Source organism: Fundulus heteroclitus, chromosome 17 (genome assembly GCF_011125445.2).
Source record: "Fundulus heteroclitus isolate FHET01 chromosome 17, MU-UCD_Fhet_4.1, whole genome shotgun sequence".
Taxonomy (NCBI): Eukaryota; Metazoa; Chordata; class Actinopteri; order Cyprinodontiformes; family Fundulidae; genus Fundulus; species Fundulus heteroclitus.
The window spans coordinates 7019636-7091025 of NC_046377.1; the positions used below are offsets into that span (position 1 = coordinate 7019636).

Here is a 71390-nt window from a genome sequence, read left to right on the forward strand (position 1 = left end):
ATTTAGAAAGCTTCCTAGATGGGAAGAGATATGTCTTCAGCTTCAGAATAGAAGTCCAGTTGTTTTATTTTCTTCTTCTCCTTTTTTTTTGGGATTGTATGGTTGCTGAACACTTTGACAGGATATGCAGAAAAGGTACACCTTCTGTTCATAAAAGTCTAGTCTGCTTGAAAAGGCTTTAAGAGTTTCTATAATAATTAGATTAAAAGTAGAGTTACGTCATTGTCTTTAGAGAGTTTTGTGTTCATTTCAAGCTACAGTGAAACAAAAAGTAATTATAGAAGACAGAGATTTATGGCAGAAACTTTAAGAATGCATGTACATGCATTGTTAATACTTACATTCTGGACGGCTCTTGCAGCTTAGTCCCTGCAGGAAGAGAAAAAAAGGGAGGGGTTCAGGTGAAACACGTTGCCAGTAATATTCTGAGTAATAGTGCTATTATTTTTCACCTGAAATGTAACAAAGGAAACAAACGTGGCTGCCTGAAAGCGGTTTACTACATTTATAGTCCTCCATCTACATTTATAGTCCTCTATAATGAGTACATGGGCACAGCCATTGTCTAACCTAAGCTGGAAGTTGTCTTTACATATTTCTGTTATTAAATCTTTAGTGTTTCTCATTGTGACTCAGTCAGACTTTCTGCTTTTGCATAAAACTGCTACGACCTGCTTTGCTGAGCTCATACAGGGAAGAAAATCTCCCTTATTCAGGAAATTAGCCAAGAGGAAAAAGTAAAAATTTGAGACATCTATGCTTCTGTTCTTACACCAACTTTGAACTGGTGCATTTATTGTGATCTTTTTCAGATGGCGTAATAGACCTTCATGAAAAGTGCCTCAGGGTTTTGCTAACGTTACAGAAACTCAGATTCCTGCAGTTCTTGACACTTCTTTTGCTTTGTTTTATGTGGCAGGCTTTACATTTTTAAGAGGGTGGTGTGATGAATAGGTTTTTTTTAGCTAAAAGTCTTTTGAAACAGTCCTTCTGGAATGCAGACTGGATTTGTCACACTGCAAGATAAGCTGCTGCTAAGTCAATGCTTAATGGTCAACCTATGTAGTAAAATTTTCGAGCTCCCTCCTGGATTTTTCAAGCCCAGAACTCTTTTTGCCAAAATCTCTTGGTTTAAACCACATTCTCTGATCTCCAGAATGACCTATCCGCCCTCCAACGCCCTGCTGCCGGTCAAAACCTCTCCAACACACAACTCTCATCCTGGATTTTGGTAAAGTTCTCCTGGCTCTATTTTCATCTTCAAGACCAGTGAGAGTCACCCACCTGTGTGCTGCAGAAGATTCTCAGTCATCCAGGTCATGATCATCCCAAAAAAAGTTAAAAAACAAGTTTGAAGACGTTTCGCTTCCCATCCAGAAAGCTTTCTCAATTCAAATGTCTGGAGTAGTGTGGAGTTCCAAGCTTAATATTATTGCCCAATAAGGCCTCGTTATGGCTTAGATAACATGCAAATTAAACCGAAACTGGTCCACCCCTTAGCAATGGGAGTCGTTAGGGTCATCGTTGGCCTGGCTTACAGGGGAGATGTTGTGATCACCTGCATGGAGGTGAGGATTGACGTGAAATTTGGAAGGAATCAAACCTATTGCTGTGTTGTCAGTTTTTCAAAGTTGAAACCTGCGTCCTCCTCCTCTGTTTAAAGTAGTTTTTTCTCAAGAGAGCCTTTTGGAGGAGCTTTTAGAGGGTTAGATCCCCTGAAGAAGACGCCAAATAATTCTCATGCTCAGAGCGATAATCAAGCCTCCTGTGTCTACCTTCTTCTCTCCCATGAGATATTACACTTACCTCGTTCTTCTCTCGTTCCTCCCAGTGCCCCTCCCAGACCTTCTCCCAGATACCAGTTCTGTGTCGTGTCACCTCAATCAAGAACTTACCTCCTAATAACCTAATAAATATTTACATATATCTAAATCATTTCAACTTAAAAAATCTAAGGTCAATTAAAAGAATACTTGTAAGTAAACATAATTCCTTAAAGCTCTACCCTCTTTCCGAGTGGTTTGCGCCAAGAGCTTTCAGCAGCACCGCCCTTCTGCTGCCACACCCTGCCAGGGAGCCAGACCAGGAAGAGGTAAATGCTTTAAACTAAACAAGTGTTTTGGTAATTCTAGAAATGCTTGGTCTGTAACTTAATCAACAATCTCATTTCCTGAAGTAATGGCGCCTATCTCCATTACAGTGACTTCTCTGGAGAACATGACGTATCCAACAGAACCCGTAGGATTTGTAGTTCCAGGCAATCATCAGAAATATTAATCTTTTTTTTTATTATCTTCCCCATATAAGACTCCCCCCATAGTCTTGGGGGACAACCTTGGCTTCGGGTCCAAAATCCCCACTGGTCTGGTTCTCACATTGAGTCTTGGAGCACCAATTGTATGGCTAGCTGTCTACTTTCTGTTCAGATTCAGATCCCCACAAGCCTGTTTCTCCCCTTGACCTCTCCACTGTTCCATCGGAATATCATGACCTCTGAGTCTTCAGCAAGAACCCAGCCTTACCTCTTCCTCTGCATCATCTCTACTTTTGCATCAATGACCCTTCCTCACATCCGGGCAGCTTTACAACCTCTCTCGCCCCAAACGGGAGGCTATGGTGGAAAGCATTCAATGCAGGTATAATCTACGCCTCTTCCTCTCCGGCAGGGGGAGGATTTTCCTTTATACAGAAAAAGGATAAGACTCACTGACATTGCATTGACTACCAGGCTCCAAATCAGATGCCTATAAAGAATAGATATTCCCTTCCATTAATCTTCACAGCTTTTAACCACCAGGCTTTTAAGCCTGTCCATCAAGCCAACATCTTTTCCAAACTTGACATTCGCAATCCTATCACCTGGTCCACATCCTTACAGATATGGAACAGCCTTAAATTATGCTCAGTGCACAAATCAGGCCTCCTTTGTCTACCTTATTCTCAGAATCAGATTCAGAAATACTCTAATAATCTCAGAAGGAAATTATTGTTTCAGTATAACCGCCATCACGTACATCACAAACATTTCAGGGGGAGACGATTTACTGAGGCCATGCTGCCAAGGACACCGCCTCTCTATCGTGAGCTAATACACGTACTTTGTTCTTCTGTCGTTCCCAGTGCACCTCCAGACCTTCTCCTAGATTCCAGTTCCCTGTCCCTTCATTCAGGAACTTACCTCTGGTCTTCCTCCGAGGGATCTCCTTGCTGTCTCCCTGTTCGCTCCTCGATGGATAGTGCTGCCAGATCATCTCCATTTGTTCCTGCCTAACTGTCCGCCTTCTGTACGACCTGGGCCTAAGACTTCTACTTTAATGTTACTGTGAACTTTTATTTAAAAAATGTTTATGTGGACTTACCTCTTAGGCTAAAATGGTGGTTATTGCAGTTAAATTTTCCTGTTGGTTCAAATGGTAAATGCTTTCATCACCATACCCTTGCATTTGGGGGGTGAAAAGTCCTCCATCTCACAAGACAGTTCTGTGGGAAAGCCACCAGATGTTGCTGGTTCACTCTGTTTCAATGGGCCACTTCCCATCGTCCTAACCTCTGCAGAATGAGCCTCCCTTAAAACTCCCACCTCTCATCTGTATTTCTTGGAACCACCCTCTTTGGTAGCACTTTATAAAATGTGTCTGGGGGGGGGGGGTTGTGCTTTTACATCAGGGTTAGTTGTAGAGAAATGGTGTGAGAAATCATACAACATTCCATCTAAAATAGTATTTTCCAAACCTGATCCTCGAAGCACACATCCCTGCATGTTTAAGATGTGCCCCTGTCTGAATACTGACAGTGTCATAAAGGTATAATTCACATTAAAACCACAAGGGTACCGATGAAGATACCTTCGCCGATGAGCCATGGAAGGATCATCTGGATGACAGGCTTCAAACACAACCCTGTCATACAGAACAGTTCCCAGGTATATAAACTAGTTTACATTTTCAACATTCTTTCTAGAGATGCCCACAGGTAGGATGACTCAGGCGGTTTTCCCAAAACTCAATACCTATTTCCTTAGTTATGAAACATTTAGCTTTAAAAAGAACGACTCATACCACTTCATGAATTATCCTGTGATCAGGATGATTGCTACAGAGAAGGGACAAGATAACAGAATCATCAGCAAACTTTAAAATGTGATGTGCACAGGTTGGCTGTTGCAATCATTGGTTTATAAAATCAATTAAAGCAACGAAAGACTGCTGCCCTGGGGAGAACCAGCAGAGGAGAAGAGGACGGAGACAACCTGGAAAAAAAGAGTTGCCACAAGGTTGGTAAAGAAAAGCCTTGCGGGAAATGGGTATAAAAAGCCCCAAGTTGCAAAGTTTTAAAAAGGCAAAGGGCCAAAATGAGCAGCAACCAGACACGACAGTTCCCCTGGTGGGTATGAATTTTGACAGGGTTGGTATAAAAGTTCAAGTAAAAAGCAACTCCATGTCTTACCTGAAAGATTGGTTACAAAACTGCAAAGAAACACTGATGTGGGAAAAATGGCCAGCATGGCCGTAACGGACGCAGGGTACAGGTGAGACATGTCTCCCCCACTTTTTGAATCTGTGCCCTTTGTCCACCCACCTCCCCACACACACACACACACACACACACACACACGCACACACACGCTTTTTCAGCAGCTATGACTGTTTAATCTGGTATTTACATGTTGTAATGTGTTTTTTCCGAGCCGTCTTTAAACGCACAATTAGCAAACTCTGCTAAACAATGATGCGGTAGATCATTCCAGTATATTAAGCTCGTTAACAAGAATATGTTTGTTACCTTTGTGTTACATCCCTTGCTAGTTAATTCATGGCAAAACACACAGCCATATTTAATTTCTGTGTAGAACTTGTGCTCATTGTGGCTTTCCACATTTTTAAAAACATCTTTATTGCCACGATAGAAAGAGAAGAAGCAGAGGATGATGATGCTGGGTCTTCACAGGTAAGGTGAGATTGCTTTCTGAGTAAATATATTTATCTGCAAGGAGAAACCAAGCAGTTATCAGGAGAGGGTTTTCACAGATATTTCAGAATAACTCTCATTCATACTCTAAAACAGTAGTTTTAGAGTCTGTATTGCAGTAGTTAGCCCAGAGAGAAGGCCATGTGTCAAGGCAGAGACCAGGCATCAGCACTGACAGTCAGGAAGAGACTGCAGGCAGTGACACAGCAAGGGATGGATCTTTGACTTATTTGTTAAATATTTATTTTCAGATCGTATTTGAAATCTGCATTATTTGCGTTCTTGAAGAAAGCAGGAATACGTCATGCCGTTTTTCTTGATCTTGATTAATTTTGCACATCTGTTATATTTGACAACAATGTGGATTTTCGTATTGTGTCGCGTTCAATGTTCATGTCAATAAATTTAATTATGTGGCTTATTACTGTTATCTTGTCACTCCCATTCCATTTTGTTTTATACATTTGTGCCATGTTCAATTGCTAATGGAATGAATATAATTTCATTACAATTTCCTGCAGGCAAATAATTACAATAATTTGCTTACAGGAATGTTTTTGTTTTTACCAAATATCTCAAGTTCTGTGTTTCCATTTGGCACCTGATCATCTGGCTACTTGCCCTGTAGATGTCAGAGGGTCATAGCGTCAACTCAACCAGATTCTGGCAGCTAAAACTTTAGAATGTGTTAGTACAGTGCTGTACTGCGTCTGTTGGTGATTATGTGGTTTCTTAGCCACAAAGGACAGGTGCGATTGAAACCAAGAAGAAAATAAATCACTCAATAGAAAACATATGTCCCCCTTGTTTCTGGGATTATGGATACGCCCATGCCTGTCAGGTATGAACTGATGCATGGTCAATGAAAAACATCCCATATAAAACAGCTCCTTCCCTACCCAGAAATGACGGGCACAAAGAAAGTCAAAACTGGTGGGCAAGACTGAGATCCAGTGGAAAACAGCTCGTTTTCAAACTTGAGAGAGTCGCGTTGGAAAATATCAAAGCTACAACATTACAAAGCGACGAAGAGCGAAATATGGGTCCATTCTAGATGTAAGAAAATTTAGACATGAAAACTATAAATACAAAACCTTGAAAGGACACAGCACCTCATTCAACTGTCGGTTTATATGAGGTAATTCAGACAACTTGGGTGGCATTATGATGTCAAGCCAAGTCTGAATGGAGATCTGTAATGTTCTCATGGTTCACAGAGTTGTCTTTGCCATTGTTAGGAACAGCTTATCACTAATATAGGTATCTGAGCTTAAAATGTAAATGGTGCAGAAACTTGCAAAAGATAAAACTCTCTAAATCTGACATGCACAGCACAAGCAAAAAAGACAAAGAGCATGAATAACACGAGGGAAGGTAATTGAAAAGAAGTAAACATCTGTACAGATCAGCTGCTCCTTTTCCTCCTCATATGCAATGACAATACGTCAGCTCCCTAAACACCTGAGGATGTTTTATAGAATGTGACCTTATAAGAATGTCTTTCTGACTCACCGAGTGACTCACAGTATGAGGAAAACTACGATCTTGCCCTTGCTTCCTTATTATTACTACTTCAAAGAGCATTAAAAGGACATCCCCATCCACCTCAACAGCCCTTCCACATAGACTCTACAGAAAGATTTACTGAAAGTAAAGCAAATATCCCCGTAAACCAAAGCAGCAGTATCTGTCTGGGGCCAAACTAACCACAGAAGGAAGAGAAACTCCACAAGTATAAGTTTTACTGTAAATCCTTTTTTTTCTAACTGAAATTAAGAACAGACAGAGGCTTGTTTGCAGCAGCAGTCTGTGCAAACAGTCACAGCTAGTTAACAGGTGACAGTATGAGTGCAGTTGAGGATAAAGCTTTACCTGAGAACACCTGGTCTGACATCTCTCAATCCTCTCCAGTTGGGTGTTTTCTGCTGCCACTCCAATCAAGCAGTGGTAGGACATCAGTAAGGCAAGCCAGGGGATCATGTTTTAGATAACTCTACCGCTGCTGCTCCTTTAAATCCGCTTTTCTGTACCGCACTGAGATCTACTGCCGGGCGAGGTGTTCACTGCAAGTCTGATAGGCAGCAGGATGTGGATGACATCTGTATCTGGAGCATGAGCCCATGAAAGGACAGATGAGGAGGCGGAGCTAAGGTTTCTCCAAAGGGTGGGGTGTAGGGGTTTGGCTGAGAATAACATCATAAATATGTTTAGAAGCACTCTTACAAAGTGCAGCCCCCTCCGTGCTAAAATTACAAATGTTGATCATCTTGTAAAGTTACACTTTGGTAATGGTTTTACAAGGAAATACAAAATCTTCTTAGTACATCAGCAGCAAATCATCTTGGGACCCGAAGAGGTATCTTGTGACCCGAACCAGACATCGGGGACCCCTGCATTAGAAGTTATACCTAGGCTTGTAAAAATGGTAAAACTATGCTGTATATCGCTGGTAATGTTGGCAGGTTGTATTAAGAACCTCAGCTTATGCTTAGGAAAACAACTTTTATCACCAAGGATGGATAGCATTTTTCCAATTAGTTAGCAACCACAAGTGGTAGTTGGTCAACGGTCACACATTGACTTATTTATTTATTTTTATTTATTTATTTATTTATTTATTCGAACATGATACAAATATAAAAATAAAATAGTGCACAGTAACAAGAAGTGCATAAGAAAGAAGAGAAAATACAGATTTTTGTTTCAGTTAACATATCATGCTCAAAACGGGATAGGAAGAAGTGAGAACTTATAAACTCCTACCCCTAAACACTTGAGATTTTAGAGTCCTACTGTCATTTAAAAAAAAAAAAAATCAAAATCAAAGTGGCAGTTTGAAGTAACAGTTACTAATATTTACCTATACATTTTCCCATTTTATGCTGGTTTATCTTTCTAAACCCTTACACCAAGTTATTATCTTCAATACACACCTTATTGCTTTCTGTCCCCATGTGTATATCTATTGAAAATTACCTCTTTGTACCTTCTTTTGAATTGTGTTAAACTATTGCTTTGTTTTAAATCTTCATGTAACTTATTCCATAACTTTACACCTTTAATTGAAATACAGAAGCTTTTCCTTGTTGTTCTAAAATTGCGGATCTTGAAGATTGAGTGACCCCTTAAGTTATACCCCCCTTCTCTTTCAGAAAACGTGCTCTGTATGTGCTCAGGTAACAACTTCTTTGATACCTTGAACAAAAATTGAGCCATTTTAAATTCTACAAGGTCGTCAAATTTGAGAATTCTGGATATTATGAAGAGCGGGTTTGTATGCTCATAATAACCGACATTATGGATGATTCTAATGGCTCGTTTCTGTAGGACGGTTACCGGATGTAAAGAGCTCTTGTAATTAACTCCCCACACTTCACAGCAATATGATAAATATGGTAAAATCATAAAATCACTTAGTAATCAGTAATAAAGTCAAAGAAGACAGGCAATATTTGAACCTAAAAAACAGCTGGGTAATTTTTTTTAACCCAAAAGGATAGTTTATGTTGTGACAGAAGGAAGCTAATTTTAAGTAGGCTTTGATAGGGAGCCAGCATGAGTGTTAGCTATATTAAGGTGGCCAGACTGTGTAAAAGAAATCCGGGGACACTTCCTGTTACACGATAAAAAGGAATTTTGTCTTGATGGTTTGAAGCAACTGGAGGCGTACTGTGAGGTTAGCGTGGTAACGACGGGCGAGGATGATGGATGGGGATTGATGGTGTGCTCGCCTCTTCTTCTACTAGCTACTCTGTCTATAGCACCAACAGCAGCATATTCACCTACCAAAATAGACGTCGTTGCACACAACATCTGGTTCTCAGTCATACAATTCTTACAAATCGGGGTCCTTTCTATGAACAGCTTTAGATGGGAACAGATCGTGCAAAATTAGACTGAGGACTAGTTACACTACCCAAATGAGAGACTGTCCCTCTAATTCAACATTCACACTTTAACCAAAGATTTAATCATAAAGGCAAAGCAGAGAGGAAATATTTCACCCTCTGCATTTTTAGGCGACTGCCATGCAAATGCATGGGCAGTGCCTATTACTATGCACCAAATAAGGGTTCTCACCGTTAATACAGCCCAAGCCGTAGGGTGTACCCCCACAAAGTATATATCAAAATGTGCGTCTCCATGCTGTGAAGTGTGCTATTTGTACTTCACGCCATTTTGAGTTACCATGGCGACGTAAATAGCGAAAAACCATGTCAAAAAGTCCCATACAATATTTCCAGCAAAAAACCCATAGCTTGTCCTGTTCCCCTAGCCGTTACAAAATAAACGCAGAAAAAATTACGTCTCTAGCATTTACGGTTCCGGAGAAACAAACTGCTGCTCACCACCATCTCTCACCCAGTGCTCTTCAATGGCCATGTATACAGTTATCATCCGCCAAATGTAAGTCTATATATGGCCGGGTTTGGTCCACTAGTTAAGTTGTGGGACTGGCACTCCAGAGCTCACAGGATCAGAACCTGGTGTGGCAGGTTAAAATCTAGTGTAGCAGGTACATTTTCACCCCCATAGTATTCATGTAAAAAAGTCCCTCTTCATCCAGTCAGGTGCTCTTTTTTTATAAGCTGCCATTTTGAGTTACTATGGCGACGTAATAAACAAGATCCATGCAAAATCGTATTATCTCCCTTTTTGAGGCACTTCCCAGTACAGGATTTGGACCAAACTAACAGAGTACCATCACCCGGTGATACTGAACACAACTATGTTAGCTGCTAATGGGTAACATGTTGCTAACCTGGAAGTAGCTCTAGGAAGGTCCTACCAACTTCTGCTTGACAGAGTCCATATTTCCTTTAGAGAGAAAGCTCCACAACAAATCTGGGCCATGTCGGATAAAGCATGTCTATTTTATGAGGTGTCAAACATTAATTTTTAACCCCTTTTTGCCTCTGCTACATGCTGCAGAAATGCTTCAAAGACACTAAAATCACACAATATACTCAGTCCCTCACATGATAAAGGTAATGATGAGTAACACAGAGCTGCAGCTGTCAGTGAGTCTCCAAGACAACGCTGCAACCAAGAGGCTCCTAGGAGGTCAGGGACATGCTCCATTGACTTAACATGGCACCTTTCGATGGCCGCTGTGGGGGCTGTGAAGACCGTAGGAAGCTGAAATTTGCAGTGTTACTTCCTGTTAGTATTTTTGACGGTACGGTATGCACCACGAGGCAGTCGCCTTGCTAAATTTCTTCAGAAATTTTCTAGTTTTATTTATTTTTATTTTTTTGTAATCGGTTAGCAGTCTAGCGCAAGCTATGTTCAGATCACACACTTCTACGAAGAATTTGTCAATTCAATGAGTCAATATTATCAGGCAGTATGAAAACTGTTGCGTTGTTTCTTTGACAAAAATACTGGGTTTATACTGTTAGCACAGATATGAAATAGTTTCAGACAAACATTGGTTGAAAAATTGTAACCCAGTTTTAGTAACATTTTTTTAATTATGATGTATAATTGTGTTAATGTCCATGGGTTGTGTTAATAACTTTGGTAAAGTAGCATGTGTTAGACAGTATACAGTTTTGCCTTTATTTATTTTAACCTAATCTGAATGCATGAATAAACTTGCAAATAAATCATTAACTTTAACCCAAATATTACTTGCTTAGTAAACTAGGTAAGGGGTTTAATTTCTAATTGCTTTCGCAACCTTAATATTAGAATCCATTTGTGGAGTTTGAAAGCTCAACCCAGTTTGCCAAGTCAAAACCATAACCCCACCCTGTTATTTAAATCAACCAACATTTGTAGATTAGGCCATATTTAACTCAACACTATGTTAGCACAATTGGGTGTGTTTTCATTACCTCAAGGAAAGCAATAAAGGTCATAGCTACAACTTTGTCATCAAAACTTAAATTTTTCTAAAACACATCCACAGAACATCTAGCGCGGTACAGAATAAAAGTTTGAATTTTACTAAAAATGAAATATATAGTATATCAATATTTGTTTTATAAATTTTTATGGGTCCAAAATATATAAATATTTACTTCTGGTTATGATGCTAAACTCGCGAAAGGATTCTGCACCAATAGGAATAGTGGGCTGAAGTCACAAGACAAGTCAGGCGTTGCCAGACCGTAGCAGCTCCTTGATAGTGCTGAGAAATGGCTTCTTCTTGGCGTCACTTTTCTCACATACAAGTGGACCAAAAAATAAGCAAAACAAGGGTAAAAACCAGTCAATCTTTTGAGCGTTGGTCCCGACTTAACGAAGCAAAGGCGCTCCGACAAAGGCTGCCACTTTCCTTCTGGACAGGTATGTTAAATGTTTCCTAATGGACTGAAAGGACCTGACAAACAGTACAACTGGAACGAATTGGAACGAAAGTGGGTGTGTGCGCCACCCTCTGGTTGGGAGGAGTTCCTCTTGTAGCTACCTCCTTTAATGTGGTAAATTAATTGTTAAAGAGAACCTGTTCAGAAACAACTACCTCAGTGTTTCCAACAGGGCAAAGCAGCTGTTTCCAGAGAAATAATAAATAGTAGATTAAGGTTAAAAAGACAGTTCAGAAGGTATTTTCCAGTACTTTCAAAACACAATTTTTCTTACCACATTCAACCCACTCTCTTACTCATATCAGACCCCTCTGGCAACTCCCTGTGAATGTCAAGAAAGATACATCCTCTTAGGCTTGTGTTGTAATACTGCCTTGTACTGTAATGATAGGGTGGTATGGAAAAAAGAGCTGAGAGCTGCGATGTTCAAAATACACAATAGACCCACCCTTGAAAAGCAATTAAGTTAATTGCAGTTTTTCAAAGGTGCTAACCCGTTCAGTCAGTCACTCACTTTAGATATAGCTTGTCATCCATAACACAGATTTTTATGAATAGCTTTTCCATTTGTTTAATTAATTTTGTTGTGAAACATTGTTTAACTAAGTTGAAATCTAACCTACCTAAAACAAGCTTTACTGCATTCGTGCTTTTGGTGACATCACAAAAGGCATATTTTTTTCTTGTTTATTCCTCTTTTTTATTTATATCAAATTCCAGCTCCAAATGTTTTTGCTTGTATTCTGCATAACTGAGGGAATATTTGGCAACATGTGAATATGGTCATGGTGTCCACCGAAGCCAACTGATCAGTTCCATTCTTGTGCTTCTTGTGATGATAGTAGAAGTACAAATAGCTATTTTCCTTCTTCTGTGTTCTTAAAAAAATATTATTTGGAGTAATCCTGAAGTTGGAATCCCAATTTTATCAGCCAGTTGTATATTTTTTTTTAACTGTACCTTTGTGGTAAAAAAAAAATTATTGAATTGTATATTAGTGCATAGAGCAAACATATTTGTATGCAGTTACATCTGCAATCATGTGAATGTATGTTTTGTTTTATCATCTCCAACAAAATGCAAATTTTCCACCTATATAAATCTTAAAACTCCCATATCAGGCTTCTCACTACTTCACAATCTCGTTATGACCCTTGTAAAAATACTTGTATATAAAAGCTTCTGTGTCTCTTCTTTCCCTAATGGTTTACAACAAATGATGGCCTGACTCTTTTACAAATCCTGTATTTATTTCCCTTACCGACATTCTGCTTCAAAGAGGAATCACCACAGGATGAATTGCTCTTCATACGAACCTAATGCTGGGAAGGAAATGTGACACGTTACACCCTGCAAACACTTCCAGGTTTATCCAAGGTTATTGAACAGTCACAATAACATTTTATGAATAAATATGGGTCACGGTGAGGGGCTGGGGCAGCAGAAGCTTCACTTTGTGCATTTAAATTTAGCCAAAGATCATCATACTAGATACCAGTGTCACTACAAGTCCCACGACGTAGATCTGACTATCTAGATTGTTAGTGTTCCACTTATTTAAACCGACATGTGGAAAAAAAAACATGACAAAGACAGAAGATGCTGTGACCTTTGCATCTCATAATAGTGTCAAAAACAATTGTGACTATGAAAGCATACCTAGCAATTTATCAGTCGTAAATTAATGGGAAAGACAAAAATAGATGTCATTGTATATTTGCCACAGAGCATGCCACTTGAGATAATTTGTTATGATTACATTCTATGACTCAAGCCTAAAGAGAAGATATCTTTATTGTACTGTTTCACAGAAAACAAATGAAGGTTTGAAACGCTTCCTGGAAACACACTGTGAAAACCCCTTGACTGTCCCTGACAAGTGATTATCAGATTCCACTTTGCACATTCACATTTATGTTAGGGCTCTCTCTACTGGAACTCACTGTGTATTGCATACAGCGTGCTGCTTTACACTCTTCAGCTCAAAGAGTACAGATGTCTAGAATATACTTTTGTCCATAAACATTTTAGTTCATCAATGAAAGTATTTTTGTTTATAAAGCAGCCTCAAAAGGAGCACAGTGTGCTGTGTCCGAATTGTTGTGGCACCAAGCCCAGAAAAGTGCCCATCAGGCAGGGCTTCCGACGCAAAACTTTACCCATGCAAGTTAATAACATGATCTCCATACCAGATTGTTTGAGGCTCATGTTGCTAACAATCGCCATTGGGTCTGGTGACTGACAGGGTACTGGTGGAAACTGGACTGCTGTTGGTCAGCAAAGCATAAGAGGAGGATGACATGTCCGTAGGCAAAGAGAGCAGAAGAAAGGCAAGAGACTAGGGGGGATTTTGTAGATCTACAGAAAGCACATGAAGGGTGCTGAGAGAGGAGTTGTGGTATTGTATGAGGAAGTGTGGAGTACCAGAGAAGTATGTTCGAGCTATGCATGACATGCATGTTATAGGTGTGACTGCATCAAAGATTGGCTCTGAGCACTTTTTTGTTTGTTGTTTTGACGGACAGGTGGCCAGATGAGGTCAGACAGAATCTCCATGGACTATAATGTTTGCAGATGACATTGTGATCTGTAGTGAGAGCATGGAAGAGGTGGAGGAAAATCTAGAGAAATGGAGGTTAGCTGCAGCAAGACAGGATATGTGTGAGAATAAGAGGGGCCCAAGTTAAGTGTTTTAGAGACAAAGCCAGAGAAACCAAACTGAGATAGTTTAGACATGAACAGAGGAGGGATAAGGAGTACATTGGAAGAAGAATGCTGTGGATGGAAGGAGGCCTAGAGGAAGACCAAAGAGGAGATTTAGGGATGGAGTAAAAGAGGAAGTAATTTGGTGTGAAAGAAGAAGATAGGGTTAGATAGAAACACATGGCTTCCCTGAAAGGGAAAAACCTAACTAGTAAGAAAAAAGCTATATTGTTTGTGATGCTCACATTTTTTTTATAAACTCCTTAAGAAGCTCCAATTCAGTAGTTATGATTGTAAAGGTTGTTTTTTGTGTTTTTATTGAGAATTTTCATCAAAATTATGCATGCCCGAAAATGGCGTGAGCTAGTAATAGTCAAACTCTTTTATTGCCACATTGGCAACGTTCGACTCTTGACAACCGTTAATTATAATGAATAACTGAATATTAATACAATCTTTTAAAAAATAATATCTTCTATTAGTTAAACCGACTTCAATGGTGAAATCTAGTTTTTATCAACTAAGCAGTTGGCAAAAATGAAAAATCTTCTCTTAAAGCAGGACTTTGAAACTGTGATCCATGCAGCACGCTAGCAACGTTCAACTAAACTACCAAGTAAAGGAAATGGGTAATAAGCACATAAACAAATCAACTAAGGAATGTTCAGGAAAAACAAAATGATTATCAGGCCAGACTAAGTAAAGTCTGTTTTTTGTGAAACTCTCAACGGAAGCCAAGGCATGGTCCTTAGTAAATCAAAGATCCACGTGTGTGTGTATGTGTGTGTGTGTGTGTGTGTGTGTGTGTGTGTGTGTGTGTGTGTGTGTGTGTGTGTGTCAGTGAGAGTTAAAAAAGGAATTACCAGGCTTACTAGTGAGCATGCTAGCAGGCCAAGCAAGCAGGATACACACCAGACTGTGGCAATTTTAAAACAAAGGCAGTGGCTTCTAATAGCAGGACAGACCTGTTCCACCGACCCTACTTGGTTTGACCGGCCTAGCTCGGCTCCTCCCTGCTCTGTTTAAATCTGAGCAGTTCGTGTTTCAATCAGGGTAGAGATGCCTGAAAGAGGGAAACAGCACCTGGGGATGGCTTTAGCCCCGCCTCCCCCCCCAAAATAAAAAAACTACTTGCGAGTCAGCTCAATTTGACCCTGCTGTCGAATAGGTCTGGAGAAACCTGTGTTGGCCCTGAAAAAAACTGCTCCTGACACACCTGCAAGCGGGCGGAGCCGAGTGGTGCACTGTCCAACCGAGCCAATGGAGCTGGGGCTAAAATCTTATTAGGCCCACTTATTTGTGCACAAAAGTAGATGTGTGTGTGTGAGAGAATGATGCATGTTAGCTTACAAGCAAGCCAGTTGGTGACTGAAACAAGAAGAGGGGCACACTGGAATGTGGACGATGACACGTGGTTATGCCATGTGGAAAAGGGCGCCCAATTGGAACAATTGATGCAGCTAGCATTTAAGAACAGAGACAGGGGGATGTGAGTGAGCTTGTTAGTCACACTGTATGGAAATACCGATATGAGTGTGTGCGGGTTAGTAAGAAAGAATAACAAGGCGAGTGCAATAGGATGTGCATACCCAACGGCAAATGTGTTCAACGCTGCTCCCAATCAAACCAAATATGCTGGAAGCAGTGGGCTGCTCCAAACCCAACCAGTTAAACACAAATCAAAAATATTTATATCATGAAATGTGCAATATTCAAAAGGAAATGGAGAGCTATGGTTTGACCACACTTGAAAATCCGTGCAACACACAAATGAAGCGATCTCTAATTCATTTTAGAACTAATTGATCTCTGGCCAGACACAAAAAGCTCCTCTCCAATGGTGAAGAAGAGATTGTACCAAAACTGCGGCTCTGCAAGCCATCCAGCCTACTGAGGTAGGCTGCTGTATGCCATTCAGCCCAATCAACGAAGACCACTTCTGGCCAGATACTCCAGACAGTAGAAAGGTGTACCTGGGTCCCGCTGATTTCCGTCAGTTTGTGATTGTGATGAGTGATGTGATGTTCATCTGCTTGACTAAGTTTCCTTGGCCCACCACTGCCTCTACGCTCCTCTGAGTTGCCCGTTTCTTTGTGCTTGAGGAGCACGTCTTGAAACACCAGTCTGCTTTGAAATATTTGACTGGGAGAGACTTTGCAGATGCAGTATAAATCTACTTTGTGTCTTGTTGCTGTACTCAGTCTTGCAATACTGTATGCAAGACTGAGTGGCATGGAGTTGTCTTCCAAAGGTTTACCTTGGTAGCAGAGCTTGGCTGTTCCTCACCTAGGTTTATGCCTCCTACACAGCTGTTTCTGTTCCAGTTAATATTTTTGTTTCAGCATACATGTGATAATGAAGATCATTAGTACCTGTTTGGTATAGTCGGTTGATCATACAACTTACGACAATCCTACAGAATCCCTGACTTCTTGCAAGTCCACCAATAAGAATTTATGCAGGTTTGAAGACATATGGTAGTAACACAAATTATCAGTGTGATTTAGATTTTGCTTTTCAGAATCAGAATCAGACATACTTTAATAATCCCAAAGGGAAATTACTTATTTTGTTTGCTTACTTTGCATTTTGTTGATTGATCATTTATATTTTTGAAAGCATATCGCCTTGTCTATTGGTTGTCCCACATGCCAATCATTCTGATGTGCTCACGTAACGCCAGTGTGCGTGAACATTCCTTGTTAGTGTCCTCTTGCTGGCTGTGTTTATATCTTGTGTTTATATGTTGTTAAGATTAAAAGGGGGCCTGCTCCTGTCCATTCCCCACGGCCCGTCTCACCCCGGTTCAAGATTTGGTAGTAAAGGAGAAACAATTTGTAATGATTCAATTTGGTGGAACCTGGTATTCAGCCAGACACAGAGTGAATGCTTAAAAGGTTTATTGGGTGGATAAATAAAGAAGGGTAAGGCAGGCAAACAGAAAACAATCTTCGGCAGAGTCCAGCGGGGAGACAAGCAGGATATGCTGCAAGCCGCAGCCACTGGCCAAGAAAGGTAGGCAGAGCTCCAGCAGCAGTTCAAGCAGGGGGATCAGAGAACCTGATTAACCCAAGTCTGAGTAACTGGCAACTCAGAATAACACCAGAGTGAGGCAGGCATCAGTTATACCCAGGCAGGGAACAGATCTGGTATCCAGGCAGGACTAACAGAAACAGACAGGGAACCGTCAGGCTCGGTAACGGGAGAATAGGTCAGGTCAGATGACAGTCAGAAATCAGGAACGCTGGAAAGCTCTTACTGGTGGTTTGAGATGTTCTGGCAAAGTGACAGAGGATGCAGACTTAAATAGGCAGGCGCACAGGTGAACAGAGTGAATCTAATTAGCCAGAATGGGTGGAGGTGATCAGGGGAAGGGAAGTGGCTAAAAAGGAAATGAGCTGACAGGAAACGTGGAAAGGGACAGAAAATAACCTAAACCAATCCAAAACATAAATAACCACTAAGACCTAACCTAAGGTAGAAACTAAAACTAAACAGGACACCAGCAACAACAGAAACCAAACACGATAGAACCCAAAGCTTATACTAAGACAGGAACTGAAATCATGACACAATTATCAGAAACAACAATTTAAGAAAAACTTACAAGCTTAATTTCAGTATATTACCGACATAATTCTCCCCAGATATTGTAAGCTCTTTTTCTGCCCTCATATCCGCAAACACATCTTTTTAACAGACTGACCAGCCCCTCCCGATTAGTTTGGGGGTTGTGGGCGCAGACATTGAAGCTCCAGGTCCTATCTGCTCCCAAAACAAGGAGACTATTGTCTCTCAGTCTTCATGAAGTAAGGCCGATTTAGCACCCTGATGTCCTATCAGGGGGTCAACCCAGATGACCTCAAGAACCATTAAATAGCTTTCAGACCTTAAAACAAACACCCTGTGAAGCTGTGCATGTCCTGCCTCAGGGGGGCAACTCCCACCTTCTTCCAAGACACAGTTTAGGGACCAGAAGGTACCTCTTATTGTTTTCCATAAAAATGCCTGATTAATATAACAAGTAATCATATTTTTCCATAACCATATCCAGTTAGCTTCAGTGTTAGCCGTTCATTGTAGCTCCACTGCTCTCACTATATACTTTTAAAATGGTGGAGATTTTTTCACGTGATCCTCCTGAGGAGCAGAAGAGCAGGTAAGATGGTCATGTGCATGTGCAGTTATTCAAAAAGGAACTTGGGCGTTTCTTACTTAATCTCGCGCTGATTGCTTTCGCTTGAGTCACAAGAAGGTCAACACAATTGCCGGCAAATTTTTGCAGGGGAATTTTTTGCAGCAGAATGTTTGTAGGCCAATTTTTCCAAATGAATGTTTGTTGGCATATTTTTTGATGGTGCATTTAAAGCAAAAAAAAAAATCACATTCGTAATTTCACAGGATAACAATACTGTGTTATATATTCAATGTATAAAGGATTTTCTAATAAGACTATATTTCTTCCATGAACGAGCACCACGCCATCTGCAAACTTATACAAATGGCAATTTGAATTAATAAATTGCATCTCATTTGTGTAAAAGGAGAACAAAATAGTAGAAATCCCACTTCCTACGGCTACTCTTGTATTTAAAATGACCATTGCAGAGGGGATGCCACCGCATTGTACTCTGCAGTCCATCTTTCAAAAACTAAATCATAGAATTTTTGAATTATGCATATTTTAGATGCACACAGTCAGCATTTTTTCCCCTAAGATTACCCTATAAGTGATAGCGATTGTCCTGTTCTGAAATTCTGATATTTATTGGGCCACTGTTCTCTGTGGGAGTCTTCTCAGACCTCACAGGCTGTCGGGGACTGATTTACCTTTAACCTGCTGTCAAGTCCTTTAAGCTGCTCACTCTGCACTGCACAAAATAGTATTTAAGTCTGACCCCAGAGAGGATTCAACATGCCTTAAATCCACATGGCATTTATTACTGGCAGTGATTTTAATATTATAGAGGTTTTTATCGATATATTATTAAGGTTTTAAGGCGTTCACTGAAATAAAATAGAAATGCGCCATCAGAACGTAGGTTACACTTTATGAGGTGGGTGTTTTTGCTTTAAAACACTAATGCTCCTGCACGGTGCAGTTTTGCAGCGCGCGTCCATGGTGGCGTCACGTGACCCTTTAATCTTCACTGTATTTCCGCGTTCACTCTGTTATCAATGACTCCTAATGGAGGTGTACCAGCTGCATCGCTTTTGTTGTTGTTATTTCTCTGCCCGGCGGCGGCCCGTCGTTTTCTGCTCTGACTCAATGACACCTTAACTAACCGGGGAGCTTCCTCCATCTCCTCCTCCTCCTCCTCATCCCCAGCAGCAGCCGCTTCCCGTGGAGCCCTGCCGTCGAGCAGCAGCGCCAGCGCGGACGAGCTGGGGGGGAATCCGGGGAAAGGCAGCCGCGGCGCCACGCACCGGCCGACGGACGCAGCACCGCGGCGCGGCGGCGGCGGCGGCAACAACACCAACATGCTCACCCGGGTCAAGTCGGCCGTGGCCGGGTTCATGGGAGGGATTATGACCGGCGGGGGCTCGGGCGGGGGCGGGGGTTCGTCTTCGGATTTGCCGCTGAAATTCCCTTATATGAGACCGGAGTTCCTGGGACTGTCCGCGGATGAGATCGAGTGCTCCGCGGACCACATAGCGCGGCCCATCCTCATCCTGAAGGAAACCAGGAGATTACCGTGGGCCACCGGATACGCTGAGTAAGTAGTGCAGCTGACCTCAAAGCAGCTCCCGGGTTCTTTGTGTGGATCGTGCTCGATATAAGCCGTGCGCTGGGCGTCTGAGGCCCACGTTGACACAAAGCTGCAGGAAGCCTGGGGTCAGGCTGCACCTGTTGTGACCCGCATCCATCCATCCATCCATCCATCCTCCCTCCTGCACCGTGCGACACCTGCAGCCGTTCACTGAAGGCACCCAAACGATCACTCCAGCTGGTTTTCACTTGTAAGAGGATGATGCATTTTCTCCTTGCAGGCAGAATGAAGAATTAGTCACCAGCAGAGCTGTCTTAAAGCCAGTCAATCCCAAACTTAAATTCTGACCTGCACTGATTTTTTTTTAATGCTTTAAACTTAAATTTCTACCAGCATCTGTTTATCTGAAAACGAATGCATGCCCCTGGAACCTTTTACACTTGTTGTCATGCTTCAGCTACACGCTTCAGCGCATCTTTTTAGGATTTTTTTTTTTTTTTTAGATAAACACAAAGTAAGGCATACTCTAGAAGTGGAAGAAAAATAATACTTTTTTTTTGCACAAATTAAACATCAATTAGGTGGGGCGTGTATAATTGCCCCCCCCCCCTCCCTTTACTCTGAGACCCTATAAACTGTTTAACCAATTATCCAAAAAATGTAAAGAATAGAGCACAAGTGCCAGCTTACCGTAGTCACTGCCCTCAATCTATACTGATAGGCCAGGCAAGGAGAGCATTGATAACAGACGCAGCCTGGAGGCTTGTGGTAACCCTTGAGGAGCTGCAGACATCAAGACTTCAGGTGGGAGAATCTGTCACCACGACAGCCAGGGGCGGTCCTAGCCTGTTAGGCGCCCTGGGCGAATAACCCCACCAGTGGCCCCGCCACAAGCATCAAGACACTGAAATATTACGATGCTCAAACACATCAAGACATAAACAAACATTAATACTGTGCAAGTTACAAGTATAGAATACAAATAATAAAAAGTGTAGAAATAAATAAAATGAAAATATGACTATAAACAAATATAACAAGACAAAAAACAATAATAATGTGTGAATTTGAAGTACAAAATAAAACAAAAACTGTAGAAATAAATACAGCTACAGTTCCTCAGTAAGAATAACCAAACTTTTTATAATACAGATGAGATGCTGACTCCAAGTTTCCAGCATTTTATCATCAGCCACCAAGTAATTACAATCTAATGTGCCCAAGAGGTAAAATAGTTGATGTAATGAGAACGAAAGGGGGTTTTAATCATATTTTTCACAAGCCATGACAATTCAAGCGTGACAGAAGGTACCGTGGTCAGATGAGGCCAAAGTGTAACTTCACGGATCATAGTGGGGCAGCGTCGCCTTCACATTGTGATGTAAGTTTTAACAGGGGCAGGGAACTTAGTCAGAGTTAATGGGCTGATACTTGCAGCTACATCTAGTGTAACCCCGGAAGAAAGTCTGTCATTAATCAGAGATGCAACCATGAGGCCCATGGTGACTCTGGAGGAGCTGTAAACATCCCCAGCTCAGTTGGGAGAATTTCTCGGCAGGACAAAATTCAGTTTGTGCAACAAATGATTTGGGGTTTGTATTTGGAAGAACATTCAAAACCATGCGCCGTTTTCCTTCCAATTTACAACAGTGCCTCTCTTTGTCGGTCTGTCACAGAATCTCATCAGCAGGTTTGTGGCTTCAACATGATGTAACAGGAAAGGATCTGCATCCAAATAAAGAGCCCACATGGATCCATCACATAGGAAGTTTGTGAAAAATATCCCTGTTTGGAAGTTTCTTTCCACCTGTTTATGGCTAAGATAGAAATAAAGCAGAAATGTTCAGTTTTACATAAATATCCATGTTTATATCAAGTTGGCCCAAACTTTGCACTCTCTGGAATTAAGATTTGAATATCTTGCCGTCTCCTTTTCCTCTCCTGTATTTTTTCACGTTTCCTCCCCTTTAGGAAGTTGTCTCATCTTTTGCTCTTCTTTTTTTTCTTCTACCTTCCCTCTTTGTGTCCATCGGGCATTAAATAGTCCAACAGAATAAAATCTTATGAAGCTTTTTGCATATATAAATCAAGCAGAGCACTGTGATGAAAGCAGTAATGCTCCACTTGTGAAATTAAAATTTGTTGGGCTCTCTTTGGCATAAAAGACAGGGGGAAAAAATAATGTTTTTCTTTTTCCAGTGTCACTTAATGATAACCCAAGAGCCTATTATTGTGTTTTTAGAGACAGAGTTCAACCAAGCATGCTAGCAGATACACAGGTTCCATTGGAAAAGAAACAATGTGGTCCTAACGTGTGTTCCAGCATTAACTCTGCATCGGTACCAGAACGTTCTACCCTTTAAAAGCACAGATTCTAAAGCACTCACTTGTCAGTTCCAAAACCATCATGGAGGGACACGGTTATAAAAATAACATCGCAAACTGAATCTCCGCTGGTCGCCGCTGTTTACAGCACAGCCAGCATTAAGCCCTGTGGCCCAGCTACCTGCCGCAGGAAGTTAGAAAAGTAACAGTTTAAATAATGGCTATTTATTTTTTTAAAGCATTGCTTCAAAAAATTTGACATTGTTAGGGATCTATTTATTACCCATTACCGTGTGGTAGAAAATTAGGCGGATGATCATTGTAGTGAACTTTAGGGTGGAACATGTTTCTGTAGCGTCACACTTAACCTGTTTGTGAACATTGGGACAGTATTTAAGTTGGTCAGTGCTAACATATAGAGCCTCTGTCTGACTTTTCTCTAATTTAACACAGTCAGAGCCCAGAGTGATCCTCAGAAAAGTGATGACGGGTCTCGAGCGGATTGTTGTAGGTAATGAGTTCAGCCCAGATCAGCATTTATCTGTAATTAAAGCCCCCTTTTCTTCTCATTACAGCAACTGTTTTGCCTCTTGGGCACATTGGAGTTTAATAACTTTGCAGCTGATGATAAAATACAGGAAATTTGGAGTCAGCGTCTCATCTGTATTGTAAATTGCTTAGGTTATTCTTACTGAGGAACTGTAGCCACGCTTTGTAATGCTATCACATTGTGTAGGTCGGGGTTTTTCACCACCTGGCTCCACGGGCTGTGTTTGCTTGGCACTTGCAGGTTTTCTCCTCCACAACCCAGAAAGGGAGAGTGCAAAGGAGTGGTCTTGGCACAGTATGCTGGCTTCAGCTGTTCCGCAGATAAGAAAGCACTGCGGTGCAAATGAGGTTAGACGAAGTGGGAGATAAGTTGTCTCGGGTTGCAGAAGCAGCATTAACGAGATGCGGGGCGGTTGCTGCTTCAGCTACAGAAACAGGGCGCAACTCTTCCATTGCTTTTCTAGAAACTGTCAATTTATTCGTTTTTCCACTATGCCCACAAATAAAACCAATTTCTTTATACACTATCAAACATAGAAACCAAAAGAAAAAAAATTACGACACCCAAATAAATATTCAGCTCTTTGTTAAGCAAAGGATTCAGGGATGGGCAATTATCATCCCTTTTATTAATACTGTGAATTTAGCATTTTGCAGTCTGCTTTCAGGTTGAATATGCTTGGATGGTCGGATCCGAGCATGTTTGGCAGTTCTTTTAAATGTTGTCCACATTTTTGACTGTTACTGTATCTAAAATAACCTTTACGGCTAATGGTGGTACTGAATGGGCATGGCATGCCTCGTTATAGAGGAGGAAATCAGATTTACCCAATGGGAGGAAAGCTAATTGTTTTTGAGTGAAACTAAACTTTAATTGACAGGAAAATTAAGTAATACTTCCTGCAAATGGTGAAACATGAACAAATCAGTTGTGGGAGCACTTCCAATCGCATGCAGACAATAGCGCCAGCTGCAGCTTCAACGGCAGACAGCTGAGTTATTAAACCATTACCATATATGGGAAGGATTTCTGTGTTTGATGATTAGAGGTTCAAAATGTGACTTCTTCTTCTCTTATTGTTTTTTTTTTTTCATCTTTACCCCACATATTATCCGCCTTCTCTTCCCACCAAACACATCATCACTTTTCTGTTTTGTTTACACTAGATAATAATATGGAATCATTCAGAAGGCCTTTTCCACTGTTTTGGAAGCAAAGCTGAGTCATTGTGGAAAAGCCCCTCAGACATAATGGCTTTTATACTTTGTTCCAGTTTTAGACCAAACAAAGAGAACCAGCTTTTTACGGTTAAACTGCACATGGGATATTTAAGTCTGAAGTTATTTAAAAGGTGTTCTGGTTTAGTACCCTTGCAGATAACTTTATTTTATTTAAACATTACCATAATCAAAAGGTCAACAAAACCCCAAAAAAAAGATCTCACTGCTGTGTTAAGTGTAATTGTTAAAGATAATAGAGCAGCTATGTTCTGATCTTCCTCAAACCCTAATGGTGATAAAATTCCAGCTCAGTCCTCATGTTTTCTATAGGATTTCGATCTGGAGACAGAGATAATCATGGAGGAAGGTTAATAATTGTAATTTATTTTTGTCAGGTGAACCATCACTTATATATATGAGTAAGAACATGCCATTTAAGTACATCAGATCTGTGCTGATGTTCATAATTTGGGTAACAGGAATAAAAAACAGAAAACCCACAAGCCTGGCTGACTATATCTACAATCAGAGCATTAATTAAAATTCTTGGGTGGACATTTTTGTCAGCATTAAATTTAGTTTCTTTATGTTTCTTCCACTTACAATGCATTTAAAATGTACAAAAAACAATTGTGTTTTTAGTTCAAGTCACTGGCTTGAGGTATGTTATTTATGAAGAATTTGTCTTTTTAGATTAATTGAAAAAATAATCGATGGATCGATTACTAAAATAATTGATAGCTACAGCCCTGCTCAGGATTAAATTGATCAGGCCATGTGGATTTTCCTGCCCACCGCCTCATATCATCTGTTTCCATCTGAAGCTGACAGATCTTTGGGGTTGAGGAACAGACATGGACGCTGCCAAGCTGAAAACAACCCACAGTTTATGTCTATAAATAGATCTGATCTCACACAATCACACTCAACAACACCCTCCGGATATGTCTGTCAGACACACTGGTCTCCCTTCTTTCACTATTTTCTTGAGCCTAATTAACCTGCAGATTTTTCAACAAGTCTAATGACATTGAGAGGGTTGGTAAAACTAATTTAAGCAGTTTTAGTGTCTAACTTGAATCTGTGGCTTAAATTGTAGGAATGCTTTGCAATGAAACACTCAAAAGGTCTTTGTGCTTTTTGCACCTTTCAACTGAATGTTTTCCTGTCCTGTCCTACAGCCTATTGCCTCTTTTCCTGTTGTAATAGCAGCAGGAAGCTGTATATTATCACATGGGAGTTATAAAGAGCCAAAAGAAATATGTTCCTTGGGAGTTAAAACAGCCACAAGCTGTTATTGTGGTCATATCACTTCATTCCATGCCTTACGACACATAAACAGACACATTTTATCCAACACGCCCACCTATTCATGCAGGGTCAGAGTAGGTTTGGTACCTATCTCCAGCAGTCACTTGGCAATAATTTGGATACACCTTGGATGGGTTACCAGTCCATCACATGCAAACTCCATGCAGATTCAAACACAATATCTTATTTCTAGGAGTGCAGACCTAGAGACAACAAATATGCTCCACTACCACTCAGTGCACTAGCAGTTAACTGATAGCATTGCCTTATGTCATGTTACACTATGCAGACGTTCTGTCTGTACTGAAGAAGAGTCACCTTGGCGTGTCAAGTGCCTGAAGGGACTCCAACATGAGGGCACTTTGATTCTTTTTTTCTAATTAAGCAAATCATTATTAAACTACTTGGAGACAGTCAGCTGCCCAAAATGTACTTCTTTTCCTCACATAAAGCATTTCTTAAATGAGCATGAAATGAGTAAACTAAAAAAGTCTATATAATTTTGAACTGAATTTTGAAAAATGTAGCTTAGACAAAAAAACTTTAAGCATGTGAATTGAAAGTGCTGTATGTGAAAAACAATGGGCATCCATGTCACTTAATCAAAGGTGGTATGGGAGACATTCACAACAGAAACATAGCACAATTTAACAGAGTTTGATCTTGATAGCAAACATGAAAAGGCAGAGTCAGCTGCTTCCAATAAATACACAGGTTGTGAATCTGAGTCATTGCCGTGACCTTGCAGTGATCCACAAACGGCCATCTGTGGTCTTTGTCAATAGAATTGATGATAAAAATATGTTTCAAACCGGAACAGACGAACTGTGGCTAAGCCTGCGGTTAAATGTCACCTAAACCCTCTACACTGTGCCCTTCTTTTAGGGTGATCAATGCTGGCAAGAGTGCGCTGAACGAGGACCAGGCCTGCTGTGAGGTGGTTGTGGCTAGAAGGAGACCGATGAGCTACTGTCCCCCCTCCACTCCCAGCAAGACCCCGACGTCCAAGAGACGCAACTCGCTGCCCAATGGTGAGGCCCTGGGGCTCCGGCCGGAACACAATATGGTGGGCGAGGTAAGGACATAGAAACAAAGAAACATTTGCTGAAATATGAAATATTAAAATGCTCATATAGAAGCACCACTCTGTTTCCCTTGTTCTTATAAGCACTTAACATGATTTCATAGGCTACTTATGTCCTGCGAGTTGAAGAAGGGTCAAGTGATGCATGATACACCCTTTTAATGTGAACACAAACAAATCTGTCAGCAGAATGCCTGTGCTGCCAAATGACAATCAGGACCACACGCATTCCTTTTGTCTCTGAGATGATGTCATGCATTACAGTCTCAGTCCCAATCTGATGCTTCAGTAAAGTGAAAAAATCACTACCATTTAAATTCTTGAAAACTCAGTAGCTTAAAAGGACAGTGAAATTACACCAGTTTCATCAGTGTGACGTGGTCGACCTTTCTTAATGTGATCATGTAGCCCACTCATCATGAACATTTATGATGAGGATCAGTATTTTGTCCCAGTCGGGGTTTCTGCAAGTTGCTAACTTGGATTAGAAAGCTGCTACAATATTCTGACGACAGACCTCCTAAAATGTTATTAGTTCTTAAACATCTATGTAACTCAGTACACGACTCAGGCCCTGTTTACATGACAACAATCCATTGTTTTAGGTAACACCTTTACATGACAATAGCTATGTTTACATGCACAAAATTTCACAATCATATTAAAATCTATTTGAATTAAATAATCAGATTGTACCATTTCTATGGGCACACAATCAATTCATCCGATCATAATGTGCGTGTATGGCTTTATTCAGAATAGAACCGCCCTGAAATGGGCAGTTATCACAGAAGAAGAAGTACTTCCGTCTTTCCTAAACAACAAAAAATAGCAAACAAAGCAGTACTATATGAGTTTGTTTGTCTTCCAGCCTGGACTTGCATGATGCTCTAATTACAGCTGAAACATTATTGAGTAAGCAACAATTTTGAGCCTTTTATTTTTTAGAAAAGAAAGGTTGTATCAGGAGACCCGACAGTTTATCAATCGGCAGAAACGACTCCTCTCATTCGGAATACATTTTCATTTCGACTGAGCTTAATCCGATGATCATATTCCGATTGGCTTGTTTACATGATGCATTTTTATTCCGATCGGCTCTTTATTGCGATTATTTTGGCCATGTAAATGTAGAGTTCTATTTACAATCTTGGTTTATCTAGCAACAGTAGAAACTGGAAAACGGTGTAATGCCATGCCGCGCCTCTAGTGGTGCTGTGTTAGAGATGGCAGTGGATAAAATCTTCCTATGAACAGACAACGAGTTTCAACTGTGGCTTAGGATGACTTTGAATTATAGCCATGGTTATATTCAGAAGAGTCAGGAGCCAAAAGAGCACTCCGCTAACTGGCTTTTTTTATTCTTCTTCTGTGGTTTTTAACATTGTAGGCAGCTGTAATGTGCCCGTGCATTCATGTCTACCGATCTCTGTCACAGTGCACTTTTTTCCAAAACGACCCATTTTCGAACTACTGCACTCTGGAACCCGTTTACAAACTGTGCCATTGTCAGAGAAAACGTTTGCCGTTGTTGTACAAATGAACAGTACAAACACAACCTGCTCCCTTTTCACCAGAAAATGTTGTGTATGAAGGTAGTCCTGTAGAAGCACTTTTGATTAAATCATTCTTGGGCAAAGATATTGCCTCTAACATCTATCATTTGCTGCAAGAACAAATGTCTGACCTTCTTTCCAAGGCTAAAAGATACTGGACTGAGGATCTAGCAGAGGACATATTTTCAGATGAATGGGAATTATGACTTTCTAATATTAATACCACATATAAAGATACAGGTAGCAGGTTTATTCTATTAAAGATAGTACACAGATGGCATTAAACTCCTCAACAACTACAGAAATGGAATTTATTAACTATGGACACTTGCTGAAGTTGTAATGGTCAAGGTTCCTCAATTCTACATAGTATATGGAGCTGCCCAGCACTTCAGGACAGGTGGAAGAACATTTATGAGATTACCTTTAGTATCTTGAACAGCTTCACCCAAACTGTCTGTACTTTGCTCAGCCACAGAACTTCTAGACTCTCACTTTCCCTCCCATGAAAAGAGATTAATTATTTTGTCATTTGCCACAGCTGAACGGATTTTAATTACACCGACAGAAAAAACGCCCTCCTCCTTATGAGGAGTGGTTATTGACAATGGATAAATTGGCCTCTTATGAGAAAGTGTCTTATGGACTATTAGATAAACTTCATCAAGGTGTTTGGTCTTCCTTTACCAGTTGGCTGTTACATAACGCACGGATGTCTGTGGGTTTATTTTCAAAGAGTGGTCTGTGTGGTGCTTAGTGGTATAATGTGGTATAATTTTGTTCTAAAGAAAAGCTCAATAAAAAGTGTCTGAAGGCATAGAGCTGGTAATATGACATGAAGATAGGTTGTGCTTAAAGATTAGCTGAGTGACAACTGCTTACAGGACTTGAGATTAGTCAAGGACTCTAATAGCAATCATTGAAAAATAATGAGATAAGTGCAACATTGTGTCATTTATACAGTCACAGGTTATGCTGATTTGCAGATTTAACAGTTGGAAGCACTGCAAAGGCGGAAAGCCAGCTAATCAGATAGTGGTAGCTTAAACGAAGGGAACGGGGTAAACATACAATGGCAGCATCAAGACGTTTAGCTCTAGGTGGGTATTTCAGACGTGATGAGGAAATGTTTAGTTGTCTGATGACTGAGGTGCATTTCCAGTCTAAAAGGAGTTGAATACCAGTAACTATCTGAGCTGTTTTAGACATTTTCCAGACATCTCCACAAACTGCCATCCAGTCAACAGAAATTAGTCAGAGAAATTAGCCTGGGTGCCACAGCATGCTTTGGAATAGGAATAACAGAAGTTGTGGTTATCGTGGCTCTATCCAAACACAGATAAAAGTGTTACTCCTCGCTTCCTCCGGTGAATTCACAGATAGGAACAAAAACATGATTCTGTGCTGTGGAGGCCTGACGATACCGAGCAGACATGATAACAGCTCCTACTGGGAGGTATGACCTCTGCGGCTCCCACGCCGTGCTGGAAAGCGTGACTCATGACGGGTCTCCTCTGTGAGACGGCTCACTTACGCAACAAGTTCAGCCGGCTGTTAGTAGACCACAAGCCCCACGGTCCAGGGAAGAAACTATCCTACAAACACCAAAAATACTGGAATCTGTAAATTCAATAAGTCCCCAATGTGATCTTCAGTATCCTACCTTTGACACCTATAGCAGCCTACTAGAGACGACACATCAGAAAATGTGGAGGTAAACGACACTTTGATTTCAAGCGGGTGACTGAATAATGACAAATGAGCTGGGCCATTGTTGAATTAAACACTTGAAACTTTAAATAAAAGCAGAAAACATCTTATTTATTCAGAATCCTTTCCAATTCACAACTTGAAAATATCTTTTTAGATGTCCCCTTTGGGCGTTGCGTACTTGCTGAGGTGTCACATCTCGTCAACAGGGATCAGTTTCTGTTTTCGAAGGAAATAAAACTGTATTTCGTATTTGACAAGAAATCAAGTCATGAAGCGACGCAAAGTTAAAACGATTAAAGGCACGTACATGGAACCTATGTTGGATGCCACCATCTTGAATCGGCATGACTGCCGCCTAAATGTCAAGGAAAAATTCCCTGCAACCGTGGCCAACTCCAGGAGAAGGTCCTGCTTTGATCTCACTGAATAAAATACGATAAATATATGTATACAGCGGGCTTTCACACAGTGGGCTGCAGATTCACCCGCAGATGACAAAACCAGTCTACCCTCAATTGTAAAAACATTAAGGAAGTCTGTATTTGGCTTGAAATCAGGATTGTAATAAATGAGTATAACCTGTTTTCAGAAACTAATTAACAACACTTCGGGACATCTAGGTGTCAAAGCCAAATGCCAGAGTGAAAAAAAAAAAATCACTAAATCTCTAGGTATTTTGAGAAGAATTAGAAATTTAGTTCACAATAAAGTGATGTTAACTTTATATTATGCATTAATCTATCCATACCTGTCATACTGTAATATTGTTTGGGCAAGTACATTTCCTAGTTATCTTAAAAAAAATACTACTTTTACAAAAAGCTTTTGTTCGCTTAGCAACATTTTCTAAAGTTGATGCAGCTAGTGCTCCTCTTTTCTCCAAATTACAGCTCTTGAATATTTATGAAATTAATATTTATCAAACATGTACCTTTGTTTTTATGATAAAAAAAGTACAGTCTCCTGATAGTTTCAAGAATTATTTTGTTAAGAACTGCCAAGTGCATTCTTATAATACTAGACAAGTTTTGTCTTTTCATTTACCATAAAGTATTAAAACTCAAGTGCAATTTTCTTTTCGGCATCGTATTGCAAAACTATGGAATGAATATGGAAAATATTTGCAATCTTCAGAAATAAATGGTAGAAAGTCTTTGAAAAAAATACTGTTATCCAAAAAAGACAGTGATGTATGATTTTACAAATATTGACTCCCTGAAATCTGAAAGCTAAAATGTAAAAATAATGTTACTGTACATGTCTTTTCTGTTTTCTCTCTTGAATGAAAGCACTTTCATAACGTGAGCTGCCTGATGTTTTGTTGTTTTAGGGTTGTGACCTTTGGTATAAGCCCTATGCGGTTTCTGTCACACTCCATCACATTTCATATTTTTTTTTATTTTATTGATGTATTCTGAGTTTCTATTTTGATCTGTGAAAATAAATAAATAAATAAATAAACAGCAGCTAAAATTGTATTTAACCAACTTTACCCCTGAAACTCGCCGAAACAACTGTGAACATCGGCTGACGTATTACTGCCGATTCTTAATTGCTGCAGATTCTTAATTGCATTTGAGTCTGGACTTTGACTAGGCCTTTCTCACACGTGGTCCTGCACTCATCTAAACCAGTCTATTGCATCTCTAGCTGTACGTTTAGGATCGTTGACCTGATGGAAGGCAAACCTCCGCCCCAGTCTCAAGACGTTCAGCATTTCTCCTCCATATTTCACTTTGGAGATGATGGGTCTAGGTTGTTGGTTCACAGCCTCACATAAACTTCTACGTATAGGCCAGACTGTTAGCCTTTGGGCTCATCTGGGCATAGAATCTCCTTTCACAGTTTAGCCCCTACAGGACTCGTGGCAAACTTTGACTGGGCTTCTTGTGACTTACTTTACACAAAAGCTTTCTCTTCCACGAATGATATGAAAACATTGGAAAGCTTTATATCATCTGTTTCCACCCGCAGGAGACTGAAGGCCTGGTCTTCCACTACTGGGCGCTGTTCGACGGTCACGCCGGCTCAGGCGCGGCGGTGGTCGCCTCCCGCCTGCTGCAGCACCACATCGCCTGCCAGCTTCAAGCCGTCATAGAGATCCTGCGCAACTTCCACTCGCTGCCCCCGACCGTGCTGGGGGAGGAGCCCGACAGCAGCCCCTACCTGCAGGGAAACCCCTCCGGACCCCACCGGGCCCTGACCCGGGCGGCCTCGCTGCGGGGGGCCGCCGGCGCGCCGAGCTCACCGTGCAGCACCCCGCCTCCGCCGCGCCTCTACATGGAGAAGAAGATCCAGCACGAGAGCCTGGTGATCGGAGCCATAGAGAACGCCTTCAAGGAGATGGTGAGTGATGGGGCACGAGTGATGCTGTAACTTAAGATAAGGAAGATGTTGTTAAAGGGTTTGGGTTTTTGCTCTGCAAATGTTGTTTCATCATCGCAATTAAAGAAATCAAAGTCTACTATATCAGTTATTTTCCTAAACATAATTTGACCGTCAGTGTTCTATATTTTTGTACTTGAAGAACAAGTGAAAAACATTTTAAATGCCTGTTTTCGCAAAGAAATCTAGTTCATTCAGAGGAATCCATATTTACGGTTTTGACCCGTCTTCTTCTTAACTCCTTTGATTCACTTTTACTTGCTCTCCATCAACTTCTGGGCCAAGTCCTGAATTACGGTGAACCCTCCCTGTTTTCTTAGTCCTCTGGGTTGGTCAGTATGTTATGTTTCTCGTAAATGTCTCCCTCTTATTGATAGTAGGCTTTTTTAAGAAGTTCCAATCCGGGAGTTTCCCGGTGATGAGTCTAAAGTTTGCCACGACCTTTAAACCATTTTATTATCAGTTTTGGCTTGTGATGCACAAAGCATCAGAGGTCAGTTGCAGAATTGTGGAAAAACCTTAACCCTTGGTTAAGAAGCAGCCCACAGATGTATTGGATCAGGATGTTCCCTTACTGGAACGGTGTTGGTAGCCCTCATCCTTCCTTTCATGGAAAACAGATTTTCACCATGTTTTAGACATGCATCAGTTTTTACCCGATATTTTTTGTTGTTATTAACCTGCCTGCTGTCTGCACCCGTTTACAGCTTACTGAGAGAAACGAAAATGTGATTTTCAGAGAGCTGGTTTGTAGCTTCTGGTTATTTCCAAATTTTCCTAGCAGAATTTAATTTTTAATTAGGCATTCTCATCAAATTCGTGTGTGTTATTTATTAAAACAACAGCCTTTCCTTGCAATGAATTAATTGCCTTAGTGTTTGGTTATTTTCAAATGAAGAGGTGATGGTGCATTTCTGCGGTGTCCCCACTAGAGGGCGGTAGAAGACTGTGCAGGTTGTGCCTCGCTAGAGCCAGATAGACAATAAAATCCCTACGCAGCTTCTTGAAAGATAAACTTCCACCCCATTTAATTGGAGTGACCTGAGTCTGATCTGCAAAGAGGACACTTGATCCAGTCATGAAACACTTTAATGATACTCTGGTTATTTAATCATATTTAAAATATGTCCTCTCTGTGCTTGGAAAGAATAGCTAAATAAACTTCAGATAGTCAACAAGCACAAATACTACTTTAACCTCTGGAATATAATAATGATAGAAATAACGACTTTAAAAATAAGTTGTAATAGCGATAATGGCTCACATTTTGAGCCAAAGTGGACAAATAAAAATTTGAAATCTCAAATTATGTGATCTACCTCTGGTGCACCCTTAGTCTTTTCCCTGGTGTAACAACAAACTCAGTCAACTCACACAGCCTCTTTATATTTTTCTCTGCCCGTGTGACCTACAAGATCTGTCATGCCCAGAAACCCATATGCCATCTTTGCCACGGTGCGCTCCGCCAGCCATCTGGCCCGACCAGGGCGGTAAGAGGGGAATTGTTTTCACGCTTCGTCATTAAAGCTACAATTGTGCTTTGGCATCTTGTAAACAGCGTAGCTGTGCTACCAGGTGCTGCTGCCCCGCCGTTCCGTCTGTGAACGGACAAGATCCGCCCACAGGACATCAGGTCAGGGATGACGTCAGACGTAAGACAGGCTGCCGTATGCCGCGAACCGCACCGGTCAATTTAATACATGCCTTTAAAAACGAAGAAAACCAGACATGTTCATTAGTCTGGGGATCTCCCCCTTATGCCTCTGACAATATGTCAAAAGTGGACAAGTTGAGGCACAGGAAGACGTTTGGTTACCGTAGATCCGGGGTTATCAACATGGTGCCCCCAAAGACCACATGTGGTGCCCTGGAGCCTGTTCTAAAAAAAAAAAAAAAAAAAAAACAATCCACCAGTAAGCTGCATCTAAAACGTCATTTATGGGCACGTTGATGATAATAACCTTCTGCTGTCCTCCCTTTTCTCAGGACGCCCAGATCGAGAGGGAGAAACAGGTGTACAACATCAGCGGCGGCTGCACGGCTCTCACTGTGGTCTACCTGCTGGGGAAGCTCTATGTTGGGAATGCAGGGGACAGCCGGTATGTTTGTCAGGATCTAGCTTTGATAGCGACATATCAGAGCGACGCGTGTTCTTCCTCCGTTTCTCCGCTCTCGTCACCTCACCTCCGTGCCCTTGTTCCGCAGGGCCATCATCGTTAGAGGCAACGAGATCATTTCCGTGTCGACGGAGTTCACGCCAGAGTCGGAACGACAGCGGCTGCAGTTCCTGGTTGGACAGTTTTGCTCTATTCCACTTCAAAACACGTAGAATATTTGGAAATATGTGATCAATTCAGTGCCCTGGGAAAGTAGTCACACCCCTTGACGCCTTCCAGTTTGTCACATTACAATCGCAAACTTGAATGCATCCCGCTAGGATTATGCGGCATAGGCAAACACAAAGCAGTGGATAATTAGTAGGAAAAAGTGTTTATCCTCGCTTGGGAAGAAAATCCTCCCCACAACATGATCCTGCAACCACCGTGTCTCACTTTGATTATTTTCTTGCACAGTTTTGTAGTTTCAAATAACCTTTTATCTAATTTAAACACGCAATTAGTTTTGGGCATGTTATGCATACAACTGTGTAATTTGTACATCCATTATTCATGTTTTACAGTACAGTACATATTTGTTTGCATGCAAATTTGGGAATAAAAGTACATTTGTTCCGTTATCTTCGATTAGGTGTCATCTGAAGGCGCGGGATTTTATGTAGGGGTATGGGAAGGGCTAAGCAGAAGTAGACGCCTGTTCACAGTATTATTTGTCAATTATGTACTACTCCCAAAATACTTGGGAGGTTGAAGGGGTGTGAACACCTCTTAAACCAGCACCACATGGGCTATGGGCACGAACACCAAGACGTTAGGAGGCCAGTGCCTGCTGCTGCCCGACTGACTGGAAGGGCCGCCGTCTGTCCCGCAGGGTTACATGCAGCCGCAGCTATTGGGGAACGAGTTCACGCACCTGGAATTCCCCCGCAGAGTTCAGAGGAAGGAGGTGGGCAAGAAGATGCTCTACAGAGACTTCACCATGAATGGATGGTAAGGTTTAGATCTAAAAACATCCTTATGGTGCAAGTATTTTATAATTGCAAGTATTTCTGTGTTAGGACTAAGGTTTGCATCATCCCCCGTGGAATAAGCTCGCTGGGTTCTTTAAAAAAAAAAAATGCTTATGCTGTTCTATATAGTCCATGCAGCAGAGACCAGCTGGTATTCAGAGAGCGTTATCGTCCGCTATATTCAGTGTTGTGAGGACAGACAAAGCAGCTTCCTGCGGTAGAGGTAGCTGTGCTGTAATCCCTTCTGCTGTCACTGGCACAGACTCAGGCATATACAAACCCCCCCCCCCAGGAAATGAAGTGTTATTGTAAAGACCGGCGTTATGCTCAGGATTATTCTATAGACGAGGCTGGGAGCGTGGTTGATGCTGGTGTTACAGTCTTTCCTGCTTAAGGGCTCCAAAAAAAAAAAAAAAAAAAGAGAGGCTGGCAGAATGTGCAGCTCTGGGGTCAGGAGAAGTTCACAGCTTGCTTCTAAGAAAGACAAACAGCCAGACAGAAGCACAGCCTGACAGAAAGAGTGAACTCTGGGTAGATACGAAGCCGTTTGAAGTCGTTGATGTTTCCCACCGACTTCTGATGCCAGATCCGATCTGGTCCGTTGAAAAACATTGACATCAAAGCATTTAGTTTATTTTCAGATTTGCTCTTTGAATTTGTGCAGACATTTTTTTTTTTTGTTCAGTTTGTCGATGTCTTTCTGAGATTTCTGTTCCCTCTTGCCAGTCAGTCACAGGAAGCCGGTGATCCGCTGTCAGCTGGAGGCCGGCGGTGGTTCGTTTTTGAACCCTTAGACGGACTTTTTTTTTGCAGTCTACCATTGTGTGATTGTTGTTAAGTCAAAGAACGCCTGTCAAAAGGGCGAGTTTAAGGATCTGCTGAGAAGGTGCACAGTGGATCCGGTGGTCATCACTTCCCTGCTTCTGGGACACTGAGTGCAGAAAATAGATGGTTGGATGATCTGATGTGGAAACTGGACTTCCACCTTTCAAACTTGGACGTTATCGTTGAAAACCAGAAGTTGGGATTTAAAAAGAAAAACCTGAAAACTAAAAGAATAAACATTATTTACAATAAAGAGTTAACGTTTCATCACTCAGTTTGTCACGTCTCCACCGTCCTCCATGAATGAGAGCCTAAAAGGGACAAGCGATGATGTTTTAATAAAAAGTATTGTCTTTATCTTAAAGGGCATACAAGACTCTTGAGGATGAAGATCTCAAGTTTCCGCTTATTTACGGCGAAGGCAAAAAGGTAAGCCGTACATTCTGACCTGCTTTTATCTATTTTGCACAGAAATGGGAATCTCCAGATGTGCAAAGCTGGGAGTCAGAAGACTAAATGTAAATAAATTGCCAAAACTGAGTAGAATTATGATTTTATATCAAAATGAATCAATACTTTGTGTTGGTCTGTCACATAAAATCAAGTTAACATAGCTTGAAGGTGACAAAATGTGACAAATAGATATTAATACTTTTGTAAAACATTAACTCCCTGCGGCTAGTTGCAGTTTAAAAACAAATTGGAGTTAATGTAAAAAGAGCCATAAGCTGATCCAACATGATCACATTTGATTGGCTGTCGAGCTTCAAACTGGGATAAAAGAACTCAAGAATATTTCAACAAGAATCTCCTATTTAGAAGTTCACTTTCAGGGCACTCTAAATAATAAATATTACTGTCATATGTAGACGCTAATTGGTTTGAAAGAATCTGTAGTGCTGATCTTGATGAGCCGCCTCTTTGAGGCGCTGCCAGCAAAAGTCTAAAGCCCAAGTTCTGCTCCATTTTCTTTCTAGTTAATTCATATTTCAAAGTATCACAATTTCCCATCTTAGAAAGCGCCGTCCTCTCACTTTATTTTTGGGCCTCAGACCCAAAACAAGCTGCTCTTTCCGGGGAAGATGCGGTTTAGTAATGCCAGCTGGTCACAGAGCAGTTTATCTAGGCTTGGATCAAAGGGCCAGATGTTAGACTCGCCTATATCTTGTTTTCCAAGTTCAAATGCCTGAAGTCCACACGTTTCGCTGTCATCAGGCAGAGGTTAGGGCACCTAAAGTAAATCATTCACTGGTTTTCCAGGCCAGGGTCCTGGCGACAATCGGCGTGACCCGGGGGCTCGGTGACCACGACCTCAAAGTCCACGACTCCAACATTTACATCAAGCCATTCCTGTCCTGTATTCCCGAGGTAAGATCTAACACTTCTTTTAACCCGATAATTGAAAAAAATAAATAAATAAATAAAATATGGCATGATGCAGAGGAGTCTCTCTTCAAAGTGGGGAAGGAAAGCAAACAGACCATTTGTTATTAATGTTAGAAAATGGTAACAATAAAATGTATACCAGCCATTTCTACAGTCAGAGCGATATTTGAAGTGAAAAAGGTGGGATAACCAGTCACTTTGGGGTCACCAGCTCTATAACTTGTGAAGGGTCGGGTGTTTCTTTCATGTCTCGGTGTATAAGACATGATCTCATCCTCTATATGCGCCACACTCCCCAGGCTGCTTCTCTGCTGCTGGAGAACTCGAATTCACCTGTCGGAACCGTCTAGCGCCGGATTCAACGCGCTTTCATCGTCTTATAGAGTTTGTTTTTTTTTTTTCTCCCCTGGAGCTCTTCGCTTGATCTTTAATTCATTACCACCAAGGGTTCACGGCGGGTTCACGTCAAGTTTCCTTCCCCGCACTCAGCGTCTCTCTCCAAAGCCTCTTGCGTGGCGTCTCAGGATGCTCGCCAAATAGCGGCTTTGAATTCGTGAAGTCGATGAAACGTCCAGAGAAACGGCGCGCTGGGGACTCAGCTACTGGGAAACACACGTTTTGCTGCAGATGCAGGGTCTGTTCCCTTTGAATGTGCACGGCTGCTGGACTTAGTGTCTGCAGTGGCTTTTACCAAAATTAGAAGTTGTTGCACATCAGGTGGTTTTATTTTATTTATTTTACTTTTTTAAGTTAAAAGTAAAATAACAACTGGGGAGAAATAAAAAGAGCAGTTTTTATGAGAAATAAGATAAACATGCTCCACTGAACCAGTTTTACCTCCTATTCATCCTTGTGTCCTTCACTCCTTTTTCTTTCCCTCCATGTGCTCTTCCTTCCTCCCTTTATTCTTCGTGAACGTTTTTCTTCAGTTTGCCTTTCCTTCTTACCTTCTTTAGCCCTTTAGTGGCATCCTTCTTTACTAGTTTCACCAATACAGTCCTTTCTTCCTTGTCCCCTTCCTTTATTCCATTCTTGTCCTTTCTTCCATCCTACTTTGTGCTCTTCTTTGAGTACTTCCTTAAGCCCTTGCATTCTTTCTTCATACCTTGTTAATTTTCTCCCTTTTCTTCCTCGTTTATGCCATTTGTCTCGTATCCTTCCTTCCTTACTCGGTCTTTAATTCTGTCCTTCCTCCCTACCTAGTATCCTTCCTTTCTTTTTTATAGCCTTTTTTTCCTTAATTATTTTGTTCCTGTTTCTTGTTGTGTGCAATTTCTTCCTTTTTCTTTCCTTCATCTGACTTCTTGTATCCTTTCTTCTTTCCTTCTCATCAGTCTGGTGTTTCTGCTGGTTCCATATGTAAACACTATCCAAATTCCTGATATTAACTGAATGTTCAAAATATATATTTTAAAATGAAACTATGACGGATTGACCTGGAAAAGTCTGGATTTCTTTTCAGAACTCCATATTTATGCCTCTGGGAAACAGTAGGTCATTTATTACAAATTCAAGGTTCCTTCGTTGACTGGAAGCGAGACCTACTGATTATGATTGTAAAGTTTTAGATAGATTTGTTTTGTGGGATTGTTAGGGAAACCAAACCCGCGGCACCAGTGAACAACTCTACTCAATGACGTGTTGTTGTGCAGGTGAAGGTGTATAATCTGATGCAGCATGAGCACGGGACCGATGACGTCCTGGTGATGGGAACGGACGGCCTCTGGGACGTCCTGACCAACGAGGAGGTCGCCGAAGCGGTCAGCACCTTCCTGTCCAACTGCGACCCCGACGACTTGCACAGGTGGGCGATTTTTCCTCTTCGCTCACGTAGTTTTGGCTTTAAGCGCCCGGCCTACTCGTGGCGCAGAGTCTTCATTATTGTGGCACTACGCAGGTACACCATGGCGGCTCAGGACCTGGTGATGCGAGCGCGAGGCGTGCTGAGAGACCGAGGTTGGAGGATCACCAACGAGCGTCTGGGCTCTGGAGACGACATCTCGGTCTTCATCATTCCCTTAATGTACGGCAACCGGCAGCCCTGACCAGCTTCCTGCTGGACGTAGGCGGCCCGTGACGTCAACACGACGGATAAGTCCTGGACACAGAAAACTTCTTAGAATTTGTCCTTTTTATTTATTCTCCCTTTTTTTTATGTGAAGGATGAAACCAGACTCTGTTGGTGCTTCGTTTCTCTGAAATGAGATTGCGAGCGGTGCTTCTTTAGAGCCTGAGGTCATCAGTCGGAAACATTTAAGCTAGCAAAAGAAAGCATGTTAAAGGGTTATAAAGGCGGTAAAGGCCACAACTATACATGCACTAATGAAATACGGGAAAACAGTTTTCCTCTTGCCGTCCCTTTCTCCTCTATCCTGTTTGGTGAATTTTATTGTTCTGTTGTGTGAACTTGGACCCAGCTGACAGGTCAGCTGCTTTTCTTTTTTTCTTTTTTTTTCCTCCGTTTTGCCACAATGTGGCTTTTGAAGCCTCGGTTGCGGAGGAACCGCGTCACCTTTGTAGGACACATCAAAGAAGGGACGGCGAGAACGTTGAAGGTGACCTCACTGAGGAGAATCCTCCTCAAACCTCCTGGACCAACATTTGGGACGTTACCTGCGCAGGTTGGTTCTAACATTTACGCCGTCGAGCTGATATAAAGTCTGGGTTTAGTACAAGTCATTAGATCTCGGTTGAATTGTATTTAAATAATATGGGTTTTACCTTTTTACTGTGTTGCACACTAACTGACATGAGTTAATGTTCTTTAATAATGCACTTTTCTTCGGCATTTGTTTTTGTTTTTTGCTTCAGAGTTGCAGGACATTTTCTGTCGACCTCAAACTACAGAGCCTTGCAAAAGTATTCCAAGCACTTTAGGTTTTTTTTTTCATATGCACATATGTAGTGCGTATGTATAAAAATAAAAATAAAAATACAAACCCTTAAAAGCATTTGTTGCATTTCTATTCGGCGTCCCTAAATCAAGATTATGTAAAACCACCTTTTCCTGTAAATATGGGTGCAAGAATTTGGGGATAAGCCTCTACTACCTATGGACAGTCGCTGATTGGATGGAGAACGGCTGAACATTCATCCGCCCCTTGTCTTATAGCTTTTCATATTCTGCACCTTTTAATCTGGTGCCCTTAAATAAAATCTGCGTAGGAATACTTTTGCAAGAAAGGGGGTCTAAAATGTGTAGATTTTAATTTTTACATTACATCTACTGCATTTCCAATTCTAGTTTCTTTATATTTTTCCTTCCTGAGAGCCAGACTTTATTTTTGTCTTTTTAATGTGGTATAGAGCAGTAGAGCCTTTGAAGATTTCTCTGCTGTTCAGTCATTATCAGTCCCAGTACTTGATATATAAGTGCACAGTTTTCGGGTCTGTTGGATTAAACCACTCAATGTTGAACTTTTTTATTGTACTAGAATGATTAAGAGTTTACTAGTTTAGGGAAAAGTAGAAAAACATTCGAATGAAAGCTTTGACAAAGCTGCAGACCGACTGGAGAACTACTTCTAAGGACCAAACAAAGCAAAGGGGGGGAAAAGTGTGTACTTGTATATATTTTAACCTTTACCAGAAATATACTTTTTGTAGTCGTTTTTTTTTTTTTTTCCAGTGCCAATCTAAGCCAACAAAGGTTGTAGCATCAAATTTAGATTGGAAGCAGTATATAAAATCACCTCAAAGACTCAACATTAGATCGAATGACTTGTATCTCAGTGCAGTTACACTCTGGGAGCCATGACACGAAAAGCGAGGTGGCAAATATTCCCTGCAGCAGGGAGAGTTTTATTAAACCTAAAATACAATCATTCTGAGCAAAAAAAATAAAATCTAAAAGCTTTTTCTTTCTGTTTATTACTACATTGTTTTGTGTTTTCAGATGCTTTAGATTGATGTTGCCTGAGCTGAAAGTAACTCGATGTAGGGATGTAGTTTAGTATATGCAGTAATTTATTTTAGGCCAGGGATGAGTAACGGTGCAATGGTTTAATTTGCTGTTCCTCTTTTTGGACTGATTTGTGTTTATGTAATCTATCAATATTATGTGTTGTTTTTGAAGGTCCAAAGATGACATTTCTAAGACTTGTATTTCTGTTTGCTTTGGAAGCTTCTAGAGGTTTATAGCAAAAGCTACAGGATGACATTAAAAATGTGAAGAAAATTGCTAATGGATTTGTATAAAGCCAAATATGGACAGTTTTTGCACACTTACGTCATTTAGCACTTACTTGGTGGGCTTTAGAAAGACAAATGAGTCCAGAAGATGAGAAAAGCATCCGCTGAAAAAGAAATTGCTTAAACTGCTTACTTTTAAAAGAGCGTAAGGGACAAAACAGTAAAGGCCACATAGCAGATATTAGAAAAACATCTTAGTTAAGGCAAGGCAAATTTATTTATATAGCACAATTCAGTACACAGACAATGCAAAGTGCTTTACATGATTAAAATACAGGAAATAAAGCTGACTTTCATCCAGGCTGCTTTACACTTAGCTATGAACCGCTCCAGTGCATGCTGCAGGTCAGAGCCTAAAAAGCGCAAGTCTATGCTTTAAGATCGTGTCCATGAACACCACAAACAGGTGAAGGGCCTTGGCGGAGTCCAATGTGCACTGGGAACAAGCTCGACTTTGTGCATAAAATGCAGACAGCTTTTGCCCTGGGCATACAAGGGTCTGATGTCCATTAAAAAGGTGGCATATTGTGTTTTTTAATCCTTCCTTTTCTAATTTAAATAATTCAGTTGTGGTCAATATATAAAGTGGAACTACAATGCTTTGGTCTGAATTTCTTGCTATTGTAGCTAAACCCCTCTTTTACTCTTGTTCTGAGGTATGTTTGAGAGCAACTAGTTTTTGTGTGGTCTTTTTAAATGCAAAAGAGGTCAAGAAACAGGAGCTAAAAGCTAATATTAGGGGTATTTGGTTGGAGCCAGCGTTCCATTCCACCCCGTTCGGCCATTTTTGCAGTATGCTCGGCGATGATGTGGGTTAATACACCAACATTTTCACTTTTCCACTTGTAGCTTCGGCATCCTTGGGCTTGGAATACAAAATCTTTGAGAGAAATAAAAATGACGGATTTGTGAAAATGGTTAGCCAGAAGTCCATGACCTTTTTAAAGCGATTATGCAGCAAATACTGTGACGTTACTGTTCACACAAAAAAAATAATAATAGGAAAACTGAACGAATTTAAAAAACAAAATAGACCCACAAAGAATATATAGATATCTATGCAGCAGCTGGAGAGATTAAATAAAAATGTCTGCACTCCTATAGACTCCCCAGTACACAACAAAATTTATTTAAGGGTTAACAAGAAGTGTATTTTACATTATATGTCCCCTTTAAAAGCCACCAAGATACCACATGTTCCTGCAGCCAGCAACCCCACAAAATACCTCATGGGAATCAGTCATAAACCTATTTGGTCCAAAAAAAAAATTAAAAGATAAACACAAATAAAACTGAATTTGAGGATCAGGACTACAACTGGAGATACTTTCAATTACATTTCTTGTAAGCAAAGGCTTTCCAAAGCCAGCTAATCACAGAGGGAAGTAAGTTTGTGCTTTTTGAGAGTTGCATGTAAAAAAAAAAAAGGCATAAAGCTTATACATTAGCAGTTAAAACTAAAGAGGGGTTTCCTAAAGGTAATTTACGAGATGTTTCTTAAGCAGTTAAATCAATTCAAAAACAATTTTTCTTTGACAAATTAACAATTGGTAAATAAATCTGAGAAAACACATTTTTTGAAACCTTTTAAAAGCAGTAGTGGCCTACAAAGTTTTCTCCTATAGACAAACAGAAAAAGTTAGCTTTTAGAGAGTCAGGGTTTAAAAAACTAGCTATAAAGCTAATAGTTTCAGCAGTCAAATGCTAAAGATATGCATAAAAGATTATTTGATATATTTTTATTAATTATGTCATTGAAAGTTGCCCTGCTGAAGCTAAAGTAAAAAAAATACTGGAAAAGAGATGCTACCGATTCAAGTTTCACAAACAGAAACTTAGCTTACTGTAGCTTAGTTTTGCTAACTTAGCGTTGAGAAAATACAGTGGAATACCATAAGAAAAGGCAAAATGTTGCGTCCTTGAAATAAGCCAAAAGAACCTAAATAGTTTTTTTGTTCCTTATGTTAATAGGTGTGATACTTAAAAGTGTATTTTGGCTCTGCATATTACAGCAAAATAAAACTGCAAATTTAGCAAATTTTAATGCCTAAGATTTCAAAGGTATAAACCAACTAGTAGTTAGTGTATTTGAAATCCTCTAAAATATCAGATTCTAGATCTAAAGTGTATTTTCAAAACCGTATTGGTTACAAACAAATCCAACCAGCTGCCACTTAGCTTAATGCACCTTAGCTTATTTTGTTTTAGCTAATTTAGCTTAAATATTCTCCATTAGTCCCTGAAATACATGAAAAGTTCATATTTTGGACACTATAAATGCACATAAGTCCACACTCAAAACTCTTGGTTGTCAGATAGTTGTAGTAGTTATAGTTGTTTTGCACTAATGTTAGCCATCTTTCTGCTTTTTCTTTTCAACAAAACTAAAACTATCTACATTCCATCAGCGCAGCAGCTGCTTTTGATTTCCTGCAAACCATGTGGTGCTGTACTCCCTCTGTACCTTCCATTGAGAAAAAAAATGTCATCCAATTCATTAGTTACATGATTATTTTGTGTTCCAGGTAGTATTTTAACTTGTAAGCTGGTTGTACCTCTAATGTCTTTGGTTTAAACTTCGTCGTCAAAATTCCTCTCAGCTAAAATGACAGTGAAGGGATTGTTTTTTACCTTGGCGTATGTCTTAAGGTAACATCTGATTATATAAGTCTGAAGTTATCTTAGGAGGAATGTCATCCTCCCACCTTTGCTTCTGAATCATTAAATGTGCTTTTTGTTCTTAGATGAATACAAACTATATTTGTTGTACCGCCCAACTCTTGCACATCCGCTCAGGTTTGACCATGATTTACCTAAGTTTGGTTTTCTGACGGAAGAGTCTCCCATTGGTTACGTGCACAGGAAGCCTTTTATACAGTTCCATCTACCTGATTGTTGTCATTTTTGCTGTATTACACTTGCCGTTTCTTCCGACGTAGCAATACCAGGTTAGAAAACTTGTGAAGCTGAGGGAGACATTTTTGTTTTTATTGCAAGGAGGGACTTTGGCGCCAAGTTGGCGATTTTTCGGTGACTGTCGTGCTACCCTTAACTTCAATGTGAATGTGAAATGTAATTTTTTTTTAAAAAGAAAAAGAAAACATTCATTCAGCAAAAAAAAAAAAAAAAATCAATATTTTAATGTCTCCTTGCGCAAGCCTGACATTGGAAGGAGAAAAGAGATGTTTACCTTCAGTGTTTCGTACCCAGAAATAAAAGACAAATAAAGATCCATGTCAAACAAAATGCAGTTTGTCTCATTCAGATGAGTGAAAATTAAGAACTATCACTTGGTATGAGTTGTTCAAATGTACCTTACCAATTCTGCATGCTTTCAGTTCTAATAAATCTCAAAAGGACAAGCATATAAGAGGAGTAAAGCCAGTCATTACTGAGGCTGTTTAAATTATAAGTGTAACTGCTGCAACAAGTGTCAAGATGTCCTAGTGTATGATAAGATGTGCAACATGTTTGACCCAATGCAGTTTAAGGTAATTTTACTCAGGAAAGCTACGCAGACTTTTGAATTTGAAAGAAGAAAAACCCTGCCAGTAATCTGGTATTTAGCTTCTTTGGTACAATATCCACTTAAAATGTAATCTGTCAAGGTTAAATGGCTGGGGAGATTCTGTGGCTCAGTGTGTAAAGTAGTTATATTGCAATTGGAAAGTTGTGGGTTCAATTCCAGCTTTCCACTTCTTTGATGTTTCAATGGTCAAGGCACTTAACCCTTAGTTTCTTACCGAACTTTTAATCTCTGCACATACATTTCAGTAAATGTGGCTTTAACGTAAAGCCCATTGAAAGGTTGGTAAGACTAGAAATTCAGTCCATATACAATTCAAGCCTTCATACAAGAATATTCTGAACTACTGTAATGTGATCAAACAATAAAGCTTAGTGTGAATTTTAATTACAAAGGAAATCTGGACATATGACCACAAACTTTGGTTACAGTTGATTTTTATCAATGCACTTTACATTTTAGATCTTTTGCCATTTCTAAGTCTCTGAGCAGGTGTCACAGCTTTATAAGAGAAGAAAAAACGGGGAGGGGTTAAACTTAGACAAAGATTTTTTTGTTTGTTTGTTTTTTGCCTGACTCTTTCATAAACTTTACAATTTAAAACAGATTGACATTTTTCTGAAACGGTTCAAGCATGCTTTTCCAGCAGGTACCAAACACTGTAGAGCAGGACGTCACTTTATATTCTTCTGAGGGCAGATAGATGATCTAACACAAGCGTGTTACATTGAACAAATGCATAACAGTAGGATGAGAAAAGCAAGGAGTAAATGCTAAAAACTTTGACTTCATTGCAGCCACACATAAAAATGCTTTTGCCGGTTTATTTTAGTGTGCTTTCTGTAGAAGATATCAAGATCAACTTCTTGGTTCTCACAATTTCAGAGTAATGTCCTTATAAAATGTGCCAAACTGGGCAAACTACAAGTTTAATTTCCCAACAATGTTTAGGTTTTCTCAATTAGAAGTACCAAAGTTCACCAAGACAAAAATGCGCATTTCTGCAAGATTTACACGAGTTAACAGAGAATAACGCTTTTGCACCCCACAACGAGCACAAATGTATCTAAAACCCAAGCCAAGAGGTTCCTAGGAGAGATTGTAGTTTAGGTGAGCGCATCCTGGTGGCCTCATTCTTTTCTGCTGCGAGTTACCAGCGCCGGCAAGGCAGTAGATTGCGCAGTCATCTCCATATGGGGCAGCACGTCAACCCGACCAACAGCACAAACTACTACCTCAACCTGCGCCAGTTTTTAACCAGAGTCTGCCTTCGTGCGTCTGCGAGTCCGCGCGTAAAAGCGCACAAGAAGAAATCGAGGCGTGCCAAAAGCCGTCACATTCTGCAGGCAATTTTTCATGCTTAATCCAAGAAAACGAATCAATGTATGCACAAAATATAGTCTTCGTTCAAAGACCGAATGAGCGTCTCATATGCACATATAAAAACGGCAAACGATCAACACCGTTCCAAACGCTTCGCCTTTCAGCTGCATCGGGAGTGTGATTTGTAGTCTGCCGTTGCGTCTGAGAAACAAGAAGAAAAGGAAGTGTATTTAGCCCCAACTCCGTTGGACTCAAAGTCAAAATGCGAGCAGATCCACGAAGATGTGAAGCTGCCTTTTCCATCCGCGTAGCTGTGAATGGGCGGATGTGGCGGAGCGCTACCAGATGAAATCCATACATTTGAGGACTGGGAGGCGAGGGGAGGGGGCCACGCGCGTCAATCGAGAAAAAAATAAAGTCAGCTTGCGCCCCCTGCTGGTTGCATCGGTATAAAACAGCAAATTCTGTTTTCCAGAGGTTCTGAAGCACAGATGTCAGAAAATTAAGTTTGCAAAGTATTTTGGCAGCTTTTTGTGGTGCGGTATTAACAGCACTTCCGCTAACAGCCCACAGAATAGCAGCGGGGCTTTCAAAAAGGGCAAAAAGAGTTTTGAAGAGAGGTCCTGTTTTACCCTCAGGGGTCAGTCCAGAAAAAATTCACGCTTAGAAACGAAAGCTTTAGAAAACTCAAATGACCTCTGATAGTTTTATTAGTTAAAACCTTTTGGTCCAAACTCATTTTTCCTGCAAACGTTAAAGCTTCATTACATTAAGTCCCCATGTTAGCTCTGCTGCTAGAAATACAAAAAATATATAATTAGTAAAAAAAAAAAAAAAAAGAGATTTCTATGGGGTTCCGATTGTACCAAAAATAAGCAGATGTAATATGTCTAGATGTTGTGTTGTTGTTGCATATGTGTTGTCTGCATAAGTAGAAGTTGCACATGTATTTGTTGTATATGTAGATGTAGCATTTGTCTATGTTGCACTTGTCTATGTTGTAAATGTCTATGTTGCACATGTCTATGTTGTAAATGTCTATGTTGCACATGTGTATGTTGCACATGTCTATGTTGCACATGTCTATGTTGCATATGTCTATGTTGCACATGTAGATGTTGCACATGTCTATCTGCTATTGTGTTGTTAAGTCACTGTGATCTTGCCAGTTCATGTGCAGTAAACTAACCTACACCTTGCAGTTGTTTTATGATGCTGTTGCCACCTGTTGTTGGTTCATGTAATTGTCTGCACGTCTGTAACTTGGTTAAGGTCATTGCTCTCAGCTGTTGGTATATGCTGTTGGTCCTTGTCGTTGGTTCATGTCGTTGGTCCTTGTTGCCTGTTCCCCTCGCCATCACAAACAGTGGAAGTACATTTTCTTTTGTCTAAGTGTTTGTTTAAAAAAAGATACAAAAATGTTGTTTTTTCATTATCAATAGCTCCAAAATGCTTAGATTTCCACGAATCTCGTGGTATTTATTTCAGGCATTAATTAGGACAGCAAAGGAGGAAGGAGGGGGCCTGGCGCAAATCGCTTCGGGATAATAATGGGGGGGGGGGGTACATTTATAGGCTTATAACTTTAAAATAAAACCAAAGGGGTCCGCCAATGGCCCATGAATAAATGTGTGCTCGCACTGGCAGGATTCAAAGTGCTTTATATGGTATCTACTGTCTGGATCGCCGGGTTGTTTTAATCGTAGCTCAACCAAAACTTTTTTCAGACACTAGGGGGCGTAATAAGCCAATGGACGCTAACGGTGCAGTTTCATGAAAGTTATTTATATTATCAATTGACAATACATAATTATCCTTGGAGGACTCTAACAAAATGCAACCCATAATTTATAAAAAGGGTGCACTTAAATAATAGGCCACAATAATATTGTATTTTGATGTTTAAAATGGTCAAAATGCCACCCTTTTTTAATCAGAGGCTCTGGGGTCTCCCTGCTCCCTGAGAGCAATGACATTAACCAATGACGGAAGCTACAGACGTGCAGAAAATTACATGAACCAACAACAGGTGGGAACAACATCATAAAACAACTGCAAGGTGTAGGTTAGTTTACTGCACACGAACTGGCAAGATCACAGTGACTTAACAACACAATAGCAGATAGACATGTGCAACCTAGACATATGCAACGGCTACATGTGCAACATAGATATATATAACATAGACATGTGCAACATAGACATATGCAACTTCTACATGTGTAACATAGACAAGTGCAACATAGACATGTGCAACATAGACATATGCAACGGCTACATGTGCAACATAGATATATAACATAGACATGTGCAACATAGACATATGCAACATCTACATGTGCAACATAGACAAGTGCAACATAGACATGTGCAACATAGACATATACAACAGACATGTGCAACATAGACATATGCTACATCTACATATACAACAAATACATGTGCAACTTCTACATATGCAGACAACACATATGCAACAACAACACAACATCTAGACATATTACATCTGCTTATTTTTGGTACAATCGGAACCCCATAGATTTCAACCCAGAGATTTAGTTTAATCGTTGTCAGTGGGAATTGGTTTTGACAGAGGGTCCATTGTTTGGGTAAATTTACAACTGAAAATTCGATAAATGAAATTTTATCTTCATCCACACTTAACTTTTGTCTATGGGAATTCTATTTTTTTTATGTCATTATATTTGCATCTGGAGGTTATTTATTCAGAAGCGGCTCATTATTCATACAATAAATGGAGGTCGGAGGTAGAGCGCCACCAGTGATCTTCCTGTGTGAACCCAGGAAGTTCCAGCAGGTTATTAATCTCAAACACACATCAAATTTACTTTTTATAGGTGGAAGTGGTGGTCTAGTGGTTAGAGAACAGGGCGCCTGCGACCTAACGAGGCTGCGTGGTTCCTGGTTCGACTCCCACAGAGTGTCTTAGCCCCAGAATGCTCCCCGGGTAACTGAACAAGGAGGGGAAAACCTTAAATTTCAACAAGCAAGAATCTGACATTCATAAAGGGAATCAGGCTGATTTGTTGAAGTAAACACTATGCTGGATGATGCTGAAGCGTCTCCATCCCCATCCTGAAGAAAACTCCAACTGCATCTAAGCCAGAACAGAAGTGATGATCCACAAGCCGTGATGGATGCTAATGTGATACTCTGAAGATATCTCTAATCCTTGTTGAAACCATTTTTTTTTTATTTCTGTACATATTTTTGGACCATTCTTCTACCCTCGCCTTAAATATGCGGTCCACCGGCAGTCGTGTGCATGACAGACCTACGGTTCTATGTTTAACACTATGAAGTGCACAGAGGGCTTCCTGACAAAGTGCGACTTGTGCAAAAATGACATAATCAGGTGCCAACTACTTTACGCTGTAATCCAGACCTTACCGTGGATCATGTTTCCTGCGCAGTTCCGTTGGTTCTGGTTCAACTGGACTGTCGTCGATCCATCTGTCCTTTCCAGTTCACCCAGCTCCTCTTAATGCGCCGGTGCTTTCGGGAGACTTATACTGTGTTCTCAACATTTGGCTCAAGGTTTCATTCTCAGCTGTAACCCCTCTGAAGAACAAATGGAAATTAAAAAGCACCGACAAGAGCACAGCGGTACTTTAAGCAGGTTAGTCCTACTATCAGTGCTCCCTTTACTGAGCCACACCTGCTATGAAAGACGGTGATAATGGGTTTTTATAGAGGGGAAGCGATACATTACATGAGTTTGTTTAACTTTTCAGTCATGGTTTATCCTTACTGTTTAAGCTCCTGGAATAATGCCCCAAAGGCCCGGACATTAGTCCTGTAAAAAGATTCCTGACCCATGTTTAAAAACGGCACCGTCCCACAACCCCTACCAATGTGTGTAGTTTGGACCCTCTGGGGAAGAACTTTGTGAACGTAATTCTACGAGTCATTAAAAGCCAAAAGAAAATAGATAAGACATTCGTGCTGCTGATCGGTCTATGTCAATGTGTATAAGCAACAAAACGACAAACTTAACACCAGGAAAGGTGCCACAGGAAGCTTTACACAACTTTATTGTAGATTGTGTATAAATACACATGCACAATTCAAATGTAAACCCAAGTGAACTCAAGTGCAGCCAGCCTGAACACCCCCATACACCCTTCATGCAAGAACACCTGAATTATGTTTACAAAAACAAAAAAATGTCCCAAAAAACAGAAAAGATCCTTTTCTTCTTTTTTTTTTTTTGTTTGTTTTTCTTAAATATTCCCTCCCTGACAAGACTTCGCAAACTAGTGTATAACTGTGAACACCCGACTCCTCGGGCCTTGCCAAGGCTTTAAATATATTGTCTGTTCATTAATAAATGCTTACATATAAATAAATAAACTTTTATCAAATGTGCACTCACAGAGTGAACTCTTCTGTACAATATCGCAGAAGCCTAGAAGAAGCGATCACATCTCACTCGCCCGGGACGGGGTGAGCCGTCTTAAAGGGCCGGAAGCGGCGGAACGAACGCGGCCCTCCATCCACAGGAGCATCAACGCGAGTTACGTCGACGGAGGACGATCCTGCCACAGTAGGGCCTCACTGGATCGTGGTCCTAGAAGCTGTAGGGTGCTTTAGGTCGGCTCACCCCACCGTTCTCAGCTGATTCCCTCACCCGCCCCGTTTCCCTGCTTCAAATCCCAGACGCTCACACACACACACACACACACACACACACACACATACAGAAGCACTTTCCCAGGAATTCATACAGCCGGCTTCAAAGGCGAAGAACCTGTTACCAGAAAGCAAGAGAGGCCCGGAAAATAAAGGGGGAAGTTAGTAAACCGAAAGGCATCCTTCACATACGTGTGGTCTTTGATCATTCAGTTTTTTAAAAGTATACATTCTGGCCCTCTTAGAAAGAAAAGACGTTCGGGCCGACGGGGGAGGCAAGCGAGACGCGACGCGACATTCGTTTAAGCGACGTGTTGGCGTGGAAAGGGGGGGGCCCGGCGTGGGAGAGTTGTGCAAAAGAAAGTCGGGAGACGAATAAAAAAAGGCGACTGGTTTGGGGTTCGCAGTTAAGGCCGAGGTGATTTCAACGACAGACGGCGCGTCGGGTGTCTGCCAGAGAAAGAGGGGGACGAACGGAGGAATCGGATGCTGATTCTTCCGGTCGTTCGGCATCGATTCTTTAGACGCCGATGGGAAATAAAATCGTTTTTTTTTTTGTTTTTTTTGGTCAGTGAACACACCGTTTCACAAGCTTATCCCTCATTAGTGTCAGCTAGGTGTTAAAACCTGGCTGTTGATTCATCCTGTGAGAGAGAGAGAGAGAGCAAGACTTAAAGCAGATAACATGAAGGCTGAAAGGAGTCCTCTTCTTTTGAGCTGTCATCTTCTGCATAATGGAACATGCTGGATTTGGAAACATCCCAAGACAAAGATCTAAAATCTGTTAAACACAAGGAGCGCTGATGCGACGATGCTAGCGGCGCTAATTGCGCTAACTGCTAATCTAAAATCCTCAAGACAGTTTAAAATGTTGGGTCGCTTAGTCTTTGCTTTAAATACGTAAAACCCTGTTTTACAGTCAGCTCTCCCGGTCACATCCACATCGCGTCTGCTCCGAACATAAATCCTTCATGTTTGATCACGTAGGATGGTGAGAAAGAAATATTTTCAACCCTATGAAATCAAAATTGGCTTTACAAAAGCTCGATGTTGAAAATCGGCCGCAAAAACTGCGATCGGCGCACCTCTGGCTCCAGACCTGAGGACACCTCGGATATGAAGGTGATGCGGGAAGGATTAAAGCATCAGATAGATATGAAGCATGTTCTAGCACATATTTACTGCAGAACAATGCACAATATACGGCGTTGGCTAACACATGCCGACATTTCCCGGAGTTAACGCGCAACCAATCACGTTGGGGGGGTTATCCTGCAAAGAGCAGCTGGAAGGCGTTGCAGTCCGGCTCTAACTTTCTTCCAGTAGGCGAGATCAGAGGGAAGCAGGGCTAAGAGCGGGTATCTGCTTAAAGATGCAGAGTCAGCGTAGCAGCAGGAGAAAGCCGGGACAGGTCGGCCGTGTCGAAACACAGCTACAGGCACCGCTTCTCTACGTTAGGTCTAGGTTATAGACGCGTCACTAAAAAGCAGCTCCCTCGGATCTTCGGCTGCCGCAGCTCGTCTGGTTGAACGGGGGAAGTGGAGGATTAGTGTTTGTGCAACGTCAAAAAAAATAAACGTTTCATGAAAACTCAATGCAATTCAGTGTTTAAAATATTTACAAAATCTAAATAATAAAATGATATGCAAACAATGCACAGCTCAAATCATAATTAAAAAAGGGGGGGGGGGGGTAACCAGAGGGAGGGTTCATAGCGCAGCGACAACATCTGCTGAAGGCTCCGTCGTCAGTCTCGTGTTGTTCTGTTCACACAGCAGATGTTTTATGAGCTAACATGGCGACACTCTCGCAAACACACGCACACACAGTGATTCACCCGCAGAAGGGTCCTGATTTATTAGAGTTGCGTACCGAGGCAGCTCCCCAGCCGAACAGTCGTCGTGCCAGCGGCGGCTCGGCCCGCGCTGCTGGGCCGGAGCGGCGCCACCTGCTGCCACGCCCTGCGTCCATATGGCTTTGTGACGGACAGATCCCTTTCTTTCTCTCCACTTGTTCCTCTATCCATTTACCTCAGTTGGTTTTCATCGTAATGTCTCGGTTGGATATCTGTTCCTCCTCTTCCTCCTCCTCCTCCTCTTCCTCCTCCGCCTCTTCATCCTCCTGGTTGATGTCGCTTTTCCTGTTCTGGTTGTCGACCGGCTCCTCGTCGTCGCTGTGCGCGGCGGCGCAGGCTGAGGCACCCTGAGAAGACGAGACAGTCCTCCTTTCCTGCAGCTCTTCGGCTTCGTTCTCCTCATCCTCGCCGCCTTCTTCCTCTTCCTCCTCCTCTTCTTCCTCACGGTCGAGAGCAAAGTAGCCTGTGCCTTTGACCGTGTCCTGGCGCTGGTAGAACAGCACATAGCCAGCTTTGGACTACAGAGGAAAAAAAAAAAAAACATTGATTTTCTGGGCTGGGCAGAAATTCTCAGCTGACTTTGGATCTGGACTTTGACTAGGACATTTTAACACATCTACAAGCTGTAAGGAGATCTTCCATTGTAGATCTGGCTTCAGTTTTAGGGTCATCTACTAGTTATTCAACATATTCCCCTAACTTACCTGTGGATCTTTGCAGCTACAACAACAGGGCTGCAATGATTAGTCGATAAATAAAAGTTGACGCAAGATTTCATGCGTCAAAGCATCGTTTACAAATATATATAAACATAGCTGCACCTCTGAATATTTCACTCTCAGTGGTAGTTTAAATCACGTGCAGTTCTCTAAGGTGGCTGCAGAGGGCAGTATAGCGTCAGTTCAGTGAGCAAAGAGCACCCTGCCACATGACTGCAGCCCCAAGCAGTGATCATGGCCAAAAAAGACAGAACACACAGTGAGCCAAGTTTTATAAAATACACTTTCTTTGACACAAACTGAACTTTCAGCATGATCTAAGGCGAGAATGTGGCTGCGTAGAGTTGAAATATCTGCTTGGTTTATCAGATGGCTTAATTATTAAAAGTACTCCGCGTTGGGGACTTACATGTTAGCAGGCTGCTGCTCTTTTGCCAACATAAAATATGTTTTGGGAACTCTCATATGATTGGTTCAGGAACCAGGAAGTAAACACGGGCTACACTTTGAACCGAAGTAGTTCTAGGCCATACCTCTAGGTTTGAAAGGAGAAAAACGTGACTAAGACATTGCTGATGGAGAGGACCGATTGTTTAGAGGGAATGTTACTTCCATCCCAGGTGACAAATTAGAATGATTTAGGTTGATTTTACAGTAAATATCTTACTTATAGCTCCTTTAAGTTGAATTTGAACGCAGTTAATGCAGTCAGACGACAACGGTTATTGTTCGGCTTATTTGAGCTTTACATTTATCTCTGATTAATGGTTAAGATTAATGTGAAGCTACATTACGGGAGGGTTTTATTTATCCAACTGGAGCGATGTAAATTATATTTAGAAATGAATAATTCGGTCTGGGAATAATACGTAGTAAAAGAGAACGAGCCTGACTGCAAACTAGTTAATCCTTGTGAACATTAAGCATTATTAAAAGCTAGAATATTTTGATAGAAATTAAAAATCTATTTAAATTGAATTTAAAATTCATATTTTATGGATATTAGCTTATAAAAGCAATAAATAAAGGATAGTGGTGACTAGAGCAATAGAGGGACACTGAGAGGCGTTTAAACTACAATAAGTGAGTCAAAATATTTTTACCAGCAACCGAAGGGTAACAGAATATTTTTATTAAAAGAATTTGATAAAGGAGATCATAAAAATTAAAAAAATTTGTCGACTAATCGAAAAAACAACCGACAGGTTAGTCGACTATTAAACTAATTGTTAGTTGCAGCCCTATTCTACAGGGAGAGGGTTCTGCCTGGTACACAGGCGTGTTCCAGATACAGCAGTGACACCTAGTGGTAGAACTAAGGTAAGACACGAGTCACACAAACTGCCTGCAAAAGACCTGCTGGCTGCTTCTCTGATTAAATGCTAAACTGACAAGGAGTCAGTTTAGGTGGATGACCATCCCTTGTCGTTCTCATCCGCCCTGACCTCTCTGCTGCGATCCTTGGTCTTCATGATGCCGTTTTATCCCTGATGTCCTCTAACAACCTGTGGAGGCCTTCACAGAACACCTGGATTTCTACTGAAACTCAAGTACACACAGGTGGACTCTAAACTCAGAAGGGGACTTCAGGAGGCACGCAGTTGCAATCCATGTTACTTGGGTTCATCACAGTAACGGAGCCCAAAATCAAAAACCTTTTGTATATTTCTTTGTTGAAATCTGGGTATTTGAGAAGGTAACTAAGACCATTTACCAATGGAATAGGATTTTTGCACTTAAAATAAGAACAATTAATCTCCATCATCTTAATTCAAGTGTAGGATATCTAATTATCTTGTTTTAGACTTAGACAACTTTGTCATTTTGTATGCAGAGAGTGCGTACAGAGCGAAATTTCGTTGCATACAGCTGGTAAATTACAGTAAATTACAGTATAAAGTGGGGTAAAATACTCATTCCACTGGAAAATGGTCTTATTTAGCTGCTCAAATCTACTCATTTCAAGGACATTTTACTTACTTCTAGTTCCCTTTTTGCAGCATGGTGCTTTAGCAAAGCACTGCAGACAGAACTGCCCACAACTATAAAACATGTTTGTGACAGCTCTAAACGAGGACACTCACCACTATTTGATCTTCGTTGGCAGGAGACACGCTGCTGTCGTCATAGTTGTACCACTTGCCATCGTCTTTGTTCGTAGCATAAGCCGTGTCTGAGACATGAATCAAACGTTAAATTACTACAAGAAGAAAGGTTTGTTTACATCAGATTAAGGATTACTGTAGCACAGCGCTGCGTTCGCTGTCTTTAGGAACCTAAGAGCATTTATCCATGCCTTTCATCTATTCTTGGATTGAAGTCTCTGCAGGATTTATTATTGCAGCAACAGACTCCTCCAGTCTGGTATCCTCCATCATAACATGTCACAGGAGCTCATTTAAAAATATCTTTTAACTTAAAAAATGCTATTAAGTTAAACGAAAACTACTAGCGTATTTCTGAAAGAGGAGCTCCTACTTTCATTTAAATGATTCAAATATCAATTAAAAATTTAAAACAGGTCAGTCCGACTATTTTAAGGTAACTGTCACCGTCACAGAAAACCAATACCAACGAAGAAGAGAACAAAAGTCTTACAGTGGCCGCCTCCCATCCCGCCGTAGTGGTTGGACACAGCGATGAGGTCGTAACGACAGGGCCCGGCGTTGGGGTTGATCAGGAACTCCGACATGTCCAGATCTCTGAGGAAAAGCCAGAAAACAAGCGGTTTTAACCAGAGACTGAGAAGGGAACACGTGACGGCACTGCAGCGGGGGCCAGAGTAACATAAGCGTGTGCGTAAAGGAGCAGCTGCGGATGTGCCTGTGTGTACCTGAGTGGGAAGTCGACCAGCGAGTCCAGCTTGTCCCTCATGTAGCGGCTGTAGGAGAAGCGTTTCAGATGGACCACGAGAACAGGCGGCAGAGACCACAAGTCCAGCTTCTTGGTGGCCTGCTGATGCTGCTTGCAGTTCGGACAGTACCTGTGACACCGGGACGCGCGGGGTATCAGGCAAAGCATTATGACCACTGACTGGTCAAATGAATCAGACTGATTGTGATACATCAGGATGTGTGTGAACCTGACCCGGGTCAGATTGTAAACAGAGGATCTCCAAAACTGCAGCTCCTTGGGGGTCTTCCGGTCTACTGGTGAGGAACTACCACTAAGGGTCTGAGTGATGCACAAGAGGAGCAAATGGTACTTTGGTGTCCTTCATGAATGTTTGACCAAAGTGTTGGAGCTACCATCCTAGCTCTTGAAAAGTTAGGGTTAAAAACGGGTTTCTAGTTTACCGAGTTTGAGAGCTTTACACTAGAACGATGCATGCCAAGTTATAATTGATCATAACGTACCGGACATTCTGCCGCTCTGATTTATTTTTATTTCTTTAACCAGGGGTCATAAAATCAGGTCTTGTACAGGAATCAGAACCAAAATGAATGAAAATAGGGCGAAATATGAAATCTAAACTCGATAATATACAATTAAATTAAAACCACATTCGTGTTTATCTCCCCAATTCTTCAAAAAATACCACCAAAAAAGCTGAATGTTGGAACAAGCTGGGGTTTTTCTATCCACTGTCGCTTCATGCTTGCTCAGTATGAGGGATTGCAGCAAAGCCATGTACAATGCAGACGACTCTCCCTGTGGCTCTACGCTTCTCCAGGAGTGAATGCTGCTTGTTGGGACTTTGAAGCAATCAACTGGTTTCCTTATATAGGAAATTTTTGACCAATCTGTATAATATGATTGATTTTGACTTTGTAAAGTGCCTTGAGATGACATGTTTCAGGAATTGGCGCTATATAAATAAAATTGAATTGAATTGAATGCAACGGTTTGGCTCATGGGTACGATGTGGCTGGCTTACAGGTGCAAAATTGTAGCCGAGTGAAGGAGCGAACAGACCCGGAGCGTCGGTATTCAGAAAAGGAAGGTTTAAAATATTGTCTAAGTTGCAGCCTTTTCATGTAATGCGTTTCTCGGTTAAGTTTCTCACCAGGGATCCTCTGCCCCCAGTTTCTCCTTGGTGGTGAAGAGCTCGATGCAGTCCTTCAACTTGAAGAAAGCTTTCTTCTGAGGCTTGTACTCCATGCTCTCGTGCTTGTCGTAGTCCTGCCACACGCAGATAAAAGCACGACGTTACGGAGAAGAGTTTACTCCGCAGATCACCGATACGCAGAACAAAGGTGAAGATGTTTAGTACAGGAGAAACATCCATTATGTAGTGTGAGCAACTACACTCCCCTCCCTCTCCATCTTGTTAACACAGATGATTTTAAGACGTATCAATCGGAGGAGCACTGTTTCGGTAGACCACTGGAGGAACCCATCCTGATTACATAAGACTCTCTGTGCACTGGGCTTTACACCTAATTAGGCTGAACTGCAGGGGGCTGATGGAGCGGCAAGCTGTGAGGACAAGTCAGCACATGCTACTTAGAAAAGCTAAGTTTGCACGTTTCTGTGAGGCCACCCTGGTCCGGACGTCAGAAACCCAACCGTACAGAGGACTAAACAAAACTGTCCATCAGCCGGCTAAACCATCTTGAGACTGTTTTTCCCTCTGAGTCAAAGCTTGTTAGCGACTCCTGAACTCCGGCAGCATGTCGGGCGGTGAGCCTCTGAGCAGCAACAAATCATTCTGCCAGACGTGGCTTCAAACCTCATTCTGTAAACACCAAACGGCAATAAAAGAAGAGATCAGGGACGGCCAACGACCAGGCAGCACAAGAGTCTGAGGGACTTCCACAGATGATGCTGGGCTCCAAAAACCTAAACGACAATCAGCATTTTGGGCTTTTTAGGCTCTACGCACAAGTATTCACACCCCTTTTCACATTTCATCATCCCTCAGTGCATCTAATTGAGTTTTTCTGCGACAGACCCACACTAAGTAAAGCATTTGTATTCAGCACTCCTTAAATCTGACCAGTAACTAATTGGTAAATAGACTTTAGAGCGGTGGCTGCGTCATGCTGTGGGGATGATGGGAGTCGGTTCTACTAAAAACTAAGGCTGAATACAAATACACGGCGCAGATTTTTCATCATAAACCATCAATAATTTTCCCTCACTTCTTTATTGTACACATCGTTCTTGACCGGTTACATTAAACAGCAGTAACATACATCAAATTTATGATATACTGGGACCAAATGCAGAAAGTTCAAGAGTTTTGTTGTTTTTGGTTGCTTCTCAGTTAAAATGTTCGCATTTATCGCTTAAAGCAACCAGAAACAATCAGATAAGCGTCACTGCAGCCACAATTTTCAAACATGCTCTAAACAGCGACATCGGTTTTACCTCAACAACGGTCTCGTCAAAATACTTCTTCTTGACCTCTGGTTCCCAGTCCAAAGACATATACGAGCGGTCTGCGAAGACATGGACAGGACGTAAAGACTGCATCTAGCCAAACCTCTGCTGAACTATCGGCGTCACAAAAAGGCCGAGCCACGTTTCCTACCGCTTAGCCTGAGATGGCCCTCGTCAAAGCGGATCAGTTTGGTGTCCTCCTTGATGAGCGAGAAGTCCGTTTTGCCCATGTTGTTGAACTGGAATGTGAAAAGCCGCTTTCTGCCGAGCCCAGTGGTTGGCTGCACTTTGCCGGAGATCGGAGGCGCCACCACGCCGTTCTCCAGCTCGTTGTCGCCTCCCACCGACTCCTCAGACTGGCTGTTCTCGTTCTCCGACGGCAGCTCCTGGTCCTGGCTGGACTCGTCGTCCTGCTCGTCTGTCTCCATCTCACCTGGGAACAGGGACGGCCTTTAGGGTCAAGCGGTCGCTTCTTCAGAAGTAAAACAAAAACAAAAACCACTTCCTCGGACGCACTCACTTGGCGAGCCCTCCTCCAGCAGTCCGTTTGTGGCGTTGCCATTGATGGTGTGCTGTGTGGACGGCTGCGTCTCTTCGCTGTCCTCCTCGTCTTCCTCTACAGGAGATCGAAGAAACCGGCTGCAAGCAGAGAAGCAGGTAGGATTTTGGGGTTTTATTTAAGGGCATCAGATTAAAAATTCATACTATTAAAGGTTTTAATTTGCAAAAAAATGCACAACTTTTTATATTTGTGTTGCTCTATCACCTAAAATCCACAAGAAACACATTAAAGTTTCCAGCAGTCGTTTTGGTTCCATCTGGACTAACACATGTAGTCATTTCCGGATTTTAAAATCCATACTTTTTATAACCTGGATCATAAAAAAAAAAAAAAAAACTAAGCCTACCAGAGCCGAGAGAGGAGCATGTTGTAGAGTTTGTCTTCGCTTAGGGTTCTGGGCACGGCAATCAGGAAGGGAAGACCAAAGAGCGGCGTGCTGGTGTGGTTGTAGCCCGACTGTTTGTATTTTTCCCTCAGGTGCACGGGGATGACTACGTGATCCGCGTCTTCTACTCGGTTCACCGCCACCTCGAAGCTACAAGGAGGAGAGAGAGAGAGAGAGAGAGAGAGAGAGAGAGAGAGAGAGAGAGTCCTCAGATGGCACCGGAGCGCAGGCTGACAAACAAAGAGCCAAGCCGATAAATCCTCGGCACTCACACGTAAATATCGTCCCGCTCCATGATGCTGCTCAGGTTTTCATTAGTGGCGAAGATGCGGTGGAAACGGTGGTTGTAGATGTCGGTTACAATCATCTGAAGGACCAAAGATAAATATATAAACATAAACAGTTTTACTCACTAAGTGGCCTGGTTACAGCATCTGCCTTGAGCTGTGGCAAAACCTGCTAAACTTTAAGCCTCAGGCCTGGCTTGAAACCAGTGCAGAGTTCTGCAGAGATCTACAGATAATGTAGCTAATAATAAAGCTGTTCAAAATAGCTAAAAGGGACAACTCTAGCAGATTTATTTCAAATGTTCAACCAAAAAAATAGCTAAAAAAAAATGAGCTTTTAACCAATGCAAGCAAACTTCAGGCCGTTGGAAAACCTTGTTCCGTCTCTAAATGGAGCCACATTTGTTGGTCGCGTTACTTTAGCTGACCTGCCCCCTCTCCTGGTGTAGGTAGCGTGTTGAAACTTTGGAATAAAATTGTTTAAATAACTTCAGGTCTCTCAGCAGACTTTGACTTTTAAATATAACTTGTATGCATGTTTTATAAAAAATGGCTTGGCAACCACCCAACCTATTTCACGGTTCAACACTCACGGTGACTTTGCAATGCTGCTTTTGTGAATTATGAAGGCCAAATCTTATCGCACTGTTAATTTACGGAAATGATTAATCTTTCTATACGGAGACTTGCAAAAGTATTCACCCCATTGGCATTTTTCCTGTGTTGTTGCATCACAACCTGGAAGTAAAATTGATTGATGTGGTTCTTTATTTTTATATATATATATATATATATATATATATATATATATATAGATATATATATATATATATATATATATATATATATATATATATATATATATATATATATATAAAATTTCATTTAGAGGAATGCCTACAACTTTGAAGATGGATTTTTTTTTTATTGTGAAGCAAAACACAAATGACAAAATAACAAAACTTCAGCTGTTTACCCCACCCTGCCACCATAAAGTCAGTACATTGGCAGAGCCGCCTTTTACCGCAATTCCAGCTCCAAGTGGCTTTGGATCAGTCTCTATGAGCTCGCCACATCTTGCCTCTGAGATTTTTGTCCATCCCTCAAGGCTAAACTGCTCCAGCTCCTTCATGTCGGATGGTTTTCTCTTGTGAACAGCGCTCTTCAAGTCTAACCACAGAGTCTCAACTGGATTGAGGTCTGGACTTTGACTAGGCCATTCCGACACATTTAATCATTTCCCCTTAAACCACTCGAGTGTTGCTTCAGTCCATTGTCCTGCTGGAAGGTGAACCTCCGTCTCAGTCTCAGATCACAGGTAGACTGACGCAGGTTTTTAATCAAGAACATCCCCGTATGTAGCTCCATCCATCGGTCCCTTTACCTGGACCAGTTTGCCCCTGCTGCTGAACATTCCCACAGCATGATGCTGCCACGTGTTTTCCATCTGAACATTATGGATGTGATGGCGCTCCACAGGAAGCTGTGTTCATACTGACGGGTCATGTGACACTTAGACTGCACACAGCTGGACCTGTTTTCAATATTTGTTTGACTTTGAAGGTTACAACAGGACTTTTTAGGACCTAGCAAAGTCTCTAAACCTATTTTCAGTTTTTCTACTTTGCTAATTCTTTTTGTATGCATTTTCTCATTTCACTTCACCGACTTAGACTATTTTGTGCAGGATATCACATAAAAAATTTATTACAAGTTGGAATGTAACAAAAATAGGTAAAAAAGCTAAAAGAGGGCGTTGAATATTTTTACAAGGCAATGCATTTCTGTTTTTTTAAAACGTACTACATTGAAATGACAAGACATGATGACAAAATGCAAGCGTGGCTGTTTAAGCTAGCTCTTTAAGGTTATCCTCCAGGATCTGTGCTCAGAAGCGTTTTTCTTTTTGTTTCTCATCCTTTCCCTTTAACCACAGGAAAAATATGATATTTTCTACGTTTTAGCGCTCAAAGAAAGGGATAAATATTGCTGGAGCTACTGTCAAACGGGGCTTCACTTTACAGATTAAGGCTTCTCGCTCAGCGAATGGCCGACAGTGATGGTCATACCTTCTCAGCAGGAACGCCAGACAGGCTGGAGAGGGAGGTACACAGGTCAGAGATGTAGCCCACCTTTGGCACGGTCAGCTTGTACTGGGGGAAAAAAAAAAATAAATAAATAAATAAATCGGATCAGAAACCTCACAAATTTGTGCTGCCGTCTATAGCGGTTGTATCCGTGTTACCTGTGTAGGTTTAGCTACGGGGTCCAGTCTGACCAGGTAGACCTCAAGCGTCCGCTCCTTCTTCATGGGCAGTGGTAGGGTCAGGTAGCAGAAAGGGTCAAAGGTCACGGAGACCTTGGCGCACACAGGGCAAACCAGAGTGGACTTGAAGAGACCGTGGAAGATGTCCACGATGATGGAGTCGTTCCTCTTGATGTGGTTCTCCCACGCCTCCTCAGCCACGACCTGCAATTTAGAGCAAATCACAAAACAGTTTGGGTCCATCCATCTAAAAAGATAAATCCACGAAGGATTGGGGAATACAGAAAACACGTGAACTCCAACCTTATCCGGCCGTCCGTTGGCGTCCTTGAGCTGGATGTAGGGTTTCTTGCGGATGCGGTTCAGGTCCTCGTGAAGGCCGTCCAGGAGGAAGGCCAGGAGCTCGTGGGAGTCCTGCTGCTGGTAGCCTGAGAACTGCGGGGCGAAGCGGCCCACCTGGGTCTGCGACGGAAACACAGACGCACCAACATAACATAAGACTAAAACAATTTGACCCAAAATGCTACCAAATTATTGCATTTCCGGAGATTCGAAGCCATTTGCTCTTTGCTTTAGCCGTCAGTCAGTTCTGACTTAAACATTTGAATCTTGCATGGAGAGCGATCGATACGCTACGACGTCTTCGTCTTCTCCGGGCGATTACCTTGAAGGGCCTCGGGGTGACGTAGCTGTATTTGCCCGACCACAGCTGCTTGATGAGCTCAGCGTAGGCCCGGGCGATCTCCCCCTTCATGCCCAGGGGGTTGTCCTCGTTCAGCTCGTCTCTGTACTTGTCTTTGAGGAAGTAGTCGGTCAGAGGGGGGATGTTGCTTAAACACTGCAACAAAGAACACAAATCAGGAACAAATCGAGACTGACCCGTGTGACAAAGACTTAGAGGTGAGAAACCTCCCGACGGCGACGGCTTATTACCTGCACTGCAGAGTTCATAAAACAGGTGTTTCCCAGGTTTGAGAGTCCACAGAGGCCCGAGCGCTCGCTCTGCCGGCTCTGCTCCGAGTAGTCATAGCTGTTGCTGTATGTTGGGTATGAGGAGGGCAGACTATAGCTGGAGTTCTTAACACTGCAGGGCAAACATGCAAATACACATGTGTGCATATTACACAAGGTACAGAAAACATTTAAAAACTGCTGCAAGACTTGGCGCATCGTTAACAGGCACAGTGCCTTTCCAAAACATTTAAATGCCTCGAACATTTTCACATTATTCCCCCATGTTAAGTCTACAAGTTTTAAGGTATTTAGGAGGGACTTTAGAGTAATACATCCAAGACAATATGGCATTAGTATTCAGCCCCCTATACTCTCATAATTAACATCTAGTGTAAGCAAGAAGGTGGTGGCAGCATCGTGGTGAGAGGATGCATTTCTTAGAGGGATGGAGCTGAAAACAGGGCAATCCTAGAAGACTTGAAAATGTTTAATGAAATACCTAATCCGACGGAGAATTTGTGGCAAAAGGTGAAAAACTTTCCGTCTTTAGTTTTGCAACGCTGACAGTGGCGGATCCTGAAAGCCTTGGAGTTATAGACGCAGCGCACCGCGGTTTTACAAAGGAACGACTAAGGGGACTGAATATAAATGCACGACACACTTTTCAGATTTTTTTTTTTTTTTTTTTTATTGAGGGAAAAAAAAAGCTTCAACATCAGTTTTGAATTACATTATAGCTCAATAAATTACACTGAAGTTTGTGGGCTTTGCGGTCTTTTGCAAGGCACTGCAAATAAAACATTTTTTTACAGCAAAGTTATTACTCTACGAAGAAGAAGGCCCCCTACCCTTCGGCCCACCCTAGAGGCTTCCCCGAAAGTACAAAAGCAAAAAACTTTAGCGGCAGACGCTTCAAACCGCAGCGATCGGCAGACCTCTGGGAGGCGGGCAGGGCGCCGGCAGTCGTCTCTGGCTCCCACTGGCCGAACGATGCCGTTGTGATGGTGGTGGATGTGGGGGCTTCGCAGGTCAGAACGCGGTGGTCCACCCTCCTGCTGTCCAGCTCCACCGCCTCAGGCCTCAGGCACCACCAGCAACACAGGAGCATGACATCTCAGCCCCTCCCCAGCCCGTACCGGCCCACATGTCAGCATGAAATCAATCGGTTTGAGTCCCTAAAAAAAAAAAAAAAATGTATACAGAAAAAAAAAAGTCCTGTGGCCGGCTTTCGCTGTCCAGTCCGAATGTTGATTCAGCTTAGTCCAACTCAAGCAGCAGGACACTATTATCCCTCCTAACTCATCCAGTCGCCCGTTCTTTGCGGTCTTTTTTTCCACTCGCGTGCCCTCGTCCTGTTGTCCTCTGTACCTCGGATGTCTTCGCTCTGTCCTGTCCGCGGCTCCTCCCTCCTTGCTGCTCTACGGGTCCCCGCGGATATTTATAGCAGCAACAGCAGCAGCGAGGATGCTCAGGACTGCTACCGAAGCACGGGGGTGTACGGCGCGAGGAAGAGGGAGGGAGAGCCAGAGAATGTAGGGGGGGGGGGAGAGATGGGGCTGACAGAAGAGAAACGAGATGAGCGAGGAGGGAGCAGCTGATTCACTGCACTCAGCCGAGGCTGCAGTCTCCCTCTCCTCTGCTATTTTCATCTCTAAAACACATCTGATGGCGTTGACAATCCCGCCCTCTCTTTTGTGCAAAACCCTTCCGCTTGTGTGCCGTTTGCAATGACAGCTTTAAAAAAAACAAATAAATAAAAGGGAGGCTTTTAAATGAATCGCCTAACACCCGGGGGAATGAAACCGCTTCGCCGCCCGATCAGTATGCGAGAGCAGCGTCGGGCGATGAGAAGGCTGAGCAGCTGAAACGCACTCTGAAGGTCACCGGGACTGCAGAAGGTGCGCATCGCGCGGAGGGGCGAAGAGGCCGAGACAGAAGGGGAGTGTGGGAGGGGGTGGGGGGGTCTCGCTGCTGGGACTGAGCCGACCGCACAGCCGCCGCAAAGTCAGGAAGAAGGAGAGCACGCGACGCGGGAACGCTTCATATGAAAAATAGAGGCCGCATGCATAATTAAGAGGAAACCACAGCGCTGACTGGAGTGAATCAGGGATGCGAGAGCTGCTGAGAGCGAGGATCCGATTTCTTCAAGTCATCCTGTTTGTGCCTTTAACAACCGACCCGTCGAGCAGAAAAACAACACGGCTTCGGATGCACACGATGCAGAGCTGGAACGAGGCGATTTACGGCCGCAAACACGCACACGGAGCGGGACAAAAACACTGCACATATAACCCTCATCAATATTGATCTCTTCTGAGAGCACCGCTTTTTATTGTATTCTACCTTCCAAGAGTACGCGCAGCGATGCGCTGATGCAAACACGCCCTCAAGTGTGCAATAAATCTCCTACAAGTCAGACCAAAGGTCAAAAAAGCCCCACCTGGGGAGCAGTAGTGCTCTCCAGCAAGCAGCTGATTCAGCCCCAGGAAGCCGAGCTGCAACTAATCTTCAATGCAGGTAAAATGTAGGTGTTGTTGAAGCAGAAACTAAAACTAAAGGAGGCCGTTTTTGAGTAGCCTCGTGAGACCATCCTGATCTCGCGAGCTTTCAAGGTTTCACTCGCAGATCAGTCTGGCTACTCTCCGTTAAAGAAAATTTGGAGCCGTTCACCAAACGAACGTCCAATCAGCGTTGGCTTTGAGGCGGGTTGAGGTGTGACGCAACGGGAAGCGCGTCAGTTCAGTCTAAAGAACATGGCGGCTTCAGCCGATGAAACTACCGTTAGCGTGGCTATCGAGCAAGTTTTATCGGAATTACAGAGTATTTCTTTGCTGAGCTAACGAGCCTTTACCTGCAGCAGCAAGAGTAGCTTGGCTTGTGGTTGTGTTTTCGTCGTCGCTTGTAACAGAGCGACGACAAATCTGATTGGTTTATTTGGCCCGTCTATCACCAACATAGGCCAATCAGCTAACCAGTATTTTCGCCCCTTCCCAAAATTACTTCAACGGAAGGTTTCCAGATGGATATGCGAAGCAAATCTATCTGGCGGAGTCAGGTAAGTTTTTGAGCTGTTCATGTGAAAAACATTTAAATTATGTTCTAGGTGGCTCTACGATTAGAGCTCGTCTGCAAAATGTTCCAGGACGTTAATTTTCTGTTTGTAACAGGAGAGTGTTCAATTTGGTCACGCGGGGTTTCTCTTTAGATTTTGAGATGTGATACTTTGACTTTATTGAACACGAGAGTTAGACAAAAGAGAGATATTAGAATAAACCTGTATTATTTTTTAGGTTTTAGGGGCATTCAGAATCAGAACCAGCTTTAATTGCCACCTTTGTGTAAACAAACAAGGACTTGGACTTCAGCTCAACGTTTAGCTCAAGCTAAGCCTGCTTTATCCTTCCTAAAACCAGAACTAATGTGTTTGTGATCATTATCCTGTTTGAACTCCCAGCTGTGTCCAGGTTTCCACCAACAAGCTTTATGTTTTAGATTGAGGTGAAATACGTGGCTGTGGTCATCCTTATTTTTCGCTCCATTTACTTTAATCCAGAACCACCAGGCGGCAAAATTAGCCCCACAGCATTATGCTGCCACCACCATGCTTGAATCTACTTTAATCTACTAATCCAAACATTTTTCTCCATCATAGAGTCAACGCACTCAAGGACCGCTTTTCTTCCACCGTCTTCAGAGGCGGGACCTTTGTAAGTGCATTATTTTTGGCAGTCTGAATTGAATCCGTCCTCGGGCATGCTGAAGGACAACCCGCTAACTTGACTCGTCTTCCTCAGGCAGATCTTTGTTTAAAAACTTAAACAGTGTTCCCAGAACCCATCTACCCAACCGTCAAACATATACCATTAAACACAACTCATTTTGTAATCATTGTCTCTCAAAAGTTCACAGCTTTATGAAATTTCTCATAGGTGTAGCAGTATAAGTATCTATGCGATCACGATGACGTCCCTTTTACGCATCGTTTTGTGCTCTAAACCAATAAAAGCTGAGCAATCAGCCATTATATTGTGGTGCTTCCTGGGTTACAATTTCCGTCCGACGTTGCTGAGCTTGTCTACATTTACTCTATTCGTGCCCCGAAAACCAACCGATTAAAACGAACCGCTATAATTCTGCTGAGAAGAAATCAAATATCCCGCCAGAATCAGTCCTGAAGCTTTCTGATGGCTTCAAAAATTACCCGGCTGATGTACAACTTGCTACCAGAGATTTAATCATCATTTTCCTGAGTAGATTAAAAAAAACGATTCCATTATGGATGGAGAATGAAACTAATAAAATCCTTTCAAAGAGAGATTTATGCTTACAACCAGTTTGAAAAATCTATACCCAGATATGTCTTTTCATAGTGTTAGTCTGGAAAATTCTACCTTGTTTGAACTGCAAACTGCTGCCATTTTATTATTTCAGACGTACTTAAGAGCAAAGTTTACGAGGCTTCAGGCTTTAAGCACAAAAAAAAAAACAAAGTGTAACAACAACTGAAACACCTTTAATGTTGAGTTATCAGATCTTTAGTTCACCCAGGATGGCCGGTTGGCCATTTCAAAAGCACGCTGCTCAGTTTGTTAGCACCCAACATAGAGCCAGAGATACGCCTGCACAAAACTACACAAGGTCACACAAGGATTTTCTCAGCTGAACACTTGCTTCCCCCCCAAACAAAAAGTTTCATACAAGTCAATTACATTTTAGTCCAACTTCTGCTGCAGGCTTTATCTCTGGCTGTCAACTATCCAGCCTCCTCCCCCAACCCCTCCCAGCTGTTCAACCCGCAACTATGCCTTACTTCCTGCTGTTGAAGCTGCTGTTATGATTGTTTGTGAGAGATGAAGGCGAGATCTTTGGCAAAGCAGAGAGATTGGAAGCGCCAGATGACCTTCAAAAGATAAAAGAATAGATTATGAGTTAGAGCAGAAAACAAGATGTGCGCGCGGCAATCAAATTAAACTGGAATGAGTTGAAAACAGAGAAGGGGGGGGGGGGTATGTCAGCAACAAAGGGTCAAGCAGAGGAAGGCAGACCGAGGCAGGAAACTTGGGAAGATGGCGCAGTGACGTTAGACGGGCGGTTTCAGGCTGAAAAGGAGAGAACAGCGGGGACAGCTTCGCCGAAAAGAGACGCATGGCGCTCCTTTTTATCAGGTAACCTTTTATCCTTCAAACCGATCCTTCACTAACACTTAACCTACGGTAATCTGTTCATCACAGTCCTGCTGGAAAAGAAGCATGTGACTAATCTGTTTCAGTCCAATAATCGCTTTACGGCAATAAAAATAAGTAAAAACCTTTACTCACTTGGACGCCATGGAGCCTCGGGGCCACGTGCCATCCTCCTTCTTCTGCTCTATTACGAGAACCTGTGGGAGACGATCCAAAGAAAGAAAAGAGGTCTCCATCTGCGTCTGTTGGTTTGAAAGGACTACATCTTTAACCACCTGAACAGGGACGGGTCCTCTAAGCCATTTGTTAATAAGCATGGAAAGACACGAAGAGTGCCCTGAGAAAGTACTTGCTTCCTCACAGATTTCCTCTTTTTGTGTTTGTTGTGTTTTTTTTAGCCTACTACATGTTGTCAGACAGGTCCCTAGCTAAGTGATTTCTGGACTGAACAGATCAAGCAGAAATCCAACGTGGCTGTAGCTGGTAAAGCCTGGTTTACTTGCTTGACGCATCCGTGAGATCCGCGTGGCCATATTACGTCATTTTGACGACAACATCCTTCTGCGCGACCAAAAGTTTCCCAAAGCGCACACCTGGGAAAATTTCTAACTACGCGGACAATACAGCGCTGAAAAAAAAAACATGGCGGACGAGCAAGTGTTCCTTCTGGGCCGGAGCTTCGTAAATATACTCATCTTTATGATTCGGCCCAAAAAGATCAGCGGCATCAACAAATTGGTAACAATTCCCAGACAGAAATCAGCGTCACTGTTGGAAGAAAAGTAAGAGGCTTAAAGCTATAGTTGGTAATCCGGTTCAGAAACACTTTTTGGTATACTGGGTAACATGATCCTTCCATGCCGAAAGTAGTCAATACATTATGTATTCAGAAAAAGGAGGTTCAAATAAATAAATAAAATGTATCTCTTTGGGAGCTGCAGGCCTGTAAAAATGCTGACCAATCCCTGCCCTTCAGTGCAAAGAGCAGGGATTGGTTCCTGCTCTCAGTCTCCTCTGTACTTTATCTATTGGTTGTCCCACATGTAAATAATTCTGACGCGCTCGCGTAACGCCAGTGTGTGTTCTCGTTCCTTGTTAGTTTCTGCTTGCTGGCTGCGCATCTGCACATCTACTGTTTATTTATCCGGTTAGCTTAGCGGTTAGCCGTTCATTGTAGCGCCGCTGCTCACACCGTAGACTTTGAACATGGCTGAGAGTCGCAAGAAGCAAACTGCACACAAGTTTATGAGAAGAACAGGAAAACCTCAGAAGAAAGGAATAAGACCAGAGAGTGGATCTGAGAGATTGTTTCACGCAATCCCCCTGAGGAGCGGGTAAGACGGTCTTGCACATGCACAGATATTCAAAAAGCGACTTGGGGAAACTTCCGGAAAAATTGCAGACTCAAGCTTTATATGTTGGAAACAATTGTGTTTTCTACTTTTACGTGTAGCGGGGTGTAGTACGCTTGGCGTAGGAGTACAACGCTGCCCTCTAGAGTCTAAGAACAGTACTGCCTCAGAAGAAAAGCCGCACAGAGCATAAATGATGCAGGCGCTGTGTACGCACATCTTTTATCTGCGTCAAGCACACTCAGCCTAAAGCTGAACCGAAGATGTGCCTATTCTCTATAAACTCGTGATTTATCACAAAAATTCCCATAACTAAGTTGGTTAGTAAATAGCTTTTTGTATTTACTCAGGCTGTCTTACTCTGATGTTAAAATTTAGTTTGATTACTTGAAACATTTCCAACATAATAAATGGAAGAAATCTACTAGGAGCCAAATACTTTTTAAGGTCTCACACAATTCATACAAGAGAATAGGAACAAACACTTCTACAGTAAACTGGAGGCATTTTGTAAGACAAGAGAAGCTCCTACCTGTCCCTGGTAGAGGCCAGCGTCTTGGATGGTGCTGTCAGGCTTGTTTAGAGGCTCGAAGGTGTTGCTCATGTACCTGTTCCACAGCCTGGTCTCCTTCTCATCAGGGATGCTGAACAGCTTCCGCATCTCCTTCTCTATCATATCTGCAGCAGCAGCAGAATGATAAAGAGTGAAATCGGGACGGTTTTGTGGAGTTCACTTTAAAAAGGGAAACATTTTCTAAATGAATCCCAACCCCCTTTGTATTAAATCCAGCTCTGGTCATGGTTTATCAATTAAAGTCACCAGGGTCCTGCTGAAAACTCAAACCAGTGTTGGGATACAAGTAACATGAAATCCTCGAATATCCAACTAAATCCAGCTGGAAACATTAAACGACTGAACAAGAAGGGGCTTATCACCGTAAAGTCTCATTTTTAGAGGGATATTTTAGGGTTCAATGCTAAACCACTCCAAAATTCAACCACCTTAGAATAAAACTATGTTTTTCTGTTTTTATTCTTGGCAATGAATCAGTGGATCATATTAGAGAAAATTAAAGTAACCACTTCTGCATCAATCACAAGTTAAGATCACTTAATATCAAAAACCACCACTTTTAGATAACTCAAGCCTCAGAAGAAAAAAAAAAGACTAAATGTTACACTTTCACACAGCCTATCTCAATGACACCTCAATGAAGCCTTAAGCTCTACAAAAAAACTGACGGCCCGTCCAGGGGAAAGAAAGCTTAAATTTAAGCCTGTTTGCTGTTGCGATGATGCGGATAACTGAGAATTTACACAATGAGCCTGTCAAAGCCCAAATCTCTATAAAATACAACAACGAAGCTATAAAACCCTAAATGTGTAAGCACATATACAGTGACTGCAGAAGTATTCATGCGGATTGAACCTTTGATATTTCGCCATCACCCAGACATTGCATTCTCATGGTAAAACACAGAGGTGGCAGCGTCATACTGTGGAGACGCTTCTCCTCAGCGGGCACATAGCAGCTGACCAAAGTCTACCAGAGTGGTTTTTTATACGCATTTTTCTCACTTCTTCACAACCTGACTATTTTGTGCAGATCCATCACACACACCAAGATTAAA

General features: G+C 41.8%; 3 protein-coding genes across 9 annotated transcripts in view; 1 reads left to right on the plus strand and 2 right to left on the minus strand.

Annotated features, from left to right (window-relative positions):
* il17rel (interleukin 17 receptor E-like) overlaps nt 1–7060 on the minus strand; it is a 20967-nt gene extending 13907 nt beyond the window's left edge. The window contains exons 1-2 of the mRNA XM_012873534.3: nt 6841–7060; nt 342–369 (exon numbers count right to left, since the gene is read on the minus strand). Of these exons, the coding sequence (XP_012728988.2) occupies nt 342–369; nt 6841–6948 (136 nt within the window). The 5' untranslated portion in view covers nt 6949–7060. The remainder of the gene's footprint in view (nt 1–341; nt 370–6840) is intronic.
* Nucleotides 7061–19095: 12035 nt separating this feature from the next.
* Nucleotides 19096–42362, plus strand: LOC105933824 (protein phosphatase 1H). The gene is made up of 10 exons (XM_012873537.3): nt 19096–19702; nt 25988–26177; nt 31430–31801; nt 33827–33939; nt 34046–34130; nt 34829–34947; nt 36158–36221; nt 37053–37160; nt 38831–38982; nt 39076–42362. Exons 1-10 carry the CDS (start codon nt 19467–19469, stop codon nt 39221–39223), a joined length of 1587 nt encoding a protein of 528 aa, XP_012728991.1. The 5' UTR covers nt 19096–19466; the 3' UTR covers nt 39224–42362.
* Nucleotides 42363–50242: 7880 nt separating this feature from the next.
* LOC105933822 (ubiquitin carboxyl-terminal hydrolase 15) overlaps nt 50243–71390 on the minus strand; it is a 27960-nt gene continuing 6812 nt past the window's right edge. For 3 of the 7 annotated variants that reach the window (XM_021322038.2, XM_021322040.2, XM_036148840.1), the window contains 18 exons: nt 70292–70437; nt 68543–68649; nt 68035–68124; nt 63204–63354; nt 62935–63108; nt 62574–62732; nt 62250–62474; nt 62074–62157; nt 59990–60084; nt 59679–59867; nt 59291–59409; nt 58922–59203; nt 58759–58829; nt 57452–57567; nt 56279–56428; nt 56044–56147; nt 55530–55618; nt 50243–53244 (listed from right to left, as the gene is read on the minus strand). In XM_021322038.2, coding sequence (XP_021177713.2) covers nt 52903–53244; nt 55530–55618; nt 56044–56147; nt 56279–56428; nt 57452–57567; nt 58759–58829; nt 58922–59203; nt 59291–59409; nt 59679–59867; nt 59990–60084; nt 62074–62157; nt 62250–62474; nt 62574–62732; nt 62935–63108; nt 63204–63354; nt 68035–68124; nt 68543–68649; nt 70292–70437 — 2693 coding nt within the window. In that variant the 3' untranslated portion in view covers nt 50243–52902. Of the gene's footprint in view, nt 53245–55529; nt 55619–56043; nt 56148–56278; nt 56429–57451; nt 57568–58758; nt 58830–58921; nt 59204–59290; nt 59410–59678; nt 59868–59989; nt 60085–62073; nt 62158–62249; nt 62475–62573; nt 62733–62934; nt 63109–63203; nt 63355–64159; nt 65144–68034; nt 68125–68542; nt 68650–70291; nt 70438–71390 lie in introns of those variants that run through there. The other 4 variants (XM_012873532.3, XM_012873533.3, XM_021322039.2 and 1 more) reach the window with 4 other exon arrangements.

Coding starts and splice junctions, on each gene's coding strand:
- LOC105933824 (XM_012873537.3), top strand. CDS start 19,467: ATGCTCACCCGGGTCAAGTCGGCCGTGGCCGGGTTCATGGGAGGGATT. Junction 33,940..34,045: donor GGGAATGCAGGGGACAGCCG/GTATGTTTGTCA, acceptor CTTGTTCCGCAG/GGCCATCATCGTTAGAGGCA. Junction 36,222..37,052: donor TTTACGGCGAAGGCAAAAAG/GTAAGCCGTACA, acceptor CTGGTTTTCCAG/GCCAGGGTCCTGGCGACAAT.